The following is a 72,089-nucleotide window of genomic DNA, read 5'->3' on the forward strand; positions in this document are numbered from 1 at the left end:
AGGGAGGGAGTTCCAGGATTTTGACCCAGTGACGATGAAGGAACGGCGATATATTTCCAAGTCAGGATGGTGTGTGGACTTGGAGGAGAATTGGAGGTGATGGTGTTCCCATGCGCCTGCTGCCCTTGTTCTTCTAGGTGGTGGAGGTCGCGGGTTTGGGAGGTGCTGTCGAACGGCAGCACCCGGGAGATTAACCTTCCATTCCGAGAGACTCCTGGACAATCCGGGAGGGTCGGCAACCCTACTCCTCCTCTGGAAGGATTAATTCCCCAAATTTAGCGGGAGCCCTAAAACGCTAACCTTGCCTTCAACAGAATTTTGACATTAAGATAAAACTTAGCGGGTTGTGAGGCCACGGATTTCCTCAGGACCTCCCGCTCTGCTTCCGTATCTTTGGCTTTCACCTTTCCACATGGATAAATGGGTTCCTCCGAACTTAAACAAAGAACTTGCATTTCTATAGCGCCTTTCACCAACCCAGGATGCCAATGGCTTTACAGCCAATGAAGAATTTTTGAAGTGTAGTCACTGTTGCAATGTGGGGCGCGTGGCAGCCCATTTGTGCACAGCAAGCTCCCACAAACAGCGATGAGATAATGACTAAATCATCTGCGTTAGGTGTTGTTTGGGTGATAAATATTGGCCAGGAGGACACAGGGGAGAACTCCCCTGCTCTTCTTCGAAATATTGCCGTGGGATCTTTTACATCCCAAGAGGGCAGAAGGACCTCAGATTAACATCTCATCCACAAGACGGCACCTCCGACAGTGCAGCGCTCCCTCAGCACTGCACTGGGAGTGTCAGCCTGGATTAGGTGCTGAAGTTTCTGGAGTGGGGCTTGAAGCCACAATCTCCTGGCTCGGAAACAAGAGTGCTTCCCAACTGAGCCACGGCTGATGCCTAGTTACGGTGGTGGAACCGCGGGGGGCGTGTGGAGCGTGGGGGAGGGGGGAGGATGCGGGGAGCATTGGGGGGGGTGATGCGGGGAGCGTGGGGGGTGGGGAGCGTGGGGGGACTGGGGAGCGTGGGGGGGGAGAGTGCGGTGAACGTGGGGGAAGAGGGTGCGGGTAGCGTTGGGGGATGTGAGGAGCGTGGGGGGATGCTGGGAGCCAGGAGGGTGGGGGGTGAGGGTTTGGGGAGCATTGGGGGGGGTGAATTATGCGGGAGCGTGGGGGAAGACCTGGGGAAATTCCCGGCATATTTCAACATTTAAGAATAGGATAAATAGGCGGATGAAAAGTTGTGGGTGTCATGCATCTCACATTACTGTATATAACTATATCTTACCATGCTATACATGACTGTAACTGGATATGACCTGTAACAATAAGCATACCTTACCACCAGGGGTGCACTTGCAGGAGACACTCCATACCTATCCCACTGAGGTATATAAAGGGAGGTCTCAGGCAAGTGCAGCACTGGGAGAGCTGGAATTAAAGGTGCAGGTCCTGAGTGACCTTGACTTCAGCATGTGTCTTGTGTAAGTCTGTACATTAGGGTCAGGACTTAACAGTGGGCTAACGGGATATGGGCACATGCTGGTCACATGGAATCAGGACGATTGATCATGTGGAGGATAAACACTAACACGGACTGGTTGGGCCCAGCGTCCTGTTTCTGTGTTGTCGTTTCTCTGTAATTCCTGCCTCTCCACTATTCATCTTGAACGAGTAGAATGACGCACGCCACATCCAGCAGGTTCCCCCTTCCTATGGAAAGAAGACAGACTCCCAGCCACAGCCCTCTGCCCCATTGAGCGCACTGTATGTTTTTTCATTAACTGTGAATTCCTGATTAAATCTGATTTTTATTTCTCAGTGCGAGTTTAATATTCGGCCTGCAGAAGCACCGATTTACTCGCAGCCAATTTCCTTTGGATCTGTAAAGTAGGACGACAGAAAGGCCTGAAAATGAGTAGGCCACCACACCCAGCAGGTTTCAGTGCCTTGGTTGTCGCCCCCCCCGCCCCCCATTCTGCTCCCCTCCGGACCAGACCACCCCCTCAGTAACTTCCCCAATGTGCTTGTGCCAACAAAGTAGCAGTTGTTTTTTTTTAAGTTGAAATCATGACCGAAAGGAATGTTTTTTGGTTTTGTGTTGAAAATAGAAAGTTTTGCCTTTCTGGTGAAGAAGGTCGAGGATGGCAACCCTGGGTACGGAGAGCTTCAGGAGTGGCACGCCAAGCCAGACACCAGAAGGGAACGTGGTGATGAACTTCAGCTTCGATGGCTACCCACTGGAAGAGGAAGAGACTCAGGTCAAAGAGAGGCAGAGGCAGGGCAGTGGGATGTCCATAACCAATGAAGCAGGTGATACCCCATTTTGTGTGTGTGTGTGTGTGTATCATCATCATAGGCAGTCCCTCGAAAGGAGGATGACTTGCTTCCACGCCAAAAAAAAGGATAAGTTTACAGGTGTTTCGAATGAAGAACCCGAACTACATCCTCAAGGGTGGAAGATGCCTGTGCGTGGATTTTTTTAACGTGTGATGGCCGTTGCACACCAGCCACCACGTATATGTATATGTGTGTGTGTATATGTGTGTGTGTATATGTGCATGTGTCTGTATGGATGTGTATGTGTGTGTATATATGTGCATGTGTCTGTATGGATGTGTATGTGTGTGTATGTATGTGAGTGTATATGTGTATGTGTGTGCGTGTGTATATGAATGTGTGTGCATGTGTATATGTGTGTGTGTATTTGTGTATGCATGTATGTGTGTGAGTGTGAGATTGTGTGTATATGTGTGTGATTGTGTGTATATATGCGTGTGTATATATATATATGTGTATGTATGTGTATGTGTATGTGTGTATATGTACGAAGTAGATTCCAACTTTTCTGCCCAGGTCTAACGGAATAACGCAGTGTTATTGACTGATTGCTGAGAGAGGTGTCAGACACCTCACTGCTGGAGAACCAGGGCTGCTGTCCATCAAACAGAGGGGTAACAAAAGGATTCGCCAGTTTCTTGACAGCAGTGACTCATAATCACTTATTTTATTATTAACAGTACATTCATTTTAAACACACACACAGAGTAGCGCAGATCAGTCTTACACAGTAATTACTCACACGCGTAGTTTTAACGAGGACCCATGAAAATGGTTTCTCCAACCTATTCACATCACAGGGTCTTGAAGGTAGCAAAATGGTCTTTCTTTCTAACTAATTAAAAACATTGAATCTCTTATACCATTTACTTTACAGCCTGCTTCCTGCTGGATGCAACACTATCTGATGTTCTATGACCACCCAGTTATTCGACAGATTGCCAAACACAGATGAGGGCCTTGTGCCTTTTCACACCATACTGTGACTTCCTATCATTGCTTTCCCCGAGCCATAGCTTTATTGTAAACAGCCTTTGGTGCATGCTCTACAGCAACATATTGCCTTTTATGTTGCAGCAATCTCCTTTCACTACCCTCCTGCTGTAGTGCAAGAGAAAGAGGGAAAAACACACATATAAAATAGTGCCGATAGCTTGACTTTAGAAGTAGATTCCAACCTTTCTGCCCGGGTCTAACGGAATAACGCAGCGTTATCAACTGACCGCTGAGAGAGGTGTCAGATACTGCCCCGCTGGGGAGCCAGGGCTGATGTCCATCAAACAGAGAGGTAACAAAAGAACTATTTTCCAAAAAGCCTGTGTTTTAAAAGGGGGAGAAATTCAGGGTGTTTGCGCCTCCCGTTAACGGGGCTCAAACGACTTTTCGCCCGGGCGTGGCACCGCTAACGACTCCCGCGAACTTCCCCGGGAGTTTAGCGGCGGCGGTAACCGATAACGACCCGCTCCGCTGACGACGCCATCACCGTGCGCAGTGACCCGTTTTCGCCCTGGAGCGAAAATTCGTCAGCGCCCCGTGAAGGTGCGTCCGGCGATGCCAGCAAAAGCTTCACCGGGCGCGTACCGGGCTGTCGGCAGCTCGGGGGCGGGGCATTTCAAAATAGACTTTAATGGCCTGCTGGAAATTGAATGGCGGGGTCCACGCCGCGATCTTCCAGCCCCGGCACTCCGCTTGTGCGCCGGGCTGATACCACCCCAACCCCGCTCCCTGGTGGTCCAGGTCGGAACCCGCTCCTCCCCCGCAGAGTCGGCAGCTTGGCCCTCCCCTTTAATGAGGGGGCGGGGCTTTTGCCTACTCCTCCCACCGCGCAGCGCTCGCTCTTCCCTGCTCCGCTCCGCCCCCACCCCACAGAGCGTTATTTTGTGCTCCACTTACTCTCGGGGGCGGTTACCGGGTTTAGTTCGCGGAATGGGACCTCCGCCTGGCGAGGGAAATCCTGCCTCGCGGCTGTTACCTGCCCCCAAACGGGGCGCTACGCAAATCCCCACCTTCCAAGTGTTTCAAACTTAATAGCTCTTCAAACTCAATATTTATTTGTGCCTGTTTTTACAGTGCAATATCCTCGGTCCTGAAATGCATCCTTCTCCAATTATATCAGCCACATTGAGAGCGAAAAAGACAGGCTTTACGAGAACGCGATTTAAACCAGTTCTGTCTACTGTTCTGTTTTTGTTAGAAATAAAAGTCATGTGAACATCGTATGGATATTCTTGCAGGTGCTCCAGCAGGACAAACTGTATGACAGCTGAGTCCCTCTTGTATTCCTGTGCACTTAGCAGTGGAGGTCACTGCCTGTCTCTTCCCCCCCACTGAGCCCAGCTTCGGACCCAGGAAGTCCCCTGACTCAACGCAGATCGGGGATCATTCCTGGGACCGTCTGATATGTGTGCGTGTTGTCACACCACATGGTGCGTTCACCTACTGAGCCGCCGGCGCATCAAGGCACCGGATGATATTACAGGGCCACTTTTCCCTTCCTATCAGTTGGTAGGCACGGTGCAGCCTGGCCAAGATATGGATGAAATGCTCCGTCTACAAAACGTTGACACTTTATCTAAAGGCCATCCTGAGAAAGGAGCCCTGCCGCTCCACTGTGATCGTTCCATTCAGCGCATTCTACCCTCCGCTTCTCGCTGAACTTTCTGAATTATTGATGTGAGTCCCCGCTATCAATGAGACTGACGAATCCTTTTGTTACCCCTCTGTTTGATGGACATCAGCCTTGGTTCTCCAGCAGTGAGATGTCTGACACCTCTCTCAGCTGTCAGTCAATAAAGTTGCATTATTCCGTTAGACCTGGGCAGAAAGGTCGGAATCTACTTCTAAAGTCAATCTCTCCGCATTATTTCATATATGTGCGGTTTTTGTAATGGTTTCCCTTGATTTAAAGAAACCAGCACACGCAGGTCACGGTACAACAGTGACAGACCAATTGGTCAGTGTGTTGGGTACATTCTGGAAACAATGTGCTGTTTGGGACAATTTGGTGACGGTCCCTGGGTGTCACTGGGTCAGGGGGTACCACGTCCGCTGGTGGCCCTTGTAGGGTTGGAGCATTCTGCGCTGTTACACGTTAGGAGGCATTGGTTTGTCCACGGCTCCCCTCTTATGTTCACGGACATTTGTCTGGGTCTTGTGCGGGGCCCACAAAGGGATTCCATGCTGCCTGCTACACCCACCTTGGCTGGCTGCCATCGGGCCACAGATGTTTCACCCAGATGTTTGCCGTGTGGAGGTTTATGCTCTATCATGCTGCTGGAGGGGGAGGGGGGGGACACCATCGGGCAGTGACGGTGCATATCACAGAGGGGACTCACTCCCTGGTGAGTGGGTCTTAAAGCACAGGCTCACATCTGGAGGGACTGTGACAGGAAACACCACATTTATGATTTTTGCTGCAAACAGGGAATCTTCCCTCCCGGTTCACTGAGCGGAAGCATTAAGGAAATTTCCCAAGCGCTATTAGGGATGGTCGGGCACTCACCGTGGGGAGTGGTGTTCCGGGGGGAGTGGGGCTGAGGGAGTGGGGCTGAGGGAGTGAGGCTCAGGAAGTGGGGTTCAGGGAGTAGGACTCAGGGAGTGATGCTCACGGAGTGGGGCTCAGGGAGTGGGGCTCGGGGAGTGGGACTCAGGGGGAATTGTGGGGCTAAGGGGGGGAGAGGTGCTTGGGGGCGCACGTCACTGTATTCCGCCTGAGCACCTTTCCTATTGTTGTGCCCGGGTGGACTGAAACTCACAAACTGTGTTCAGCATGTGTTCCGGGACGTGCTCCCTGCTCACCTTCCTGCTTAGAATGTGGAATTAGCGCTAACTAACAAAAATAATTTCACACTCAACCCCAGTCACCGCTGCTGGCTCCATGGGTGACTGTGCCACTGGCTGTGGAGCTGGGCCACACGGATCGGGACAGTGCCTGGTTGATCCTGGGTCTGAGCTGAGTCGCTTGATGTAGCGGTGCGGCGGGGATATAGTAGGCTACCAAACCGCTGCCAATCCAACTCTATCTCTGGCTGTGAGAATGGTTGTGTGTGTGTGTCCTCTGTGTGATAAGCTGGTGCCTGAGCTCAACATGGCCCTTGCCCGTGACCACATGGCCTGGATTGTCCAGTCCCAGTGCGGGGAGTTACGGGCACACGTCTGCGTCCTCCCACCCCAAGCATGGCTTGGAGAACAAGCAGGATGTGGCTGCCACCTTGAGGCAAGGTTTTTAAAGAAAAGAATTTGCTTTGGAAGCCATTCACAATTGGGTCTTAATTGCTTTTTTCTTTAATGTCTTTACGATGCAGACGATGAGTCACAGCCCAAGGACAGTTACCATGGCATCTACTTTGCGATGCTTCTGGCTGGAGTTGGATTCCTACTGCCTTACAACAGCTTCATCACAGACGTGGACTACCTACACCAAAAATACCCAGGTGCGGTGCTTGTGAGCAACTGGGAGAGGGATGGCGCACAAGCACGTGAGACAGTAAAGTGACCAGAGCGTCTTGGCCGATGGGTAAAGCCTCCGCCTCGGGTAACACCACGTTACCCAGAGCAGGAAAGTTGGATCGCCAGTCTGTGCTCTTAGCTCATCTCAACCAGGGCACATCCATCAGCCTCAGCTCCGTGGGGGTGGCGGGGGGGGGGGGGGACGGACATCCGCTCGGATTCCCGCTACTGACCTCTGTCCCAGTGAGCCTTGCTGGCAAAGTGGCTGTGATTGGATGGGGCTGTGCTCTGGTGCCAGCTCAAACTATATTGCTGCTGACGCAAAAACACAATTTCGGGGCAAGATTCGAAAATCTGCTGCAGTCCCACAGAAATACAGATGTATAAAAGAAAAAGTGAGGACTGTTAAACCACTCCAACTCACCTTAAAACAATTTGTTTTAACAAAAGATGCCCATAACCGTGTCATAAATTGACATTTTGTTTTTCATGATGTTGGGGATGAAGGGACAGGCAGGAGGCCTGTCTCAGCGCTGTGTGTGTCAGGCAATCGTGCACCACAGCCCATGGCTCTCCTGCTGTGTGTGGTTCCTCAATCCGAAAATCTTGTGTTTACAGTATTGGTTAATTCATCAGATCAGCATTGTATTTGGTGCTGTGATTCTTTCAAATTCTGTCTTTATACTCAACACCTTTTTCACTTTTCTCTCTCCATCTTTTTCTCCTCTCTCCTTGTATCTTTCTCTTTCACACATTTTTTAGTCTTTCTCTTTCTTTAACTCTCTTTCTCATTCACCTCTCTGCCTTCCTCTTCCTTTCTACCTTTTGCATTTCTCTCTCCTTTGGCATCTCTCTCCTCCCCCCCACCACCCCTCACGCCCTAATCCCCCCAACCCTCGACAAAACCTCACCCCGCTACCCATCCATCCTCACAACCCCCATCCACACACCACCACAACCCCTCACCCCCTAATCCCCACCCCCCCCACCCCTCACCCCCTCAACTCCACCCCCCACCCCTCACGCCCTAATCCCCCCAACCCCCCTACCCCATCACCCCCAACCCCCGACCACACCTCACCCCGCTACCCACCCAACCCCACAACCCCCACCCACACACCCCCACCACCCCTCACCCCCTAATCACCACACACCCCCAATCCTCACCCCCTAATCCCCACACTCCCACCCCTCACCCCCTAAACCTCACCCCCCACCCCTCATGCCCTAATCCCCCCAACTCCCTACCCTACCACCCCTCATCCCCTAATCCCCACACCCCTTACCCCTCACCACCTAATCCCCCCAACTCCCCCTACCCCATCACCCCCAACCCCCGACCACACCTCACCCCGCTACCCACCCAACCCCACAACCCCCACCCACACACCCCCACCACCCCTCACCCCCTAATCACCACACACCCCCAATCCTCACCCCCTAATCCCCACACTCCCACCCCTCACCTCCTAAACCACACCCCCCACCCCTCATGCCCTAATCCCCCCAACTCCCCTACCCTACCACCCCTCATCCCCTAATCCCCACACCCCTTACCCCTCACCACCTAATCCCCCCAACTCCCCCTACCCCATCACCCCCAACTCCCGACCACACCCCACCCAGCTACCCATGCACCCTCACCCCGCTACCCACCCAACCCCACAACCCCCACCCACACACCCCCACCACCCCTCACCCCCTAATCACCACACACCCCCAATCCTCACCCCCTAATCCCCACACTCCCACCCCTCACCCCCTAAACCTCACCCCCCACCCCTCATGCCCTAATCCCCCCAACTCCCCTACCCCACCACCCCTCACCCCCTAATCCCCACACCCCTTGCCCCTCACCCCCTAATCCCCCCAACTCCCCCTACCCCATCACCCCCAACTCCCGACCACACCCCACCCTGCTACCCATGCACCCCCACCCCCCCCACCACCACACTGCACCCCCTTATACACCAACCCCCACCCTCCTCACCCCTCACCCCCTAATCCCCCCCCCCCCCCCCCACTACCACACCCCAGCACCCCACTCCGCCACTATCCCCCACCCCATCACACACACACACAAACTACCTTCCAGAAATATCAACCTCTGGAAGAAGAGTGACCAAGCATAAAAAGGATTGCAATCGTTCTCAGATTCCATGTTGCACCAACGACACGAAAGAAACGGGATTGCTTTCTGATTTGTCGGGCAGCTGCACGATGAGAGGATTTACAGCTGCTGTATGTTTGCTTTCGTGCAGGGACATCCATTGTGTTTGACATCAGTCTCACGTACATCATCGTTGCTCTGATTGCTGTGATCTTAAACAATGCCTTGATGGAGCTCCTCAGCCTGCACACCCGCATCACTGTTGGTAAGTGCAGCAGGCCCAACGGGCGTCGCGGCGACAGACTGGGGCCACTGAGCATGATGCTTGCTAGGTGTTCAGCCGCTTCCAATACCTTACATGGGAGTGCACACAATTATAAGCTGCATTGAGCCGAGACAATGAAGTTGCTGTTAAATGGTCAGTCGGTGTGCTTTGCTGAAGCTGGGCAGTGTGAGTAAAGGTGTTGAGTAGATTGGAGAACTCAGATGCAGATGGAATCTCTGAAAACCTGAGGGAGGGAAGGAAGAGGTCAGTAGGAATATGTGTGTGTGCTAGGCCCATGCAGCAGAGCCTGGTTTCCAATCGTCTTGGATCCCCTTGCCATTGGACCAAGACCTTCCTCTGTCAAGCCCGTGTGGCAGCTGGTGTGCAACGGCCACCCTACATTAAAAGAATTCACGCACAGGCATCTTCCATCCTTTAAAATGTGACCTGGCCCACATTGCTCTCATCGGTCACCTTAGAACTCATTTTGGTGTGGAAGCACGTTATCCTCGACTCTGGGGCACTGCCTAAGAGAGAATAGGAGATGGGTGCAAACTTTCCCTCATGTATGCAACAAAAATATATCCCAATGAGAAGGAAAGACTGTAAGGGAAGGGATAACCATCCGTGGCTAACTAAGGAAATAAGGGATGGTATCAAATTGAAAACAAGGGCATACAATGTAGCCAAGACTAGTGGGAGGCCAGAGGATTGGGGAATGTTTAAAAGCCAACAAAGAACGACTAAAAAAATGATAAAGAGAGGGAAGATAGATTATGAAAGTAAACTAGCACGAAATATAAAAACAGATAGTAAGAGTTTCGACAAGTACATAAAAAGGAAAAGAGTGGCTAAAGTAAATTTTAGTCCCCTAGGGGATTAGACTGGGGAATTAATAATGGGGAACAGGGAAGTGGCAGAGACGTTGAACAAATATTTTGTATCGGTCTTCATGGTAGAAGACATCCCAATAGGGGATAATCAAGGGGCTATAAGGAGGGAGGAACTTAATACAATCACTATCACCAATGACGATTTTACTCGGTAAAATAATAGGACTAAAGGCGGACAAGTCCCCTGGACCTGATGGCTTACATCCTAGGGTCTTAAAAGAAGTGGCTGCAGAGATAGTGGATGCATTGGTTGTAATCTACCAAAATTCCCTGGATTCTGGGGCAGTCCCAGCAGATTGGAAAACCGCAAATGTAACACCCCTAATTAAAAAAGGAGGCAGACAAAAAGCAGAAAACTGTAGACCAGTTAGCCTAACATCTGTCATTGGGAAAATGCGGAAGTCCATTATTAAGGAAGCAGTAGCGGGACATTTGGAAGAGGATATTTCAATCAAGCAGAGTCAGCATGGTTTTATGAAAGGGAAATCATGTTTGACAAATTTGCTGAAGTTCTTTGAACATTTAACGAGCAGGGTGGATAAGGGGGAACCATGGATGTGGTGTATTTGGATTTCCAGAAGGCATTTGATAAGGAGCCACATAAAATGTTACTGCACAAATAAAAGTTCACGGGGTTGGGGGTAATATATTAGCATGGATAGAGGATTGGCTAACTAACAGAAAACAGAGAGTCAGGAAAATGGGTCATTTTCCGGTTGGCAAACATTAACTAGTCGGGTGCCGCAGGGATCGGTGCTGGGTCCTCAACTATTTACAGTCTATATTAATGATTTGGATGAAGGGACCGAGTGTAATGTAGCGAAGTTTGTTGATGATACAAAGATGGGTGGGAGAGCAAATTGTGAGGAGGACACAACAAACCTGCAAAGAGATATAGACAGGCTAAGTGAGTGGATGAAAATTTGGCAGATGGAGTTTAATGTGGAAAAATGTGAGGTTATCCACTTTGGCAGAAAAAATAGAAAAACAAATTATAATTTAAATGGAGAAAAATTGCAAAGTGCTGCAGTACAGAGAGACCTACGGATCCTTGTGCATGAAACACAAAAAGTTGGTATGCAGGTACAGCAAGTAATCAGGAAGACAAATGGAACGTTGGCCTTTATTGCAAGGGGGATGAAGTATAAAAGCAGAGAAGTCCTGCTACAACTGTACAGGGTATTAATGAGGCCACACCTGGAGTACTGCATACAGGTTTGGTCTCCTTATTTAAGGAAGGATATACCTGCATTGGAGGCTGTTAGAGGTTCACCAGGTTGATTCCAGAGATGACTTATGAAGATAGGTTGAGTAAGTTGGGCCTATACTCATTGGAGTTCAGAAAAATAAACATATAAGATAATGAGGGGGCTCGACAAGGTGGATGCAGAGAGAATATTTCCACTCGTGGGAAACTAAAACTAGGGGACGTAGTCTCAGAATAAGAGCCGCCCATTTAAAACTGAGATGAGGAGGAATTTCTTCTCTGAGGGTTGTAAATCTGTGGAATTCGCTGCCTCAGAGAGTTGTGGAGGCTGAGTCATTGAATATATTTAAGGTGGAGATGGACAGATTTTTGAGCACAAAGGGAATAAAGGGTTATGGGGAGCGGGCAGGAAAATGGAGCTGAGTCCATGGTCAGATCAATCATGATGGTATTAAATGGTGGAGCAGGCTCGAGAGGTCAGATGGCCTACTCCTGCTCCTATTTCTTATGTTCTAATGTTCTTATGAACCGTACACAGCATATGTTTCTTTCTCTCTCAAGCGAATTCCCTGATGCCCTCTCATTCAGAATCCTAGACAACAGGGCCCCGAATTTCCATGGGGCCATGTGTGAGGGGTGTGGTAATACAACACAACAGTGCAAACTCTTCCAGAGAACTTAAATTAGGACATTCATCTATTTATACGTAACTGGGAATCCCTGGCCAAAGATTGCCCTAAATGAAGAGCATCCGTGAGGGCTCCGAGCACCTCGAATCTCGTCGCCGAGAGCATGCAGAAAGCAAGCGCAGGCAGCGGAAGGAGCGTGCGACAAACCAGACTCCCCACCCACCCTTTCCTTCAACCACTGCCTGTCCCACCTGTGACAGAGACTGTAATTCCCGCATTGGGCTGTTCACTCACCTGAGAACTCACTTTTAGAGTGGAAGCAAGTCTTCCTCGATTTCGTATGACTGCCTATGATGATGCTGATGTGAGAATATATGTAATTGGATCATAAAAGTCTTGGTCAAGCACATCACACTTTAAGTGTGTCTGTTGCTCAAAACAATGTTGTCACGCTCTTTCTGATTGGCTGAAATGTCCCAGGAGACAATCGAGAAGCAAATCAGCACTCGCATCACATTCTGGGCACAGCCCCCACTAAATCCTTTCCAATTCCCAGCTTAGCTTTACTACTGCTGACCACTCTTGGTTTCTATGTGTAACATAGGCTAAACTAACATGGTATCCAGTGACTCATTATGAGCAGCAGTATGGGAGATCCATTAGTGCATGATGAGGTACTGTGGCGGTGGGGTGGGGGGGAGCTGTGTACCTTCTCAGTCAGGATAGAAAAGGACTCCATGATGTCGCCACTTCCCTTCAACCCAGCTGCTAATATCAGCTGAACAACTCTCCTCGTGGTTTCTTCCACTGTGTCAGCTGTGGCTCGGTGGGTAGCACTCTTGCCTCTTAGTCAGCAAGTTGTGGGTTCAAGTCCCATGGACTTGAGCACATAAATCTAGACTGACATTCTAGTGCAGTGCTGCACTGTCGGAGGTGCCGTCTTTCGGATGAGACATTAAACCGAGGCTCCGTCTGCTCTCTCAGGTGGATGTAAAAGATCCCATGGCACTATTTTGAAGAAGAGCAGGGGAGTTATCCCCGGAGTCCTGGCCAATGTTTATCCCTCAATCAACATAACAAAAAAACGATGAGCTGGTCATTATCACATTGCTGTTTGTGGGAGCTTGCTGTGCGCAAATTGGCTGCCGCGTTTCCCACATATCAACAGTGACTACACTCCAAAAGTATTTCATTGGCTGTAAAGCGCTTTGAGATGTCCGGAGGTCGTGAAAGGTGCTATATAAATGCAAGTCTTCCTTTCTTGGATTCAGGCCTGACATTACGGGTCAATGATTACCCCCTCTCCCTGCTGTGGCAAAAACCCGATGGCTCCCAGCTCCTGATTGCCCTCTCAGTGCAGCAATCTATCGTTGTTTCTTTCATTCCCCACCCCCGCCCCCCGCCCCCCCCCCCCCCCCCCCCCCACCGCCAGCCCTCCATCTCTAGCAAGCAGTCAAGCTACACACACACTAGTGTGGCACCTCCCACAATATCAGAACGAGCTGACCCTACCCTGACCCCTGATAACCCACTGGTGTCAGGAGAGGGGTGGCCAATCCGTCACACTTACGCAGGGCCCCAAGATATCTAAAATGACACTCGCCCATTTGTCCACCCGACGTGAGTCTTTGCCCCTTTCCAAGCTCTGACCGCTGTCCCCATCCTTTTACTCTACTCCTGGGTGTATTAAAGAGGAGCTGAATGGTGCTTGGTATTTCCGATTGGAGGGATCAGGAATGAAATGTCTGTGAGAATGTACTAGTCCGGTAAAGCTTCCTTTTTAATCTACAATGAACAGGGGAAACAACAACAACTTACATTTATATAGCGCCTTTAACGTAGTAAAATGTCTCAAGGTGCTTCACAGGAGCAATTATCAAACAAAATTTGACTCCGAGCAACACAAGGAGATATTCGGGCAGGTGACCAAAAGCTTGGTCAAAAAGGTAGATTTTAAGGTGTGTCTTAAAAGGAGTAGCGAGAGGGAGAGAGGCCATGGTGGGATTTGAAAACAAGGATGAGAACTTTAAAATTGAGGTGTTGCCGGACCGGGAGCCAATGTAATTTGCATAAATATTCCCGTGGCAACCAGATAGTATGTGTTTAGAGAGCCTGAACGATTTTCTGAAAATTCAGGGGTTTTTTTGGAGTTGTGAAGAGGTGAATTCTCTGGATTGATTGCCATTTAGTAATTAGAGATACAGCAGGTAGGGTTTAATGACTACATCAAACGCTTACTCATCTAATTAGAGGAGATGCAAGCCAAAGAGGCGCATTGAAAAAGCACAAGAAAAATCCAATCGATCGCAGTAATGCTGACACGCTGCATGCAGCAATAGCAGGCTGCCCCCATGGCACCCTGCCTGTGTCATAGCATTTGATGGATGCAGAAATCTTGCCCATTGCCTTGTAGCCCTCTGCTAGCTGCCTTCTCCAAGCTAAGAAAAATATTTGACAGAAAAAGCCTCCCAGTCAGAGCCTGAAATTTTCCAGCGGCCATTTTGTGACCTTGTTTTGCAATGATCAATCAGAACGTGCTTTTACTGTAATCACTCTGGTCCTTCTGAGCGTCATCGTCCATTGCTGCTCGATTGCTTGGTTTCTCGACCAATCCGACTCGCTGTTCCCTGTGCTTCTTGCCTTGGGGAATCCGGCACGTTTATTGTGGGATCCCCGCTGGCTCCATGAGACCTGCACGTTGGGAATGAGTGGCTCCATTAGACCAATATGTCCAACGTGAACACAGCCATTGTTTGGCCTGGCACCTGTGATATATTCTTTACGACATCGCAAACACACACGTACAAGCTGGCTCCACAGGAAATTGTCAGGTGACCTTGTCACATGATCCTTTTATTGCATTTGCAGCAATGTACCACAGTAGTCCACTAGGTGGAGCTCTGTATTACAGCACCTATTGTTTTCCATCAGTTAAGTTTTTAGCAGAGTGATACTGAGGCTAGAACTGTTCATTTCTGAGGACATGTTGCATAGACTAAGCTTGAATATAGAAGCTTAAAGGGTGATTGATGTGCTTAAGATGATTAAAGGATTTGACAGGATAGATAGATAAAGAAAAGAAAGACTTATATTTATATGGCACCTCAGGATGTCGCAAAGCGCTTTAAAGCCAGTGAAGTACTTTCTGAAGCTGTGCAGCTATAGCAGGTTTTAGAATGTCCTGTTGCATCCTGCAGAACATGGTGCCACTAATACTATTGACCCGTCAGGGGGGGAAGTTGGTGCTGAAGGTGCTGATCCAGCAGTGTGAGCATCTGGAATGAACTTTGTTCGGTGAGATTGGGGATGTCACGTGCTCACACATGTGCTGCAATATATACGGGTGATGGGTCATCATCATTATAGGCAGACCCTCAAAATCGAGGAAGACTTGCTTCCACTCCTAAAGTGAGTTCACAGGTGACTGAACAGCCCAATACGGGAATTGCAGTCTCTGTCACAGGTGGGACACACAGTGGTTGAAGGGAAAGGGTGGGTGGGGAGTCTGGTTTGCCGCACGCTCCTTCCGCTGCCTGCGCTTGATTTCGGCATGCTCTCGGCGACGAGACTCGAGGTGCTCAGCGCCCACACTGTTCTTGAAAGGACAGATGTCAGTCAGCAGGCATGTACTGTCCTAGAAAACAGAGTGGATATTGAACTTGACGATGAAGATGGTTGAAAGGACAGAATATAGGGAACCTGAAAGAGAGGGGTGTAATTATATAGAATCCGAAATTAAAAATTTTACATGAAATATAAAACAAAAAGATTGGACTGGTTTTATGGCAAACTTTAAAAACTTTTACGTAGAAATGATTCAATTCAGATTCACAATAACCAAACCTCTGGAACATCTGTATGCCTCTTGCTTTCTCAAATGTTTATACAATTCAACGTTGGGATTTCTCCGTGTGCTGTTCCACAGTTGGTCCGGTTCGTGCAGTTTAACGTCAGTAACCCATTTATTTTAAAGTAGCACAGAGAGGATTAGCGTTTAGAAGGGAGGCCACTTCTCCTCCTGTGACCTGGGACAGTTGATCTGGAAACCTGATGTGACTGGATCAGCTCTTCAGGCAAGGACTTTGGAGCACGCAGAGGATGTGGGAGATACCGTTAAGGTCGGCTGTTGTTTCGTTGCATCTGCTGACCTCTCTCCCTTGCCTCACTTTTCTCATTTCCCTCATTGCTTTTGAAATCTCCTTATGGGAGATTTGATCGAGGTGTTTAAAACCATGAGGAGCCTGGGCAGAGTAGATGGAGAGAAACTGTTCCCATTGGCGGAAGGGTCGAGAGCCAGAGGTCACAGATTTAAGGTGATTGGCAAAAGAACCAAAGGCGACATGAGGAAAAAGCTTTTTTACGCAGCGAGTGATTAGGATCTGGGATGCACGGCCTGAAAGGGTGGTGGAGGCAGACTCAATCACTGCTTTCAAAAGGGAGTTGGATAAGTACCTGAAAGAAATAAATTTTCAGGCTACGGAGGGGGAAAGGGCGGGGGAGTGGGACTAGCTGAAGTGCTCTTGCAGAGAGCCAGGACGGGCGTTCATCTGTGCTGTAACCATTCTACAATTTTATAGTTCCGCTGAAGCACACGCCAACGTCAGCCTTGCCCTGTCTCTGGCAGGTTCAAGTCCTCCCTCTGTCGATCACAGTGGCTGTTGCTTTGGAGTGGAGCGCTCACCATCTGGGGATCACAGCTCCGTAAGGTGGAGAACACAGTGACCCAGCACCCGAGGCTCCCATAGACTGCAGGCAATCTTTGTGGAATATAAAATAAAAGATTAAGCTACCTGAATTGCACTGACAATGGCTCCTACACAAAAGAATTTTCAACGTGTGATATGGCCACTTTTGCAATTGGAGGAGAGGCATTTTAAACATTGTTTCAATGACTTTGGTGCCTCTTTAGCTGATAGTGTAGTATCTGACGTATTTAGTTGGGAAGAATATAGAGCCTTTTGTGACATGCCGAAGCATTTGACAATCGATTGTTTACCTCTGAAGTCGAGTCATTGTTCTGTTTCCCTACATTGCAACAGTGAATACACTTCAAATGTCCTTCATTGGCTGCGAAAGACTTTGGGATGTCCTGACGTCATGAAAGGCACTATATAAATGCAAGTTCCTGCTGTTGTCGAAAGTGCATTTTGTAACAACCTTGAGAATGCAAAACCAAAGATGCAAAAAGTGTTCATGAATAAACGTGTGCTGTGCATTTACATATTGCATTGTTACAGTTAAAAAACAATGGAGAAAAGCATAACTAATTAGGCATAAATTATCTTCAGAGCAAAGATTTTGCACATGACCGCTGTTAGTGGCTAGATTTATGAGTAGCAAGCACGGAGGCTGTGGCATCCTCTTGTCCATGAAGGTTGCCAAGTATGGAGCATGGACCAGAGCCGCTGGCCTTCACCTTTGTTGAACTGGTGAGCATCAAATTCACCAAAACGTAGATACTTGAGTGCAATAAATAAATTGCTTATCCATCCTTCCGACCCCTGTTGTTTTGAACTAAACCCTCTAAGTGTTGCTATAATATAGGTTTTGAAGTTAGGGGCAGAGCAAGGACAGGACATCTGAATAGTTACCAAGGGTTAAGTGTCTTGGCAGTGTATATTCAATTTAACCAACCAAGTTTCAATATCAGCAGCCAGATGCATTGCTTTACTTGGTTGTTGCAGCAGAAAACATTGCGAGAAAAGTAGACCAACATTAAGGATAATAATGGGGGCAATGGCAGTGCCTGCACTGTGGGTTAACCTGAGTCTCATTTGTCTGATTGGTGACAGGTTACCTGTTGGCTTTGGGACCCCTTATGCTTGTGAGTATCTGCGATGTGTGGCTGGAGCTTTTTACAGTACAGCAGGCGTATGGCATCAACCTGGCAGCAGTGGGGATTATGGCTTTCGGCTGCACAGGTAAGGCTGAACTCGGGCATTTGTTTGAGTGTCATGTGCAACATTCATTAACCTTGCCTCGCCACTTTATTTTCACCGCCTCCCTTCGATCGTGACACGCCAGGCATCAAACTTTGGTCAAGTGAGTGGGGCAGCAATTTACAGGCAGCCAGTGCTACTCCTAAGTAGCCACTAGGTGCAAAAGAGCAGCTAAAAGAGCATGATCCCTGGTCCAACCCCCTCACTCAAAGCAACTGTAATGTATTTGCTTCATGGGTTCTTTGCTTAAGAATTCAAAACAACACATTGCTATTAAGAACTAGTTGGTTTATTAACGAAGGTTTAACAACCACACTACACATTACCAGATCATCCACTAGGCTCACAACTGCGTACCTCATTGTGGAGGACCCAGACCCAACTGACTGGGGTTTTATTAAGTCTTGTGAACATCACGTGACTGGCTAAGCCACTCACAATGCAACAGCTCTACAAACCGGTGAGCATACTCACAGGTGCATACATTACACTCACCTCTCCCCCCCCCCCCCCACTCCCATCTACCTCTCCTCTTCCCCACTCCCCGCCACTCCACCTCCTCCCCCATTCTTCTTTCCCTCTTGCCCCATTACCTCCTCCCACTCCTCCCCCGCACCCACCCCCCTTTCCCCGACAGGCGCCTCTCCCAATCTGGTGGCCATGGTAGAAAACCAGTGAAGATTCATGGACACAGTACCGGAATCCTACCGTCCCATGCAATGACGAATTTAATGCACTGTCCTGCATGTCAGTTTACAATATTCCCCGTATTTTATTCCTCTTCATTTCCTTTGTTTGCCATCCCTTTCATTCCGGTTTTGGCTGCGAGCTCACGTCAGTATGTGCAGGCTGCATTGTGCTTGTCATTCATTTGAACCTTTACAATATTGTGAAAGGAGCTGTGACAATGTTCTGTGCCATTCTAAAGTCACGAAACAAACCCTTAACATTATTGTGCAGAAATGATTTTTTTTCCAGATGTGTCATGGTAGAAAAATGGAAATGTTTGTTGTAAAATAAAGGAGCGGTTTCAATGTGCTTTTATAGCTCTCCTCGCGCACAGGGACACTTTCCGGGGCCCAGGACACAGCTGAAGGGCTAGGGGAACAAAAGGCTGGGTGGTGGGGTCTTCTTCTTTTGTATGGCAGTAGCAAAGCAAATTAAACGTCAATATCCAAGTTGGATATCCAGGCCAAAGCTTCCGGTGTAACAGCGTGGATATCTTGTAGGCTGCCTGCAAGTTTCCTCTGAGGGCAGTGCTCAGTGATGTGCTCCAAGGTCTGATTAGGAGCTCCATGGTCACATGATGGGGCTGCTTTAATCTTCCATCTATGGAGAAGGTGGCAGCATCGACTATGACCAGTTCTGAGGCAGTTGATGGTTGTCCACTGTTTGTGAGGAAGGTTTGATCCTTCAGGTTGTACTGTGGGGTCCTCTATAAGGAATCCATTCCGTATGTCGCAGTTCTTCCAAGCATTTCGACATCGGTCATCAAGGCTGAGGGGAGATCGCTGAAGGGCTTCGGCGACGGTTCAAAATGGCCACCTAGATTTGAGACGTGTTGGTGGTAGGTTGTTCAAGTCGGCCTGGATCGGCATGTCTTTGCTGGTGTAGCAGTTGTATTCTCTGGAGACTGCATATTCGCGGCGTAGGTGTGGCAGTGCGATGTTTCCCAGCACGGGGAGCCAAGGTGTTGGTGCCGATAAAAGCGTCCCGGTGATAATTCTCATAGTAGAATTCAGCTGGACATCAACGGATTTGAGATGCGGACTTGATAGCCATGCCGGAGAGCAGTACTCCGCTGTAGAGTACACCAGGGCGAGTGCTGCCGTATGGAGGGTTTGAGCGTCTGCTCCCCATGTGGATCCGGCGAGGTTCTGGATCAAGTTGATCGAGGTGGGGTGAAGGCACAGTTTGTAGAGAAGGGTTTTTTAAGGAGGCTTTTTGAAAGTAGAGAGGGAGATGATAAAGTGGATGTCTAGGGAGGAAACTGCAAAGAATGAGGGTGTAGTGACTGAATGTAATGACAGACCACGGGGTGTAGGAAGAAAGGAATACAATGGTGCCTGAGAGGACAGTGCCTGTGGGGATGTATGGTTGGTGGAGGTTGTTGGGTTGGGATGGGGCAGGCTATCGAGAGATTTGAAAGTGAGAGCAAGGATGTTTAAATGATCAAAAGGGAAGTGGAAATCTGGAACTCTCTTCCCCTCAAAAAACTGTTGAGGTTGGGGGACAATGAAAATTTTAAAACTGAGTTTGATAGGTGTTTGTTGGGCATGGGTATTAAGAGTTACAGACCAAGACGGATAGATGGAGTTCAGATATAGATCAGCCATGATCTAATGGAATGGCGGAACGGGCTCGAGGGGCCGAATGGCCTACTCCTATTCCCAGGAATCACTGACTCATGAGCCGTGATGATGGGAGTGTAGCACCTAGTGTGGGTTGTGGCATTCTGAATGATCTTGACTGTACGCTGTGGAATCTGCCAGCAAGGAGAAACTAAGTCTCAAGATGATAGAGGCATGGATCAAGGACTCGGTAGCAGTGAGGCATCAACGTGTAGGGAGGGAGACAATAACTTGGAGGTGGAAGGAACTGGGTGTAACACGTTGGACAATGTGCTGATTTCTGCCTCAGGAACTGGTAAACTAACAATGATGCAAGTATAGTAACCTCTCACTATAGCACTGTGGTGGAACACAAGCTGTGCAACACTTTGCAACTCTTTATTAATACAGCACACCATCCCAACAACATAGTATAAAAACAGATAGCAAGAGTTTCTACAGGTATATAAAAAGGAAAAGAGTGGCCAAAGTAAATGTTGGTCCCTTAGAGGACAAGACCGGGGAATTAGTAATGGTGAACATGGAGATGGCAGAAACTCTGAACAAATATTTTGTATCAGACTTTACGGTAGAGGACACTAAAAATATCCCAACAGTGAATAGTCAAGGGGCTATAGATGGGGAGGAACTTAACACAATCACAATCACTAAGGAGGTGGTACTCAGTAAGATAATGGGACTAAAGGCAGATAAATCCCCTGGACCTGATGGCTTGCATCCTGGGTTTTTAAGAGAAGTAGCAGCAGGGATTGTGGATGCATTGGTTGTAATTTACCAAAATTCCCTGGATTCTGGTGAGGTCCCAGCAGATTGGAAAGTTGCAAATGTAATGCCCCTATTTACAAAAGAAGCCAGACAAAAAGTAAGAAACTATAGACCAGTTAGCCTAACATTTGTGGTTGGGAAAATGTTGGAGTCCATTATTAAAGAAACATTAGCAGGACTTTTGGAAAAGCATAATTCAGTCAGGCAGAGTCAGCATGGATTTATGAAGGGGAAGTCATATTTGACAAATTTGCTGGAATTCTTTGACGATGTAACAGAGTGGATAAAGGGGAACTAGTGGATGTGGTGTATTTGGACTTCTAAAAGACATTTGACAAAGTGCCACATAAAAGGTTACTGCACAAGATAAAAGTTCACAGAGTTGGGGGTAATATATTAGCATGGATAGAGGATTGCCTAACTAACAGAAAACAGAGAGTCAGGATAAATGGTTCATTCTCGGGTTGGCAAACAGTAACTAGTGGGGTGCCGCAGGGATCAGTGCTGGGACCCCAACTATTTACAATCTATATTAACGACTTGGACGAGTGTAATGTAGCCAAGTTTGCTGATGATACAAAGATGGGAGGAAAAGCAATATGTGAGGAGGACACAAAAAACCTGCAAAAGGACATAGACAGGCTAGGTGAGTGAGCAAAAATGTGGCAGATGGAATATAATGTTGGAAAGTGTGAGGTTATGCATTTTGGCAGAAAAAAAATCAAAGAGCAAGTTATTATTTAAATGGAGAAAAATTACAAAGTGCTGCAGTACAGCAGGACCTGGGGGTCCTGGTGCATGAAACACAAATGGTTAGTATGCAGGTACAGCAATGGAATCTTGGCCTTTATTGCAAAGGGGATGGAGTATAAAAGTAAGGAAGTCTTGCTACAGTTGTACTGGGTATTGGTGAGGCCACACCTGAAATACTGCATACAGTTTTGGTTTCCATATTTAAGAAAGGACATACTTGCTTTGGAGGCAGTTCAGTGAAGGTTCACGAGGTTGATTCCGGAGATGAGGGAGTTGACTTATGAGGAAAGGTTGAGTAGGTTGGGCCTCTACTCATTGAAATTCAGAAGAATGAGAAGTGATTTTATCGAAACATATAAGATTGAGGGGGCTTGACAAGGTGGATGCAGAGAGGATATTTCCACTGATAGGGGAGACTAGAACTAGGGGGCATAATCTTAGAATAAGGGGCTGCCCTTTTAAAACTGATATGAGGAGGAATTTCTTCTCTCAGAGAATTGTAAATCTGTGGAATTCGCTGCCTCAGAGAGCTGTGGAGGCTGGGTCATTGAATATATTTATGACAGACATATTTATAACTGTTCGGGAAATTGATGGGATTGAAGGCCGATAAATCCCCGGGGCCTGATAGTCTGCATCCCAGAGTACTTAAGGAAGTGGCCATAGAAATAGTGGATGCATTGGTGATCATTTTCCAACAGTCTATCGACTCTGGATCAGTTCCTATGGACTGGAGGGTAGCTAATTTAACACCACTTTTTAACAAAGGAGGGAGAGAGAGAAAACGGGTAATTATAGACCAGTTAGCCTGACATCAGTAGTGGGGAAAATGTTGGAATCAATTATTAAAGATGAAATAGCAGCGCATTTGGAAAGCAGTGACAGGATCGGTCCAAGTCAGCATGGATTTATGAAAGGGTAATCATGCTTGACAAATCTTCTGGAATTTTTTGAGGATGTAACTAGTAGAGTGGACAAGGGAGAACCAGTGGATGTGGTGTATTCGGACTTTCAAAAGGCTTTTGACAAGGTCCCACACAAGAGATTGGTGTGAAAAATCAAAACACATAGTATTGGAGGTAATGTACTGATGTGGATAGGGAACTGGTTGGCAGACAGGAAGCAGAGAGTAGGGATAAACGGGTCCTTTTCAGAATGGCAGGCAGTGACTAGTGGGGTGCCGCAGGGCTCAGTGCTGGGACCCCAGCTATTTACAATATACATTAACAATTTAGATGAAGGAATTGAGTGTAATATCTCCAAGTTTGCAGATGACACTAAACTGGATGGCGGTGTGAACTGTGAGGAGGACGCTAAGAGGCTGCAGGGTGATTTGGACAGGTTAGGTGAGTGGGTTAGTGCATGGCAGATGCAGTATAATGTGGATGAATGTGAGGTTATCCACTTTGGGGGCAAAAACACAATGCAGAATATTATATGAATGGCGGCAGATTAGGAAAAGGGGAGGTGCAACGAGACCTGGGTGTCATGATTCATCAGTCATTGAAAGTGGGCACGCAGGTACAGCAGGGGGTAAAGAAGGCAAATGGTATGTTGGCCTTCATAGCTAGGGGATTCGAGTATAGGAGCAGGGAGGTCTTACTGCAGTTGTACAGGGCCTTAGTGAGGCCTCACCTGGAATATTGTGTTAGTTTTGGTCTCCTAATCTGAGGAAGGACGTTCTTGTTATTGAGGGAGTGCAGCGAAGGTTCACCAGACTGATTCCTGGGATGGCTGGACTGACATATGAGGAGAGACTGGATCAACTGGGCCTTTATACACTGGAGTTTAGAAGGATGAGAGGGGATCTCATAGAAACATATAAAATTCTGACGGGACTGGACAGGTTAGATGCAGGAAGAATGTTCCTGATGTTGGGGAAGTTCAGAACCAGGGGACACAGTCTTAGGATAAGGGGTAAGCCATTTAGGACTGAGATAAGAAGAAACTTCTTCACTCAGAGAGTTGTTAACTTGTGGAATTCCCTACCGCAGAGAGTTGTTGATGCCAGTTCGTTGGATATATTCAAGAGGGAGTTAGATATGGCCCTTACGGCTGAAGGGGTATGGAGAGAAAGCAGGAAAGGGGTACTGAGGGAATGATCAGCCATGATCTTATTGAATGGTGGTGCAGGCTTGAAGGGCCAAATGGCCTATTCCTGCACCTATTTTCTATGTTGCTATGTTAACTGATAAGGGAATAAGGGGTTATGGGAAGCGGGCAGGGAAGTGGACCTGAGTCCATGATTGGATCAGCCATGATTGTATTGAATGGCAGAGCTGGCTCGAGGGGTCATATGGCCTACTCCTGCTCCTATTTCTTCTGTTCTTATGTTCATCCTTGCTATGCCATGAACCTTCATAAGACAGATGGCTCCTTTGTTTAAAGAAAAGTGTCTCTGCACTCTTTCTGTCATAGACGTGCACTATAATGCAGTTTTATAAGTTTCCCTTAAACAGTACTGTGGGGTCTGATATAAATGGAAGCTGTGCTTGGATTAAATAGACATGTTGCACTGTCACAGTCACTATCTGAAAATGGCAGTGAGTAAGCAGAGTTTATCAGGCTGATTAAGCAGTGACCTTGTCTAAATATGGCAGCTTAATGGTGAATTTAGTGTATTTGGTGATTTACTTACTTTTTTGGTGCATTTATTTTTACCCCCTCCCCTTTTGAATGTTATTTTTGTCCCCGCCTGTTTTAGGATCTGCTCCCCCACCCCATCCCTCCTCCGATTCCTCAGCTTAGAAGACAGACTTAGTCAGGTTTCTGTGTATGTTGCCTTGGAGCCCAGCCTGTAGGAAGTATGCGAGATTGGCCTGAGTAGCTGTGCCTCCACTTGCTCCTTGTCCCTTTGTAAGTGTAAAGTATGCACCTGTGAGCATGCTCACGGGCCTGTGGAGCTGTTGCACTGTGAGTGGCTGAGCCAGTCACGTGATGTTCGCAAGACTCCATAAAACCATGGTTAACTGAGTTTCGGTTCTCCACGATGAGGCACGCAGTTGTGAGCCTGGTGGATGAACTGGTAGTGTTCAGTTTGATTGTTAAACCTTCGCTAATAAACCAGCTAGTCCTTTACAGCAAATGGGTAGCTGTGAGTTCTTAAGGAAAGAACCCATGAATGAAATACACCACAGTAAGAAAGCACCTCACCCCCGCTGAGTGCTTCCCTGTGATGTTTGATTGGGAACTCACCGTGCTATCTAAACGGACAACTAATCCTGTACATTTTCTTTATTTTGTATGAAGTGCAGCAGTCGAGTTTCTATGGTTACACAGGGATGTTCCCCAAACGCTACACACAAGGGGTGATGACGGGTGAAAGTGAGTAGCTGCTCCACTTGTTTTAAATAATTCCCGTGAACAGGTTTTGATAGAAATCCCAAAACGTACAGATATTGAAAATATTTATCGGAAGAACTGAATTACAAAAACAGTTTGTTTTCCAATGCCAGTGATACTATAGTTCTTGTTTTAACTTTATAGATTAGTGTAATGGGCTCGAAAGTAATTTGCTTCTGTCACCATCTGTCAGGATTGCCAACCCTGGGTGGAGCTATTCCTGGAGGTTTCATCGTGTGACCTCCGTCCTCCAACCACCCTTCCCGGTCAAACAGTCCTCCCCACCATCTCCAATATTTTCATAACTAATAAATGAAAAACACACCAAAAAATGAAGAATTTTCTTCTGGGTTGTTCATAGCAGAATCCATGAGGTTAATCCTCAATTCCTGGAGACTCCAGGACTATCCTGGACGGTTGCCAACCCGACCATCTGTTCCCACTGGCCGATGGTAACCTCAGGTCAGGTTCAAGTTTGGATGTCAAATTGCATCAAATCACCTTCAGCAGGAATAGAAATCCAGATATAAGGTTGGGGCTGGCTGTGTGATGTACGAGGTCAAAGTAAAACTCCCCCCTTTTCTGTTAACACTTTCAAACACAGTGGACGCCATGAATGGGTAAGAATCCTCCTTAAAGCGGAAATCTTATTGGGTAAATGGATTCCCCAGAACGGTATTGAGCCATGTAGACCAGGAAGGTCCCAATTTCCATCCACAATCTTCGCAGAGTGAGTGCATCCCATTCATGGCACCATTTGGAAAGCGACACTTGGCCTCCGTGTTCTGGGCTGGCAAGAGGATTCATCTGCCAGGATTTCTGGTTCAAGATAATATCCTGTTACCCTTGCTGAAAAGGTTGCCTATGCCAACAGGATTGGGCTCAGCTGTGGATCCCCTCATGGTTAAATAGGCATAAAGAATGGGTACTTGGGCGAGGTACAGGAAGACCACTGGTGCCCATGGAACCATTCTGAGCAGGGGTTAACGTTTTCATAAGATCGAGTTTCTTCACTGTTTCCTTGAATCAGTCATCTAAGGGTAGAGATTAGTCCTGTGGTTCTTCTCTGAACTGCTTCCAAGGGCTTGAAAGACTCAGCCCAATACTCAGAGGTACGAACTGCCCAGAGCATAATTTCAGCATGATTTTCCACAAGTTGCACTCTTATATACTCTCATACAGAGACATGGGGGAGACAATTGTGTAAGAAATTAGAGCCAGTGTAATGCCTTACTGTCAACTGGGTTGAGCCGAACCAATCTGGTGCTGCAGGGCGATGGGGAAAGTGTGCAGGGGAGTGGGACTAATTGGAGAGCTCTTTCGAAGAGCTGGCACAAGCACGATGGGCCGAATGGCCTTCTGTCACGATCTGGAATGCTCTACCTGAAAAGGTGGTGGGAGCTAATTCCATAAATAACCTTAAAGGTGAGTTGGACAGGTTGTTGAGGATGAGGAACTTACAGGGTTACGGACAAGCGGCGATGGGGGACTAAGCACGACTGTTCTTTCAAAGAGCCATCACAGGCTCGACGGGCCAAATGGCCTCCTGCTGTGCTGTAAGTGTCTATGATTCTATACTCTACTGTTTTTCCTTCATGCGTAAGCATTCTCTGCCACGATTGAACGTTTTGAGCGCTGAATGACTAACCCCTGTAGATATTTGGAAGAGAGGAGAAAATTGGAGGGGAAAGCGACAAGTCCCCCATCCTATGGGAGGGCTCTGTTTCTTCACTGTTATTAGCAATGGACACTAATAGAGACTGCTTTTCCTCCATTACAGGCACTGCTGGGGTCATCATTTCCCTCAGCAGAATTTTTACCAAACTCCTGCTCTCGGACGAAAGGAAGAACACCATCATCTTCTTCTTCATTTCGATCGCAATAGAGATGTTGTGCTTCATCTTGCATTTGCTGGTGAAAAGAACGCAGTTTGTGCAGTATTACACGGCTCATAGTAGCAGGGGCTGTGAGCAGCTAAAGGGCAAAGGTCATGTGGATCAGGGCCCAGGCTACCGGGTCCATCATAATGTCAATACAGAGGAAGTAAGATTTGTAAGTTTTTATTTCACAATGTAAAAGTGAATCTGCTGCTAGACAGGATATCTCAGCGGGTAACCTGCATTTTGAAGACCGCTTCTTAGGATTGCATCCCATTTCTCCCAAGTTTTCCCTGTTTCAGTCATGGTCCAAATATTATCGTTTTGGCTGGGAGGAGCTGTGGCTTCCGGTATTGAAGTTTGTCTGACAAACCTATGTTTGTTTGTAGAGAGGAAAGAGGCCCCGTGCTGTTTTTGATGCAGTGATACCTCCCGTGGTTCGAAGGGAATTTTGGTGGCATTTTAGACTGGTCAACAAATTAATGAAAGTTTGATGATTTTTTTTCTTTGTAAAATGATTAGCACTTTTAAATGATTTAGATGTGGCCCTTATGGCTAAAGGGAACAAGGGGTATGGAGAGAAAGCAGGAATGGGGTACTAAAGTGAATGATCAGCCATGATCATATTGAATGGTTGTGCAGGCTCGAAGGGCGGAATGGCCTACTCCTGCACCTATTTTCTATGTTTCTATGTTAACTTCTCAGTGCTTGGCTGGGGCCAGGCCAAAGACACTTGCAAATGAATCAATCAGGAAAAGCACATTTGGGACCACCTTGGAGAACTGACGTAACAGATATTGGCTGGATTTTGCATGTTTGGTTAGCACGCTGCAGATTAAGACAAGAGTGTAAGTACTGCTCATCACTGGAGAGGAGTTCAACTAAGTTGAGATCAAATATTGGTCTTAGCCAGGATTTCGCCTTTGGCCATCCCATGTAGAAATAATTTGACACTATTTTGCACTGCTGTGTTAATGTGAGTGATTCACACTGATACAAGGGAATGGGCCAATTAAACTTGAGTTCCTCCCTGTAAATAAGAAAAAATAATAAGTGTACACCACACCGACCCCTTTAACGGGCTGTAAAAATTACTCACTTTACTCAGGTTTTTCACAGTTTTAAAATCAGGAAGGGTTTAGACAAGTTAATAAAGAGAAAGTGTTTCCATTGGGCTGAAAGATTGATAACCAGAGGGCACAGATTTAAGGCAAAAGAACCAGAGGCGACATGAGGAAAAACTTTTTTGCGCAACAAGTGGTTAGGATTTGGAATGCATGGCCTGGCAGGGTGGTGAAGGCAGATTCAATAGCAGCCTTCAAAAGGGAATTGGATAAATACTTGAAGGAGACAAAATTGCAGCAATATGGGGAAAGGGAGGGAGAGTGGGACTAACTGGATTCCTCTTCGAAAGAGCCGGCACAGACTCGATGGGCCGAATGGCCTCCTGTGCCACACTGCTCTATGATTTTATGACTCTTGGATGGTGAACCGACTACCTCTCACCCCAAGTGGAGGCCTGGCCAGATCACCTCACGCATGACTTCAGTTCCTCTCGAACTATGGTGTGAACAACTACTGGGAATGTCTGAAATTAGTTAATAAATCCCCTATTGCCAGCTGTGGCTCAGTGGGTAGCACTCTCACCTCTGAGTCAGAAGGTTATGGGTTCAGAATCCCACTCCTGAGACTTGAGCACAAAAATAATCTATGCTGACGCTCCAGTGCAGTGCTGAGGGAGTGCTGCACTGTCGGAGGTGCCGTCTTTCGGATGAGACGTTAAACCGAGGCCCCGTCTGCTCTCTCAGGTGGATGTAAAAGATCCCATGGCACTATTTTGAAGAAGAGCAGGGGAGTTATCCCCGGTGTCTTGGCCAATATTTATCCCTCAATCAACAGAACCAAAACTGATTATCTGGTCATTGTCACCTTGCTATTTGTGGGAGCTTGCTGTGTGCAAATTGGCTGCCGCGTTTTCCACATTACAACAGTGACTGCACTCCCAAAAAGTTGTTGTAAAGCGCTTTGAGACGTCTGGTGGTCATGAAAGGTGCTATATAAATCCAAGTCTTTCTTTCAAAACCAAAATACTGTGGATGCTGGAAATCTGAAATAAAAGCAGTAAATGCTGGGATTATTCAGCAGGCAGTGTTTGTGGAGAGAGAAGCAGAGTTAACGGGGCTGAAATTCAGGGTCCCGATAAGGCCACTTACCGCCAGAAAGCGGCGGTGTCGAGCGCTCACAGACTTCCGGTCTAATGGTCACCGCCAGCGAGATTCAGCTCGGGGATTTTCTGGTGGTCCCCACTTATGCCCTGCTGCTGCCGACTGTCCTAAATACATCATCAAATGGTGCACTGCCGATCTCCCGCACCTCCATCGCACCTCCCGCGAAATGTAGGTATAAAAATCATCAAACCCGCCGCGCGGTGCCCCCGACAGCTTTTTCTGTTGGTGCACTTTGCTTTCAGTCTGTAAGCCAGGTCAGCGTGGCGGCCCTTCAAGGGGAGGGTGCACTGCCGCGGTCGCCATGGTTTTTTTTTGCCGGCCGACTTCCAGATCAGCCGGCCAAATATGCCCCCCCGGGTTCAGCCGGGCCGCCAACGGGCAGGCTGGCTCCCCCTCTTGGGTTCCAGGCCTGCTGCCCCGGGGACCGATGTCTCAAAGTGCCGAAGGCTCTCCCCTTTAAGTGGTGACGCTCACGCGTCGTGACATCGCTTCCGCTCCTCTGCTGACTGACAGCGGCGGAGTCTTGGTTCCGCCCCCACCTCTGCCCTTCACCAGCACTTACCGCCCCATCGCCGCCCCCACTATGATCGACTTCCGGTTCGCTCCAAAAAATTGCCAAAGAGCTGAAAATGGGTCAAGAGTCCGCCATGTCTGACACGACCGTAAAAACACTCAGAAAACGGTCGGTGTGCCAGGTTTGCGGCGGGGGTGAATTTCTATCCCAAAGTTTCAGGTTGATGGCCATCAGATACTGCCTCACTTGCTGAGTATTTCCCGCATTTTCTGTTTTGATGCCCTATTGTCTCGGATTGTAACAGTTTCAATATCCTCCCGTTATCTCCTAAGTGCCCCCATTAACATACCAATGCTCTCTCTCTGTCCCAGCAGCTTCAGTGTGTGTCTATACAGTAGATTTTAAACCTTTGTGAACTCACTTTAACATAAAAGCAGCCCTTCATCCTAAATCATATCCTAATTCTCCCTGTGGAAAAAAATGGTTGAAAACCTCGCAACGCAACAGTGGGCCAGAAACTCGGGACCAAAGTGTTGTTGCCATGTCCCTGCTCTCACGCTCATTTTGCACCGGGAATGGGGCCTCAACATTGCCTGTTAGAAGTAAAAGGAGATTCAAAGAAGGGGGGGGGACTGCTTGGAGATGAAAGGAGCTGCCTTGTGCTTGAGGGGAAGGGAATGGTAGAGATGATTAATAAGCGTTTTGAATCTGTTTTTACAAAGGAAGTTGAAAGTAAGACTGTAGGAGTACCAGGGGAGGATGTGAAAGAATCACTAATGGAGAGAAATATTCAAATGGACACTGTATTAAAAAAATAAAGTCCAATGGGACTAAAAATAGAAACTCACCGGGCCAGAACACTGAAGGAGGTTGGTGTAAGCACTAACCAGAAATTTCCAAAACTCCTTGGGGTAGATTTTGACTTTGTGCGAGGGTGTAAAATGGGCGCTAGCAAGTTGGCAGCTGAAGTCGCGGGAAATCAAAATCAGGGGGGACGTGAAATGGTCCGGCAACTTGTCTTACACAATCACACAAAGCTAAGATCCATTCTTTCGAAATCGGGACTTGTGTCTAGGGGCTGGAGAGTAGCAAATGTCACACCCCTGTCCGTGAAAGGGTAAAAGCACAAGGCAAGAAACGATAGGCCAATTAGTCTTACCTCTGTTGTGATCAACTGCCAAAGGGCCAGTTCTCTGAATGGAGGCTCCTGGTGGTGTGATGTGCCTGTGAGGAAATCACGGACTGGGTGCCTGCGATTTTCCATCCAGGAATGAAATTTGTTTTTTTGCGAAATGATTGGGATGGGGTTTGGCTAATGCGATTGTACCGGTGAGGCTTCTGCCCCTCGCTACCAGGGTTAATGATCCTAAACAGAAAACACATCTTAGTTTTTGGAATGACAGCTGCGTTTCCCGCCATTATTCCCCAAGGAAAACGGTACGGTGGAAAGCCCCCAATCGGATGGTGCCGAGCAGGATGTTCCAGGGACTGCAGCCTATATGAGGTTTGATACGCCCAAGTCGAAGCTGAGGGGAAGCTGGCCGGGATTCAGAGGTAATCTTACATTTAGATACCTTCCTTTTGTGTTGTGTACGGCTGTGTCAGCATAATTACCCGTCAGTAATCCAGTCATTATTAATGGTGCTAATATTCGGGCTGGCATATATTGTGTCGTTTGCGTTAGTGCTGAGAGAGAAAGAGTATGAGAGGCCATGAAGATACATAGGATTACATAAAATATACTGGGCCATTGGGCCCAACCTGTCCATGCCGGCGTTTATGCTCCACACAAGCCTCCTGCCGACTTTCCTCATCTAAATCTATCAGCATAACCCTCTATTCCCTTCTCCCTCATATGCTTGTCTAGCTTATCTCGAATATCTAGAATACTAAAATAAAAACAGAGAATGCTGGAAATCTCAGCGGGTCAGGCAGCATCTGTGGAGAGAAAAACAGAGTTAACGTTTCAGGTCGATGACCCTGCGTCAGATCAGCCGAATGTTTGAAAAGAACACATTCTTAAGCACTGAAAGGGGGAGGGGAAGAAAGAACAAAAGGGAAGGTCTGTGATTGGGTGGAAGGCAGGAGAGATTAGAGAGACAAAAGGGATGATGGGCCGAATTGAAATGGTAATGATAGAGGTTAGAAAAAGGTTCTTCTGGATAGGGTGTGAATGGCCAGCTGCCATTATAGACAAAGAGAAAAAAAAAAGAGAAGAAAGAAAAAAAACATAAGATGGGGGGAAGAAAAGGAAGCCAAAGATGGCCAGAGGTTATTTTCTGAAATTGTTGAACTCGATGTTGAGTCCAGAAGGCTGTAAAGTGCCTAAACGAAAGATGGGGTGCTATTTCTCGAGCTTGCATTGAGCTTCATTGGAACAGTGGAGGAGTCCAAGGACGGAGATATCAGAGTGGGAGTGGAGCGGAGAATTAAAGTGACAGGCGACAAGAAGCTCGGAGTCATGCTTACGGACTGAACGGAGGTATTCAGCAAAGCGGTCACCCAATCTGCACTTGGTCTCCCCAATGTAGAGAAGACCACATCGTGAGCAGCGAATACAGTATACTAAATTGAAAGAAGTACAAGTAAATCACTGTTTCACCTGGAAGGAGTATTTGGGGCCCTGGATAGTGGGAAGGGAGGAGGTAAAAGGACAGGTGTTGCATCTCCTGCGCTTGCACGGGAAGGTGCTGTGGGAAGGGGAGGGGGTGCCGGGGGTGACTGCGGAATGGACCAGGGGGTCGCGGAGGGAGCGGTCCCTTTGTAATGCTGAGAGGGGAGGGGAGGGGAAGAGGTGATTGGTGGTGGGATCACGCTGGAGGTGGCAGAAATGGCAAAGGATGATCCGTTGAACGTGGAGGCTGGTGGGATGAAAAGTGAGGACAAGGGGGACCCTGTTATGGTTCTGAGAGTGAGGGGAAGGGGTGAGAGTAGAGGTGCGGGAAATAGAACAGACACGGTCGAGGGCCATGTTAACCATGACAGAGGAGAATCCTCGGTTGAGGAAAAAGGAAGACATGTCAGAGGCATTAGTGTGAAAAGTGGTGTCGTCAGAGCAGATGTGACGGAGAGGGAGAAAGTGGGAGAATGGAATGGAGTCCTTACAGGATGCGGGGTGGGAGGAAGTGCAGTCCAGGTAGCTGTGGGAGTCAGTGGGCTTATAGTGTATACTGGTCAAAAGCCTATCCCCAGAGATGGAGATGGAGAGGTCGAGGAAGTGAAACTGGCAATGGGACATTGGCCATCTCAATTTCTCTGCTTCCCTCACTCACTCCAACCTGCCTCCCTCTGAATTTGCAGCACTCCGCTCGCTCAGCTCCTACCCCGACCTTGTCATTAAACCTGCTGACAAGGGTGTTGTTGTTTTTTGGCGAACTGACCTCTATCTTGCAGAGGCTGATCGCCAATTCTCTGATACCTCCTCCTACCTCCCCTGGACCATGACCCCACTACTGAACATCAGGAAAAATAAATGTAATCCTCTAGCATCTATACTATTCGCTTCAACTACTCCCTATGGTAGCGAGTTCCACATTCTCACCAGAAGTTTCTTCTGAATTCCCTATTTGATTTCTTGGTGACTATCTTCTATTGATGGCCTCCAGTTTTGCTCTTCCCCATAAGTGGAAACACTCGCTCTGTATCCACTCTATCAAAACTGTGGTGTATGTTGCACACAAATCACTGACTCCACACGGTCTGGTGTTGTAATAACTGCAGTGACCTTGGTCCTTTATTGTTCAGCTCCAGAGTGCCTCTCAGGTGTGGTGGGCAGCCTTTTATACTGCCTCTTGCAGGTACTTTCAGGTCTCCCACCACAGCGCCCTCTGTGGTGCACCATTGTACTTATATTATACATTTAATGTACCTGGACAATACACAACAAAAACCTTTCATAATTTTAGAGATCTCTATCAGGTTACTTCTCGGCCTTCTCTTTTCAAGAGAAAACAGACCTGGCCTATTTATCCTTTCTTGATAGGTATAACCTCGCAGTTCTGGCATCATCCTTGTAAATCTTTTTTGCTCCCTCTCCAGTGTCTCTATATCCTTTTTATAATGAGACCATGGGGTCGAAATTCACCTCCGCCCGAAACGGCGCGTATCTACCGTTTTCGAAGGCGTCGGGCCGCCACAATGGATGCGGCGGCCTATCCGGAGAAATTCAGCTCCTTGAACTTTTTGTTCAAGTGGTCTCAACATGGGGACGGAGTGGAGTGTCAGTCATCAGTGCCGCACCGATGACATCATCGCGTTAGCGCGTCAACACATCTCTCCCCATCAGTTAAAGGGGAGAGCCGCTGCGAACTCTGCAGAGTTTTCAGTCAGGTCCACTGGGCCACTAGGGAGGGTTTTGGCCGGGCCAGCGGCCTGGCACCCAAGAAGGGGTGCCAGGCAGCCTGTTAGCGGCCCATCTGAACCCGGGGCCATAATTGTCGGCCCAACCTGGCAGTTGACCGGAAAAAAAATAAAATGGCATCACCGGCAGCGCCACCTCCCCTTTAAGGGCGCCGTGCCCCCAACCAACAAGGCCCAACAAGGAGCGCACCGACAGAAAAAGCTGTCGGGGGCACCGAACGGCAGCCGGGAAACTTTTGCAGGTGAATTTCCCTCCTGGGACGGCTCCGTTGCGGTGTGCGCTCTGATATGACATATCTGCAGGAGTCGGGCAGACTGCAGCAAAAAACCCTGAGGTGAATTTAGCAAGTCGACGACCATTCGACACCGCCCTGTGGCTGCCGCTTTCAGGAGGCCAGAGGCCTTATCGGGAGGCTCCTATACGGCTCAGATATGTGGACCATATACAGCAGACATCTCAAAGCGCTGGAGAAGGACTACCAACGCTGCCTCCGCTGGGAGGATAGTCGCACCAACATCAGTGCTCTCGATCAGGCCAACATCCCCAGCATCGACGCACTGACCACACTCAACCAGCTCCGTTGGGTGGGTCACATTGTTCGAATGCCCAACACGAGACTCCCAAAGCAAGCGCTTTACTCGGAACTCCTACACGGCAAGCGAGTCCCAGGTGGGCAGAGGAAACGTTTCAAGGACACCCTCAAAGCCTCCTTGATAAAATGCAACATCCCCACCAGCACCTGGGAATACCTGGCCCAAAACCACCCAAAATGATGGAAGAGTATCCGGGAGGACGCTGAGCACCTCAAGTCTCATCGCCGAGAGCATGCAGAAACCAAGCGCAGGCAGCGGAAGGAGCGTGCGACAAACCAGACTCCCCACCCACCCTTTCCTCTAACGCCTATCTGTCCCACCTGTGACAGAGACTGTAATTCCCGTATTGGACTGTTCAGTCACCTGAGAACTCACTTTTAGAGTGGAAGCAAGTCTTCCTCGATTTCGAGGGACTGCCTATGGTGATGGTGATGACGGGAGGCTGAATTTTGGCCCCCTGAACTATATGCAGTGCTCCAAGTGTGGTCTAAATAAGGTTCAAGACATTTAGCATAATTTCTCTACTTTTCAATTCTATCCTTCTAGAAATAAACCCTAGTGCTTGATTTGCTTTTTTTATGTCCCTATTAACCTGCGTCTCTACTTTTAGTGATTTGTGTATTTATACTCCCAGGTCCCTTCTTTTATCTACCTCATTTAATTTCTTATTTTTCAAAATGTGACCTCCTTATTTTTATTACCAAAATGTAATACCTCACATTTATCAATGTTGAAATTCATTTGCCAATTACATGCCCATTCTGCACATTTATTAATGCCTTGTAATTTGTTGCAGTCCTTCTCAGTATTGACTATTCCTTCAATTTGATGATTTTTGCATATTTAGAAATTGTGTTTTTGATTCCAAAGTCTAAAACGTTCATATAAATTGTGAAAAACAGTGGTCCCAGCACTGATCTTTGTGGGAGCCCATTTTCCACCTTCTGCCACTGTGAAAAGCTACCTTTCAACCCTACTCTCTGCTTTCTGTCTTGCATCCAGCTCGCTATCCATTCTGCTACTGGCTCCGTTTGCTCTGACCGTTCATTAGTCTATTATGTGGTACCTTATCAAAGGCTTTTTACAAATCTAGATATATTACATCTACTGCATTACCCTTGTCTACTCGCTCTGAAATGAGTGAAGGCTTTACTAATAGTAGAGGGTATGTGTTGCCAGGAGTGCCTTACTTACCTTGGCCACCCTTATGAGGACGTTGAACCTTTTTCGGCATTGTGGGTTGACCGCCTCTACACCTCCCTGTAGATGGCCTGAACCACCCTCTGATGGGGCTTCCTGCTCTCAGTGCCCATCAGTTGGCCCCTCATGGCGCCTACCACCCGCACCTTCACAGTGGCATCTGAAATCCTTAGTGCCCTTGTTGCTGCTGCTATACTCTCTCAGCCATCTTTCATTGTCTGCAGCTCTCAATGTAACCCCCATCGCCCACCTTCGTCCTTGCCTCAGCTCATCCGCTGCTGAAACCCTCATCCGTGCCTTTGTTACCTCTAGATTTGACTATTCCAACGCACTCCTGGCTGGCCTCCCACATTCTACATTATGTAAACACGAGGTGATCCAACAATCGGCAGCCCATGTCCTAACTCGCACCAAGTCCCGCTCACCCATTACACCTACATTGGCTCCCTGTTAAGCAACGCCTCGATTTCAAAATTCTCATCCTTATTTTCAAATCCCTCCATGGCCTCGCCCCCTCCCTATCTCTGTAATCTCCTCCAGCCCCACAACCCCCCGAGATGTCTGCGTTCCTCTAATTCTGCCCTCTTGAGCATCCCTGATTAGAATCGCTCAACCATCGGTGGCCGTGCCCGAAGCCTAGGCCCCAGGCGCTGGAACTCCCTGCCTAAACCTCTCCGCCTCTCTCCCTCTCTTTCCTCCTTCAAGGCGCTTCTTAAAACTTACCTCTTTGACCAAGCTTTTGGTCACCTGCGCTAATTTCTCCTTATGCGGCTCGCTGTCAATTTTTTATCGTATAATACTCCTGTGAAGCGCTTTGGGGCGTTTCACTACGTTAAAGGCCCTATATAAATACAAGTTGTTGTTGTATTATAAAGACTGTACCACATCTGCATTGCTCAACCTGCCAGAGGCGGTGAGCCATGAAGGGCAGATGTTCTGCCTTCCGATTCGCCTCGCATTCGATAAGGTGCCACACAAAAGGTTACTGCAGAAGATAAAGGTACGCGGAGTCAGAGGAAATGTATTAGCATGGATAGAGAATTGGCTGCCGAACAGAAAGCAGAGAGTCGGGATAAATGGGTCCTTTTCGGGTTGGAAATCGGTGGTTAGTGGTGTGCCACAGGGATTGGTGCTGGGACCACAACTGTTTACAATATACATAGATGACCTGGAAGAGGGGACAGAGTGTAGTGTAACAAAATTTGCAGATGACACAAAGATTAGTGGGAAAGCGGGTTGTGTAGAGGACACAGAGAGGCTGCAAAGAGATTTAGATAGGTTAAGCGAATGGGCTAAGGTTTGGCAGATGGAATACAATGTCGGAAAGTGTGAGGTCATCCACCTTGGGGAAAAAAAACAGTAAAAGGGAATATTATTTGAATGGGGAGAAATTACAACATGCTGCGGTGCAGAGGGACCTGGGGGTCCTTGTGCATGAATCCCAAAAAGTTAGTTTGCAGGTGCAGCAGGTAATCAGGAAGGCGAATGGAATGTTGGCCTTCATTGCGAGAGGGATGGAGTACAAAAGCAGGGAGGTCCTTCTGCAACTGTATAGGGTATTGGTGAGGCCGCACCTGGAGTACTGCGTGCAGTTTTGGTTACCTTACTTAAGGAAGGATATACTAGCTTTGGAGGTGGTACGGAGACGATTCACTCGGCTGATTCCGGAGATGAGGGTGTTACCTTATGATGATAGATTGAGTAGACTGGGTCTTTACTCGTTGGAGTTCAGAAGGATGAGGGGTGATCTAATAGAAACATTTAAAATAATGAAAGGGATAGACAAGATAGAGGCAGAGAGATTGTTTCCACTGGTCGGGGAGACTAGAACTAGGGGGCACAGCCTCAAAATACGGGGGAGCCAATTTAAAACCGAGTTGAGAAGGAATTTCTTCTCCCAGAGGGTTGTGAATCTGTGGAATTCTCTGCCCAAGGAAGCAGTTGAGGCTAGCTCATTGAATGTATTCAAGTCACAGAGAGATAGATTTTTAACCAATAAGGGAATTAAGGGTTACGGGGAGCGGGCGGGTAAGTGGAGCTGAGTCCACGGCCAGATCAGCCATGATCTTGTTGAATGGCGGAGCAGGCTCGAGGGGCTAGATGGCCTACCCCTGTTCCTAATTCTTATGTTCTTATGCATGATCAACGTGGGTTCTGGCAGGAAAATGCGTAGAAAAGAACTACACGGAATTTACTGCACAGGAACAGGCCATTCGGCCCAACCGGTCTGAGTCAGAGTTTACACCCCGCACATGCCAATAGCAGCGGTTTCACACTAGCGGGCGCACTCGGCCACAAACCCGTCAACAGGAGGAGAATTCCTGTGGCCGCCATTGATGTCGGCTAACGGTCCTCGGTTTTGGAGGTGGCCTTGGCAGGAGGTGGTGCCATTCAGCTGTTAGAAGCTGCTGAGTATTTAGGTCATTCTTGTTCGTAAAATTGTCTTTGGTGCCATTCAGTGCTTTGATGTAAATATCACGGAGGCGGTTCAAACGCTTGATTTAGCATGAATGGGACCCTGCGGACTGAAATCAGTTTGTTTACGCCTGGGAAGAAATCCGACTTGAGGCCATCACTTCGATGTTTGCCTTGTTAGATCTTTTAAAGCCAGACCCACTTCAACAACAATTTGAGAAACAGCAAATTATTTGGGGGAGGCGCGGGGGAGGGTGAACACTCCTGATCAAAAGGAATTTTTTGGGAATGAAGCTTTAATAAAGATCACTGGACTGAAAAAAGCAATTTAACCTGGTTGCTGGCACTCCAAATTCTCCAGGGGACTAGGTAGCAAAGCAATTCATAAATGATAGAGCGCCGTGGGAGTTGGGATTTCCACCTGGCTTTCCTAAGCTTGAGTTTGAGCTTTGAAAAATGGAACAGGAGCAACTAATAAATAAATGATACAAACAAATAGCAAAAGTGTAAGTCACCTACAAGGATCAACCACTGTCCTTGCCCCGGGAGTTATGAATGATTAAAGTGACTGACATCACTTCAGGTCTCAATTGTGCAATGCAATGGGAATCACGAGGCTATAAAATGTACTGCAGATTCAGAACTGAGGAGAGTGTGGAATAATACACGTGCAGCGTGCAGAACTGTATTAGACAGGAGTTATTTAACACTTTTGTTTATGTTCGGGGGAGGGAATCACACTCAAAATGAGCTCTAATTTAGCAGATGGAAACAAAACGTGCGCCTCACCTTTAATCATTGCCAAAGTAACAGTCCGGGACAAATGGGAATCTGGGTCATAAAGCTACCCTCTTGGAAAAGCAAAATACTGCGGATGCTGGAATCTGAAATAAAAACAGAAAATGCTGGAAATCTCAGTGGGTCAGGCAGCATCTGTTGAGAGAAACAGAGTTAACGTTTCAGGTCGATGATCCTTCGTCAGGGTGTTCATCAGGATCCCTTCCCCCCCCCCCGCACCCCTCCCGCCCCTTCCCCACGCCATCCCCAATTTTATGTTTTTATTCTCTTAGTCTCCAATGGCAGCTGGTCATTATCCCGCCATTCACACCCTATCCAAACTAACCTTTTTCTAACCTCTGCCATTACCATTTCAATTCTGCCCACCATCCCTTTTGTCTCTCTAATCAATCTCTCCTACCTTCCACCTATCACAGACATTCCCTTTTGTTCTTTCTTCCCCTCCCCCTTTCAGTGCTTCTTAAGAATCTTCTTTTCGAAAATTCGCCAGTTCCGATGAAGGACCATCGACCTGAAATGTTAACTCTGATTCAATTCAGCCCAGCAATCTTTGTTGGGTTTCTCTTATTATTATATGTCCATCTCTTTCCTCTGCAAGCATCTTGAAATCAAAACAATATGACCTACTGCCTTTGAGCTCAATACTCAAATGTAGCAGCTTAGAGGTCAAAAGGATCGTCAAGGTAAGTGCAGACGAGAGAACCATTTAGCTCATCCTCCCATAGAAACATACGGGCCAGTGGATTCCTTCCAGGGCAGGATTTCCACTTGACCCTCTGACAATGCTGGAACCCCAGCCCACTTTCCTAGCTCGGGGTTCACCCATATCCACAATGGACTCCTGGAGGGATTCCCACTACCTTGAGCGAGCCCGCCAGTGAAATCCCAGCACCACAAGAGGCAGCAAAGGATAGAAGGGCAGAGGGAGTTAAACTTGGCTCCAGTGTGTTCTAACTGTGGGCCAAACTATGACAGATGAAATTTACGTTTAACTTGATCTTCGTTCGTGCTGCCCAATTGCTAACATTGTCTATGTTCTACTGTAATTCTTTGGATCCTAGATCACTGCACCTCCCCCACCCCCAACCCACAATGTTGTATCATCCACAAATTTGCCAAGTTTACAATCTGAATCTCGGTCATTTATGTAGATCTGAAATAATGGGGCTTCAGTACTGGAGATCCCTACAGCATTCTACTCAGTACATCACCCCAGCTTGGCATCACCCCTCTAACTCTCACCCACTGCTGCCTCTCTTTTAGCCAATTCCTGATCCAATTCCAGGTTTTACTCGAGGACAACCTTTCATGTGGAACGTTATTGAATTCTTTCTGAATGTCTAGGTAAACTATATTTTAGGGCTTTCCAGTGTCCATTTGGGATGTCACTTCCTCACAAAACATCAACGCCCACCACCCCTCCCCCCCCCCCCCCCCGCTTTGGGACCACATTGGCTCCCACGTATTCTCAGTGCATAACGATTAATTCCGTTATTTTGCTAGTTGCTAATGTAAGATGAATAGTTCTGTAGTTGCCCAGGTTTGTTTTATCACCTTTCTTGAAAAAAGATAGCATATGTCCTTGCTTCCAACCCAGTGAGACCTCCCCTGTATTCATGGCTCTTCATGGATTTTGCCCCTTGTACCACTTGACAGCCTTGGGTTTCTGTGGGTAAATGTTATGAGGCCCTGCACCATCGTTGGAGCCTCATACACAGCCAGCGGATATTAGCAAATAGCAGTCCATTGACAGTAAAATTGTGGCCAGGCAAGTATTGAGCTGGAAAATCCTGGCCATTAGGTTTCATTGTAGACACTCCTATGGTGGCTGGGACATTACTTGTGTTAATCTAGTAAATGCTTCCAAGACACGATCATTTAATATACATGAACTATTTTTCATTCATCCTCAGTTTTGACTTCATTTTGACTCCATCAATTCTTCCTTGATAGCCCTGTTCGCTGTTATAACGAGTGAGTTTTCCATTGTTGCATTGTAGCCTTCAGAGTAACACTGAATTCGAGTTCCCTCATTGCCCTTCTGACTGCCTTTTTACATTCTTCCCAGTGGTTTCCTCATCTTTCTCCCTACAGGCTCTGTAGACTGTATCTTTCTTATTTGTTTCTCTTCGAATTATCTTAATCCATTTAGGATCATGTTGCCTGCACTTACTGGTCCTTGGTATGCACTTATCCTGCACACTCAGCAGTATGTTCTTTAAAGGTTTCCGTTTGTCCTCAACTGAGGTTTCTTTGTACTACTACCGTAGCCAAATTTAGTTCAGCTCTTCCCACATTTCATTGAATGTGTACATCTGAATATTGATTTGTGGTATTGGTTTCATGTCAAATTTGATTATGTTATGGTCACCACTAGTTCCATTTCTTGTCCCCTATCTAGATCACTAGCTATTACCAGATTGAAACGTGAGTTACCTTGTGTGGCATTCCTAATGCACTCGGCCAGAAAGTAGTCATCAATTAGATTCACTAACTCCGATCCTAAACCACTTGGCCATTCCAGTGTAAATCAGGTTGGCTAAGATCCCTCATGTATATAACCTTTCTGTTTGCACAAACCTTCCTTAGTTCTTCATAGAGTAACAAATCCTCCTATTAACTTTGACCCAATCAATTGTCTGTAGAAAACCCCCAAAATATACAATAGAAACATAGCAAATAGGAGCAGTAGTAGGTCATTCGGCCCTTCGAGTCTGCACCGCCATTCAATATGATCATGGCTGATCCTCTATCTCAACACCATATTCCCACTTTTTCCTCATACCCCTTGATGCCTTTTGTTTCTAGAAATCTATCTATCTCCCTCTTAAATATATTCAGTGACTTGGCCTCCACAGCCTTCTGTGGTGGAGAATTCCACAGGTTCAACACCCGCTGAGTGAAAAAATTTCTCCTCATCTCGGTCCTAAATTTCCTATCCCGTATCCTGAGACTGTGACCCCTTGTTCTAGACTTCCCAGCCAGGGGAAACATCCTCCCCGCATTCAGTCTGTCCCTTTGCACTACATAGTTCAAGACAGACCGTCTCATTGGAAAGCTTATCCTTAGTCCACTTCTTTTACCTATCTGGTGTCTCTGACATATACAGCTACTCCCTCTCCTTTACTGTCCTGCCTGTTCTTCCCAAACACACTAAACTCATGTAATTGTTTCCATCTTTCCTTTGTGTCTTCCAGTACCCCTACATACCCCCTGTGCAAGGATGTTGGTACCAATCTAGTTTAGATAAAGCATGTCCCATTTGAATAGTTTCCCCTCCCCAGAACTTTGTTTTCGGAATCTAAAAGGCCCCCTGCTCTTCACCACCCCTCTAGCCACATGTTAATGTATCTAATTTCTTTCTGCCTGACTGCCCGAGTGCACTACACTGAGAGTAATCCTGAGATTTCTACCCTTGCAGTCTTGAAGTTCAGTCTAGAACCAAACTCCTCAAACTCCCTCTGCATGACCCCCATTCTACTCTTTCTGATGTCATTGGGCCATTCAAAAACAACAGCTTCTGGTTCATTTATCTTCCCTTCATGACATTTTTCCATCTGCTCTATTCTTTCCATGACCCTTGTATCAGAAAGGCAACACAGCTTTGGGGGTTCTTATGGCTCCAAATCAAACTATCTGTCCTCTTTAATGATGAAATCCCGCACTGCTAAAGCACCTATTCTCACAGATAGTGTCGCTCTTTTTCTCATGGGTTCTCCCTTGCTCCGTGGTGTTGTGGTGAATGAAATGACTCAATGTGGTCCTGTGGATTGAGGGTGATTGTGACTGATTAAGGCAACGTGAAGAGAAACGAGACACGAGATAAACAATGTCAGTCAGCATCAGCACTCGAATTAACTCGTACGTCAGATTTGAAGGGTCGGAAAATTAGACTGAAGCTGAAAACAGCGTGACTGCTTTCTACAACTGCTGAGGAATTCTAATGGCTATGCACTCCCATGGGGCAACATGTGAACTCGAATATATCTCTTAGGCCATCAGTCCTCCGCCAGAAAATGGATCCTTTATAACCAAGCTTCCAGGAGATCTTGTCATTGCCTACTCTGCATAACGATTGCCACGGGTCAGGCACAAAACCAACACTATATTGGTTTTGTGTTGGTTAGCCACAGTGGCACAGTGGGTAGCACACTCTGAGTCAGAAGATTGTGGGTTCAAGTCCCACTTCAGGGACTTGAGCACAATAAACTAGGCTGATACTCCAGTGCAGTGCTGAGGGAGCGCTGCACTGTTAGAGATGCTATCTTTCGGATGAGACGTTAAACCGAGGCCCCGTCTGCTCTCTCAGGTGGATGTAAAATATTCCACGGCGCTATTTCGAAGAAGAGCAGGGGAGTTATCCCCGGTGACTTGGCCAATATTTACCCTCAATTAACATAACACAAAAAACAGATTATCTGGTCAATTATCACATTGCTGTTTGTGGGAGCTTGCTTGTGTGCAAATTGGCTGCCACGTTTCTTACATTACAACAGTGACTACACTCCAAAAGTACTTCATTGGCTGTAAAGTGCTTTGAGACGTCTGGTGGTCGTGAAAGGCGCTATATAAATCCAAGTCTTTTATATTGTCAGTATCTCGATGCCCACTTTCACCATGAATACCGAATGCACTTTATTCTTCTACTCCAATTTTTCTACTGATTTTCTCTCCTTACCTTCTTCCGAAGATCATGACACCTGTTGGGATTCAGTTGCGTTAATGTCAGAAGAATTTCATTATCTTGCCCAACCTTGGAAAGTGAACGTCATTAGGTTGTCTAGCTGTAGGAGACACTTTCCTAATTCTGTTCTACAAGTACCAGTCCAACAGAGATCAGGAATCCGAACTGACCTTACTCCCCGACTCGACTGAGGATGCTGAGGTCAACGGTCACGCCTCCACTGCTACCCTGGCTGCCCTTGGCTCTATCAGTACTGACCGGGGATTGATCCATATGGCTCAGTACCTTAAAAACAGTGAGACGCTTATTGAGACAATGCGCGAGCAGCCACTCCCAGCCGATGCAATGATGGAGGTACAAACCTTTGGTACAACAAGAAATGTCATAGCTTATAACTAGGATGAGTTAACTGCAGTCGCTTGCACCAATGTGTATGCATGGTGGCATTTATCAAAATGGATGGGCATTTGTGGCTTTCTTAATGGCCATTGTAGATGTTTCTGAATGAATCGGTATTAGCCTAAATCAAACCATTTTGAAATTGAACTTTTGTTCCATGTCTGTTCTTGAATGCTAAAATGATCATGTTAAGTGCATTTGAAATATTTCTGTTGAAGTGATACATTTCTGAAAGGGTGTTTTTTTGAATAACAAGCCATCTGTTCCCTTGCAGACATCATTCTACACCGGTACATTGTGGCCCGTGTTATTTGGCCCTACATGCTTTCCATAGCTCTAACCTACTCCATCACACTCTGCCTGTTCCCTGGACTACAATCTGAAATTCGCAATTGCACTTTGGGAGAGTGGCTGCCTATCCTCATCATGGCCAGTTTTAACCTGTCTGACTTTGTGGGAAAGGTAAGAGCATTGAAGTTTTAATAATATCCGTCCCCGAGAAACAGCTATCCTCTCTCAATTGTTTAACAGTTTTGCCGATGGTAACTGTAATGCATATCAACTAAAACCGATTATCTGGTCATTATCACATTGTTGTTTTGGGAGCTTGCTGTGCACAAATTGGCTGCCACATTTCCTACATTACATCAGTGAATACACTTCAAAAGCACTTCTATGTAAAGCGCTTTGGGACGTCCTGAAGTCATGAAAGGTGCTATAGAAATGCAAGTCTTCAAAACCTTGGTGTCATATTTGACCCTGAAATGAGCTGTCAACCACATATCCGCAGCATAACTAAGACCTATTTCCACCTCCGTAACATCTCCGTAACATCATATTTCCATCTCCGACCTTGCCTCAGCTCATCTGCTGCTGAAGCCCTCATCCATGCCTTTGTTACCTCTAGACTTGACTATTCCAATGCTCTCCTGGCTGGTCTCCCACGTTCTACCCTGCGTAAACTAGAGGTGATCCAAAACTCGGCTGCCCGTGTCCTAACTCGCAGCAAATCCTGCTCACCCATCACCCCCTGTGCTCGCTGACCTACATTGGCTCCCGGTTAAGCAACGCCTCGATCTCAAAATTCTCATCCTTGTTTTCAAATCCCTCCACGGCCTCACCCCTCCCTATCTCTGTAATCTCCTCCAGACCCACAACCCCTCGAGATGTCTGCGCTCCTCGAATTCTGCCCTCCTGAGCATCTCTGATTATAATCACTCAACGATTGGCGGCCGTGCCTTCTGTTGCCTCGGACCCAAGCTCTGGAATTCCCTGCCTAAACCTCTCCGCCTCTCTACATATCTTTCCTCCTTCAAGATGCTCCTTAAAACCTTCCTCTTTTACCAAGCTTTTAGTCATCTGCCCTAATTTCTCCTTATGTGGCTCGGCATCAAATTTTTTGTCTCATAATACTCCTGTGAAACGCCTTAGGATGTTTCACTACATTAAAGGCGCTATATAAATACAAGTTGTTGTCTTTCTTCTTTCTGTTTCAACAGCCCAAGAATGCTCCTTGCTATCTACAACTAATAGCATTAATCACACATTAGCACAGTAAGCTCCCCAAGTTTATTGTCAATGTCATTTCGAAAACTTTCAGATGCCGCCCATTAGCTTTTCTCACATCATTTGTGAACTCATCTCTTTTAAACTACACCTTATTATTCTTTATTGATCATCTGTAGCTCTGTATAGAGTATATCTAAAGCACTGAAATTCGCAATGTCCAACAGTGCAATTCCCATTGATTGCCCAGTGTCTATGAACTTCCAGTCAATTAGAATGCTGTAACTTTTGCACATGGATATAAAAATACATTAAATCAGAAATGTATTCCAAGGATATTCAGGGCTTAAAGACTGGTGATGAACCGCTGGAGGTTTACTCTCAGCACTTCAACACATTTTAATTATTAATCGATTTATTTTGCCTACAAAGCAACAGAGATTGCACTTCAAAAAAAGTCATCCCATTACTTGTGAAGTGTTTTGGGTTGTTCTGAGGATATGATAATGCAAGTTCTTCCTCCCTCCGTCCTTCAGGCATCTCCTGACACCCTTTTGTTTTTGGTGCCTTCAGTTAACCCGTGCGCATGGAAGAGAACAGCTATTGGTGATGTTAATCTAAGCTAGGATTTAAGAGGGTGAAATTCTTCCTGTTGAGTCAGAGCAGACAGGCAATGAACGACAGCTTCAACAATGCGGCACTCCTTCAGTGCAGCACTGGGATGTTGGCCTGGACTCTGAGCTCAACTCCTGGAGTGGGGCTCAGACCTGCAACCTACTGAGTTAGAGGCGAGAGTGCTACCGGCTGAGCCAAGCTGTCACTGGGTAATGCAGGAGGCTAGAATAAGTAATTATTATAAACTACGGCCCTGGAGTCTGTACCAATGGACAAGTGGAACTTCATCAAAGTGCCAGAGATGCCAGTTGAAGAATTTCGATATTCGTCCTGTTTCCACATTGGTCATTTTCCTTCCCTTGATCAAATGTGGGAGGAAAGCTGGCCGTTCAAAAAAGGTGAGATCTTGGTTTTGCTAATATGCCTGTTTCATTGAGGTGTACGAGCACTGGGGACAACAGAAAGGGGTGCGGGGGTTGGTAGGAGTTGCAGCAGGTTCCGTCAGTCCCTCCTGTCTCACGTCCACACATCGTGTGACAGAATGACCAACAGACACCAAATGGGGCAAAGACCTGGCAGAACTGGGGCCCACCTCGGCTCCTGCCCCTTCCCATCCCTGTCCATGCCAAATATGGTATCATTACACTGATTTGGACACAAATCTCTCGGCCTAATGGGCCGCTAATGACTCCTGCCATCATCACTGTTGCCCAGCGACCCATTTTCGCACCGGAGCAAAAATTCGGGAGTGCCTCCAGGAGCTGCGCAAGGCGATGATAGCGACAGCTTCAGGGGGCACATTCATGGCAGCCGGTTGCTGGCCGCTAGTTAAAGGGGAGGTTCCGTGCACATTAAAAAAATTGGCCGCCTTGAGCGCGGGGGCCGTGCCGTGATCGGGCTGATGGCGCGACACCCCGCTCCCCGGGGGTCCAGATAGGGCCCCGCACAGTCTGCAGCTTGGCCCTCCCCTTTAATGAAGGGCCCATTTTACGCAGCAGCGCTACGCGTCCCAACACAAAGCACTGCGCCCCTGTCCCTGTGCTTCCACCCCCTTAGTGCCCCAAACAGGAAGTGGAGCGCTCCTCTTCCTTCCGGGGTGGTGACTCCAATGTCGCAAGCGGGGCGGGACTTCTGCGCCTGCCGCAGGAACTCCCGCGTTGCGGATATTACCGCTGCCATATGGGATGCTGCGTGATTTCTCCCCCGAAATGTTTAAAACTCTTCCTGCTCTCTTCATTAGCCCCTCTCACCGGCTCCTCCCGAATTTGTTTGCACTCATGCTCGGGGTTCATACTTGCGTCATCTTCTTCTCAGGGTACTCAATGTTGCCATGTAGCATAAAGTCGAAACATTTCTGATTCCTTAGAGCTACTTTTGATTAGCAGAAATCCACCCTTTTCATACCATGAGTAGGCTCACAGGTTTGCAGAGCTGATGCTTAGCCAGACACTTGCTGTTCAGAAGATTCAATAAAACCACATTCAGTTCGGTGTAGGTCATCCACGGCGAGGTATGCAGTTGTGAGCCTAGTAGGTGAACTAGTAATGTGTAGTGTGATTGTTAAACCTTTGTTAATAAACCAACTAGTTCTTAATAGCAATGTGTTGCTATGAATTCGTAAGCAAAAAACCCATGAAGCAAATACATTTCACCTAGTTCAGGTTATCAACCCTCCAGAATTGTCCTGGAGTCTCCAGGAACTCAAGCAACAAGCTTTCCAATTGGCGTGGGAAGGCGGTGAGGCGTGAAGATGGACAGGTCAGGTGACCGTGGTAGGAGCATGGGGGCGGGGTAGTTGGAGGCAGAAGGTCATGTGATGAAACCTCCAGGAATACTTTCAAACAGAGGGGTCCAGAGGAGTCTAGACAGAGTAGATAGAGGGAAACTGTTCCCATTGGCGGAAGGGTTGAGAACCAGAGGACACAGATTTAAGGTGATTGGCAGAGGAACCAAAGGCGACATGAGGAAAAACTTTTTTACACGGCGAGTGGTTAGGATCTGGAATGTGCTGCCTGAGAGGGTGGTGGAGTCAGACTCAATCATGGCTTTCAAAAGGGAGTTGGATAAGTACCTGAAGGAAAAATAAATTGCAAGGCTGTGGGGAAAGGGTGGGGGAGTGGGATTAGTTGAATTGCTCTTGCATAGAGCCGGCACGGGCTTGACAGGCCAAATGGCCTCCTTCGGTGCTGTCTGTAACCATTCTATGATTCTATTGATAACCTTAGAGTACAGTATGTGAACAGGGAACCCCACCCGCATACAATGTACATACTATTTCATTTTACTTTAGATTGTGAATGTGATTGTGATGGATTCAATAAATCGAACATAAGGCCTTGGATAGTTAGTACCAAAGCTGTTCCCCTTTTATTACTTGACCCTTAAGGCATCAGCTCATTTCTCAATAGCTCTTTGTTTCTTGTTGCAGATACTTGCGGCTCTGCCTTACGACTGGAAGGGACTGCGCCTCCTCCTCTGTTCCTGCGTCCGTTTGGTATTCATCCCACTCTTCATCCTGTGCGTGCTCCCCAGCGAGCGGCCTGTGTTCAGTCATCCTGCCTGGCCTTGCATTTTCTCTCTGCTGATGGGGATTACAAACGGCTATTTCGGAAGTGTGCCAATGATCTTAGCAGCGGGCACAGTCAGCCCTGAACAGAGGGAGCTGGCAGGTAAGCCTCAACCGCTTCACTTACATTGGGCTTCTCTGGCGGACTCACTGAAGCTGTCGTTGCCACGTGCAACCACTGCTGTTGCCATGGTGATCTCCATGGATGTTGGTGGCAATGGCTATTTCAGTGGAAGAGTTAAACTCGTCAATTTGTGCTGTTCTCAGGTAGTTGGATTGATCAATGTATTGATTCTTGTTCTCGGCAGGTCTGGTATGGTTCACTCAATCCCACTCATCCAGAATGGACCAGTTCATAATACTCTGATTTATAAGCAGGACACTACACTCCTAACGGGAAAGGAGAGTCAAGAGGTGTCATTTCTGTTTAAAGTAGCACCCTCACAACACTCCCCAACATCCACGTGAGGAAAATATAGTCAGAAATATAGTTGACGCCATTTTTACAAAACAACTTTTCAAATCTGTTGTTCTTCTGAGGTGGCCTGTTCCAGCTCTCCCCTCCAGAGCTTCTTCGGTGATATTACTAATGGTAAGGAACTGCCTGCTTCCTGGAGCATTTTTAAAAATTCATTCACAGGATGTGAATTTATTGCCCATCCTTGATTGCCCTCGAAGGTGGGGGTGAGCTGCCTTCTTGAATACAACTTGCTGGGCCATTCCAGAGGGCGGTTAAGAGCCAACCACATTGCTGTGGGCCTGGAGTCACGTATAGGCCAGACCGGGTAAGGACGGCAGATTTCCTTCCCTAAAGGACATTAGTGAACCAGATGGGTTTTGCTGACAATCCGGCAGTTTCATGGTTCACTATTATTGATACTAGCTCTTTTATTCCAGATTTGTTTAATTGAATTTAAATTCCACAGCTGCCGTGGTGGGATTTGAACTCATGGGTCTGAGATTGGCCCTTCCCTTAAGGCCTGTTACCGCCAGAAATCGGCGGCCAGGCTGCGGAGTGCAATGGCCATCGACTTTTCATATAATGGCCAATAATTTGAAAATTCCGCTCCTGCGATATCCCGGCGGTGGCCCACTCACCCCATCCCCACCCCCACCCCCACCGTTCCACTGCTGCCGATCCGTCCTAAATGTGTCATCAGAGTGTGCACCTCCAATGTTCCCCCCGATGGTGAAATTGTGCCGAAAAGATCTTACTCCTGCCACGCGGTGCCAAGGGCAGTTTTTTCTGCCGGTGCAGTGAGCTTTGAGTCTGTTCAAAATGGCGGTGCAGCTCCCATTAAAAGGTAAGGACCCACTGCCGCCATGTTTTTTTTGTCGGCCGACTGCCGTGTCGGGCTGACAATTGTGCCCCCGGGTTTGGCCAGGCCGAAATCCTCCCTGGTGGCCCAGTGGATCGAACTTAACGCATCGCGCAGGCTCTCCCCTTTAAGTGAAGGGGAGAGCCATGGTTACATGGCACCGTAATGATGTCATCAGCGTCACTCCGTCCGCCCCCAACTTCCACCCCTCTTGACTGCAAACGTCTGCTCACCGCCCCACATCCGCCTCCGTTATGACCGATTTCCGGTCCGCTGGGAAAAAAAAGCCAAAGAGCAGAATTTCTCTCAAGAAGCCACCGCATCCACCGCACCGGCAAAAACAGGGGAGGTGTGCTGCGTTTCCAGTGGTGGGCAATTTCAGCTCCCTTGTCTTCGGATCATTAGTCCAGACCTTGGAAGTGGTTTTGCCCCTGGTGGTTTCGAATCACCCCTCTTGCAATAGTTCTAGACTCTGGAATTATAGTCGTGAACAGTAATATACAGTCATAGACAGATCTTTTCGGTTTCAACCGTCACAATGCTTTTATTCAACTTAAAACACACCTGCACCCAGTAAAAACACACCCTGGTAGTGTAATACAAACAAACACAGTACAACACACAGTCTGGCCTGTCTAAACAGGCCCCTAACGCGAAGTACCCATGTCTAAACCACCCCTGCTCGGATACAAAATTGCACCACTGAAATCTGTCCAACAGAAATGTGCGTACGCTTATGATCCTTGCAAAAACCTCCCCACTAAAACCCCTAAGGCTTGGTTGGGGCACACGACACCCTTTCACACTATGCAGTGGTCTTAAAGATGTGTGGACTGGGATAAATGCTCACCAATTACCCCTCCGGCTTACTTGCTGCTTCTCCCAATGAGGCGTATCTTCTGGGTCCGTACCAGTCTGTGGTATTCAAGTCCAGTCACAAGATCCGCTTCCCAGTCGAAGTAGTGAGGCTCTCTGGTGTTTCTTCTCTCTGTCCCAGATGGAGTGCTCGGTCCTTGTGCGTTGCAAGCAGGCGTAGAAGAGGGGAGTGAGCGAAATGGCTTCCAGCTGCCTTCTCTTATACCTGCGAGACTGCTAAAAGTCCAACTGTCCTTCCTGCCTGAGGCTGTCCAACTGAAAAACAAACTCAAGTCTGTGCCTGTTCCTTTGTCAACTGGGCTGTCCCTTGATGTATGGCTCCGATGAGTCTGTGGCCAAAATAGCCTTCCTTTGTCTTTCGATGGCCTGAAACCCCGGCCACTTTACTTAATGTCTTACTGATGGGTTCCCATTCCATGACAAAAGACGCTCATCAACCATGATGTTCCTGCTCTCAGCCATTCTCATTCCCGTCCAGCTGATGTGTATTCAAGTGAAACATGTTTGGACCTTCTCCCACGTCAGCTCTTCTGCTGCAAAGTGAACATGTCCAAGCAAAGTCCAAAAGGTCCAAAAAGTGTTTTCGCCGAATTCTTACAGCCTCGGCATTCCTCGTCCAGTAACATAAGCACTACGCTACCAGACCCGCTTAACAGGGTCTGCAGGTTTGAAGCAGCCGGAGATTTGATCAGGAGCTGTCCAATTTCGGGTGAAGCATTCCCGAGGAAGGGTAGGGCTGCAGGGTCTCCATCAGGCAGAGAAGTCGGAATGTTGTTTTTTGGGATGGAATGATTTTCAATGGCCAGAAAAGCGCAGGCCACATGGTGACACTTAACCTGATACTCGCTGGCAGAATGCCAGGCTTCAGTGATGTGAGGCCTTGCACATTTACCTTTCTACACATTTTCGCAATATTACGGCGAGAGCAGTTTGTAACGCCCACCCCACCCCTCCACTCTGGCTTTGGCCAATATTTATCCCTCGACCAACATCACTACAACAGATTGTCTGGTCACTATCTCATTGCTGTTTGTGGGACCTTGCTGTGTGCAAGTTTAAAAGAAATTTGTTCATGGGATGTGGGGGTCGCTGGCAAGGCCAGCATTTATTGCCCATCCATGATTGCCCTCGAGAAGGTGGAGATGAGCCGCCGCCTTGAACCGCTGCAGTCTGCGAGATGCAGTTGCTTTCACCGTGCTGCCGCAGTTTTGTACAACTGAGGCTTGCTGACCACTTGAATGTATTTTTTTTAAAGAAGCTGGTATCTGCTTTCAGCGACCCTGATCCGCGGTGGAAGTGCTCCTGGCACAATACCGCTTTCCTTAAGCTCTGCTTAGGAGAGGTTTTCCTGCAATGTCCTTTGGAGCTACCTTTCTACTGAGAGCCAGCAGTGCGAGCAGAGCCGGTGCAGTTTCACAGAATGAGCCCCGGAGCACAGCCTCGGGACCGGGAAAGACAAACCGTGAATGATCATTTCTACAAGAAACAGCAAAAGGCCCAAATCAATGCTGTTTAAAAGACCCCGGCGAACATGAGCCCCCGACTCTCAAATGACATCATCCATCCCTTTGACATGTGGCCCAAACAGTGACCTCCAGAGCGTCCAGTGCCTGAAGGTGAGGCTGAGACCAGGTGGGTCGCTGAAAATATCCGCCTCAAATTGCAGGGCCGGGCAGATTGGCGTGGTGTCAGGATTGACATTTACCACCGGTCGGAGTGACGCAGGTTGCCAAGCTGTAAATAAACATTTGGAGCTGTGTTGATTTCGAGAATGATTTGCACCAAAATAGAATGAAATAATGATGCCAGGATGAGTGATGGATGAGTGACACTTGTCAGGTCTGATTGACAGGTAGTGCGGGAATTTGGCCTTAGTCACAGTTTCAGTGAAAGTGTGCGCTTTTCTGAAGGTCTTGACGCAACAGTTTGATATATTTCAACCAAACAGAAACCAAGGCAAGACTTGCGTTTTTAAGTTTGCAGTTGCTGGTTATCATCATTGTTGTCCCTGCCTTTTATGGTGAATGGAGGACAATGGGATTTCAAATGCCTTTGCTGTGAGCAACTGTATCTTCAAAGACCCAGGAACCCAGGGCCCTCGACTGCTTCCCTGCTGCCATTATTCAGTATTTTAATTGCCATTCTATAAAACATTATGGGATCGCACCCGACTGGCCACCTTGGGGACACGATTTCAGAATAAGGGGCCGCCCATTTAAAACGGAAATGAGGAGGAATTTCTGCTCTCAGAGGGTCGTGAATCTTTGGAATTCTCTGCCCCAGAGAGCTGTGGAGGCTGGGTCATTGAATATATTTAAGGTGGAGATAGACAGATTTTAGAGCGATAAGGGAGTCAAGGGTTATGGAGAGCGGGCAGGGAAGTGGAGCTGAGCCCATGATCAGATCAGCCACGATCTTATTGAATGGCGGAGCTGGCTCGAGGGGCAAAATGACCAACTCCTGCTCCTATTTCTTATGTTCCTATGTTGATGTTGTTGGTCAGTGTAATGCTGGATTAGTATTAGAATGCTTGTGGCCCGGCAGCATGGAGTATCATGTCAAGAGGTGTTTTCCCCATCACCATGACGCCAGTGACGAGCGTGAACATTGGTGCATCAGACAGAAAACAGCAGTATTTCTTCAGTACAAGTACAGGCCAGCAATGCTGTTTCCCAGAGCCAGCCGGTGTGGATCCTATCCAATCAGTAGGGAAGGCCCATGACCAGTAAATCAATGGCATGTGCTCTTGTCTTGTTTTGAGGTGGTGCCTTGAAATACGCTTCTGAGGCAGTCAAGATAAGAGATTGTCTTCTATGTAAACAACAATAGTTTGCTGTTTATTTTCAGACAGATTTTTGAACGATAAGGGAGTCAAGGGTTATGGGGAGCGGGCGAGGAAGTGGAGCTGAGTGCATGATCAGATCAGCCAAATGGCCAACTCCTGCTCCTATTTCTTATGTTCTTATCGCATTTATATAGCACCTTGAATGTAGTAAAATATCCCAAGGTGCTTTGCAGGAGGGTTACCAAACCAAATTTACACCGAGCCACACACAGAGTTATCAGGACAGGTGAGAAAAGTTGGTCAAAGAGGTAGGTTTTAAGGAGTGTCTTAAAAGAGGAGGGAGAGGGAGCAAGGTTTACGGAGGGCATTCTGGACCTTAGAGCTTAAGCAGTTGAAGGTACGGCCTTCAATAGTGGAGCGATGAAAATTGGGGATGTGCAAGAGGGCAGAATTGGAGGGGCGCAGCGATCTCGGAGGAGGAGTTTACAGAGATAGGGAGGGGTGAGATCACGGACGGATTTGAAAACAAGACTGAGAATTTAAAAAATCAAAGGCTGGACCGGGAGCCATTGTAGGCCAACGAGCGCAGGGGTGATGGGCGAATGTGACTTGGTGCGAGTTAGGACACGGACAGCAGAGTTTTGTATGAGCGCAGGTTTACGTGCTATAGTATCCTGCTCGAGAACTTTGACTGCCTCTTTCTTTCTTCGCAGGTAACACCATGACTGTGTCCTACATGTCGGGGCTGACATTAGGATCTGCAGTGGCCTACATCACGTACAGCCTGAGCAGTATGTCTCACACTCCATGTATTCACACTGAAACAATCAATGCTTCTTTCATCACAGGACTCTAAACAGAGGCTCTCTCCACATTCTCACTCGGGGTGAGCAAACCTCCAGAATTTCATTTCACGTGGCCATGTGGCTTGGATAAAGAAGCTTTTAGCCAACCCGACACCAAACTGATTCCCCTCTACCCCGTGGACAGGGCTGTGATACAACTTCCTCCGTACACAGTGTGAAGACTGACTTGCATTCAATGCGAGCTTTTACAGCCAGAACTGTTTGAATCTATCCCTTTACTGGTGGGTTATTTCTTGGGTTTCACTAATCAGCTTGACACCCAGGTCTTCCAGCCACATGTAGGATGGTTTGAATATCTCCAGCTCAGGCCCAAGTTGAATGTTAAAGGGCTCCCTAGGCTAAACCCTGACATATAAGTGCAGGTTTTATTCTTAAATCCTTATCGGTTACATTCACTCTGTGTTATATTGGTGATGAAAGTCATACAGTTCTTATGAAAGAAAGGAAAAAAGAAAGACTTGCATTTGTATAGCACCTTTCACAACCACCGGACGTCGCAAAGCGTTTTACGGCCAATGAAGTACTTTTGAAGTCTAGTCACTGTTGCAATGTGGGAAATGCAGCAACCAACTTGCGCACAGTAAACTCCCACAAACAGCAATGTGATAATGACCAGATAATCTGTTTTTTTGTTATCTTGATTGAGGGATAAATATTGGCCAGGAATCCGGGGATAACTCCCCTGCTCTTCTTCGAAATAGTGCCGTGGGATCTTTTACATCCACCTGAGAGGGCAGACAGGGCCTTGATTTAACGTCTCATCCAAAAGACAGCACCTCCGACAGTGCAGCACTCCCTCAGCACTGCACTGGAGAGACAGGCTAGATTTTTGTGCTCAAGTCCCTGGACTTCAGGCCACAGCCTTCTGGCTCAGAGACGAGTGTGGCGCAGAAGGAGGCCATTCGGCCCATCGAGTCCTTGCCGGCTCTCTGTAGAATAATCCAGTCAGTCCCATTCGCCTGCTCGATCCCCATAGCCCTGCAAGTTTATTTCCCTCAAGTGCCTGTCGAGTTTCCTTTTGAAATCATTGATCGTCTCTGCTACCACCACCCTCGTCGGCAGCGAGTTCCGGGTCATTAACACTCGCTACGTAAAACAGTTCTTCCTCACATCTGCCCCCGCCCCCACTCCCCCGTGTCTCTTGCCCAAAACCTTAAATCTGTGTCCCCGAGTCCTTGTACCATCAGCTAATGGGAACAGATTTTCTTTGTCCAGCTTAAATGTGTTGATTTATATGACATTCTTTTATCCATTATTTAATCCATTTAAAATAAATCCATAGCACACCGAGGAGGTTTATTTAACACGTCCTAGTGTTTGTCGCTAACATCCCTCAGGGCAAGTTCAGCCCTCTAACCCGGTGCTCAACATTACTCACAATATTTGTACATATTTGTGTTGAAAATCACAAAGGGATTTGAAAGAGTAAATAAAGAGAAATTGTTTCTAGTGGCAAAAAGGTCATAAAGGTCAGAAATTGGCAAAAGCATCAGAGGTGGCATGAGGGAAAAGAATGACACGGTGAGTTGGCGTGATGTGGAACGCGTTGCCTGAAAGGACGGTGGAAGCAGATTCTATAGTAACTTTCAAAAGGGAATCAGATAAATACTTGAAGAGGAAAAATTGCAGGGGCTAAGGGGAAAGAATGGGGGGAGTGAAACTAGATCTTTCGGACCGAGGTCCCGTCTGCTCTCTCAAGTGGACGAAGAAGAGCAGGGGAGTTATCCCCGGTATCCTGGCCAATATTTATCCCTCAATCAACATAACACAAAAAGCAGATTATCTGGTCATCATCACAGTGCTGTTTGTGGGAGCTTGCTGTGCGCAAATTGGCTGACGCATTTCCCACATTACAACAGTGACTGCATTCCAAAAGTACTTCATTGGCTGTAAAGCGTCTGATGGTCGTGAAAGGCGCTATATAAATGCAAGTCTTTCTACTAAAGAACCAGCACAGGCACGATGAGCCAAATTGCCTCCTTCTGTGCTATATCATTCTATGTTTCTATGATTTTAGATTTATGAGACTAACACAGCAACAACATTCTAAATTATTAATGATTTGTTTGGAACTAGCTGAAAATTATCCCTTCCTTTTTTTCCCAACTAACAATGTACTTTCTTCAGTTGTTTAATGTGGTGAGTATAGACCTGTCACAGAATCCGACTGGGTATATACACAGTCTGATTCTGTTCAGAGGAGAACAGTTGCTTGAGGAATGTTGCTGAAATCTATTCTGTTCTTCGCCTCCATTAACATCATCTGTCCTGAAGGTGCTGACCTATGCTGGGGTACGAGTCCAGCTCTCTGCTTTCATCACATGACTTCCTGCCTCCGATCGCCCCGCCCCCACACTCCCGCCATTGGTCATCCTCATGGTGCACCACCTTCCTACACCAATCGGAAAGTGGAGAGACTCTTCATTACCCGATTGGATGGTTCTTGACTGGTCAGAACCACAGCATATGATGCATATACCCACTAGGCCTACTGTGCTATCTGTTGAATTGAAGATCAAAAGAAAATCTTGCCTCCTCTATTAAAATAACAGTGAATATTGACACCACTGTCAGCCAATGAGATGGAGGTGAGGTGGGGCGGGACTTACGGCAGGGCTGGCAGCAAACAGTCTATTTTACAGAAAATAGAGTCTATTTAAACAGATTCTCTACGAACTACAGCAAACAGAACTCGTGACCAAAACTCCAGCAAATTCTCCCAATAAAAGCAGGGTGATTTATTCATGGAGGGAGGTGTCAGTAGGAACATGTGTGTGTGTGTGTGTGTGTGTGTGTTAGGCCCATGCAGCAGAGCCTGGTCGGCAATCGTCTTCGATCCCCTTGCCACTGGACCAAGACCTAGCTCTGTCAAACCCGTGTGGTGGCTGGTGTGCAACGGCCACCCGACGTTAAAAGAATTCACGCACAGCCATCTTCCACCTGTTAAAATGAAGTTCTGGACCTGGAACATCAGGACCCTCATTTGGTCTCATCTGTCACCTTAGAACTCATTTTAGTGTGGAAGCCAGTCATCCTCGATTCCGGGCGATTGCCTGAGAGAGAAAGTGAGAGAGAGATTTATCCAGCAAATTACAGTGAGTGGAGGATAGTTAAATACAAATGATGTGCGTAAAATCAATCCCGGTCACTTACACCAGTGCGGTCTCCAGGTGTGATTGACGGGGGAATTACCCAATCGCCTCCACTCTGGCCGGGACTTGTGGTGTCTCTATATTATTTTACGCAGCGAGTTGTTGTGATCTGGAATGCGCTGCCTGAAAGGGCGGTGGTAGCAGATTCAAAAGCAACTTTCAAAAGAGAATTGGATAAATACTTGAAGGAAAGATTTACAGGGCTCTGGCGAAAGTGGGACTAATTGGATCGCTCTGACAAAGAGCCGTCACAGGCCCGGTGGGCCAAATGGCCTCCTTCTGTGCTGTATCACGCTACGATTCTATATAGCCTTAAAATAAATAGGGCCATTAAAATGCCTCATGTGAGTGGCATGATACTCTTACTTTATGTCAACTAAACAATCGGATAATTCCTCAAGGAAATGCTTCTTAGCTCAAGCCTGAAAGAGCAAGTTACAATTCAGTATGTGCAAGGATTCTCTCGTGATTGACGATGCATTGAGGTGTCCTTTTCTTTCCTTGCAGGGTAAATGGAGAAATGCTAAGGGGTATTTATTTCATCCTATGGAAACATTGCTTGGTACGTGCCATCTCAGATACATTAACTAGCATCCCCAACCTGTCTGGGACTTCGTTCTTGCTCTGCCGGTCTTGCAGGATTGGATGGGATCACCTACGTGGACATGAGCAGCTTCTGAAGAAGCTCCAAGAGTTACCCGCCAGAATCACAGACAGGCTTTTCTCTTGACTTTACTTAAGACTTTAAAAAGAGTCCTGACATTTCATCGAAGAGTGCCTGCTCATTGCCATTTTGTCCACCAATGCCAACCATTTTGCAGTTGTGTTTTTCCACTTACAGAAGGGAATTATTGTCCTCTTGGTAACCAAGTGCAGCGTTGCTAAGCAGCGTGGAAGAAGTGGGCAAGGGATGGGGTTCTGTAATTCGACGAGTTAATATTCTCTCATATTTCTCACATCAAATTCTGAATGTGAATTGGTTTCAACAGCTAGTTTTCCCGACCCATCGTGTTTTATTCTCTGAGGACATCATTAGCATGTTTGCACCAGGTTTTAAAAACAAAATCACGAATAATTAAGCTTTTGAAGATTCCTCAGAGTGTACTTGAATGTGGCTTTAATCTTCTTGCCATGCGTTTTGTTCTAGAATAATGCAGTGGAAACCATCCCGCGTGAACTCAGACATAGTGAGACTGAAAATTGTCCCGGTATCTGTGTTCATGCGCAGTGCAGCCACATACAGCAGCACCCGACCTTACTTACAGTCAGAATCCGAGTGCCAATGTTTCATTGTTTACAGAACAATAGGACATACTTCCCAATTAAACAAAAGTGATGCCTCCGCCCAGAAGAGTAACCTATCTCTGTCTGAACCCGGTAATTGTCTCAACCCAGTAATTACACTTTTTAAAGACCTTCATCTCTGTTGATCTTCAGGAAAGGGTTGGTCAGTTTCAGATTAGAAAGCTTTGATGAAGTTCACGATTTCACATCAGGATCCTGCTTAAAGTTGGCCACATTCTTTAATCAGAAGGTTTTTAAGGGGAAGCTACAACACGAGGGAGAAAGGAATCAAGAAAGACCTGCTTTTATATAGCGCTTTTCACGACCATCGGACGTCCCAAAGCGCTTTACAGCCAATGAAATACTTTTGAATCGTACTCTCTGTCGTAATGTAGAAAATTACATTTTGCTCCCACAAACAGCAATGTGATAATGACCAGATCATCTGTTGTGTTGATTGAGGGATAAATATTGGTCAGGACACCAGGGATAAATCCTCAGCTCTTCTTCGAAGTAGTGCCATGGAATCTATTACATCCACCTGAGAGAGCAGACAGGGCCTCGGTTTAACGTCGCATCCAAAAGACAACACTTCCCTCAGCACAGCACTGGGAGTGTCAGGCTAGATTTTTGTGCTCAAGTCCCTGGAGTGGGACATGAACCCACAACCTTCTGACTCAGAGGCGAGAATGCTGCCCACTGAGCCACAGCTGACACAAGAAGGCTATGCTGAGAGGGTGAGATGAAGAGGGGTGGGAGGAGGCTCGTGTGGAGCATAAATACCGGCACAGACCAGTTGGGCGGAATGTGCTGTGAATTCTATGTACGCTTCAATCCCGAAACTTCATTTTGAGACATGCTGTGATCTCAATGGCCTGTTAGTCCATGAGCTTCATTAACTGACCCCTGACATGAGAACCAGGATTTCGTGACACCGGATTCCACTGCGCATATAATTAAGAACTTTTTTTAAGTGTCAGTATCGAAAGCTTAATCAATCCGCTCAAATGTAGATCTGAACAGCTCGCATATAATAATCGGTAGCAGTGTGTGCAATTGAAAGACTTGTCAATCTCTGCAGGTTTCCATGCAGAACTAAATTAAAACAGCCTGCCAGCACTTCTTAAATTTTACAGTATCTTTCACTTATTCATTTATCATTACCGACACTCAGAAAAAAAACAAAATCCTGAAGGCGCACTGGAAACTGAACTCTTTGACAGAATCCAATCTAATAGTCACCCCTTTACCTGAAACACTCATTTACTTCTTTGAGCTCAAAGCCAGATGATGTGCTTTTAGGTACGATAACTGCTGCAGACAACGAAACATTCAGTGAGTGCGACGGTCTAAACCGACAGCAGACCAATTGAACAAATACTTTGGTTCTGTCTTCACGAAGGAAGATACAAATAACCTTCCGGAAGTACGAGGGGACCGAGGGTCTAGTGAGAAGGAGGAACTGAAGGATATCCTTATTAGGCAGGAAATTGTGTTCGGGAAATTGATGGGATTGAAGGCCGATAAATCCCCAGGGCCTGCTAGTCTGCATCCCAGAGTACTTAAGGAAGTGGCCCTAGAAATAGTGGATGCATTGGTGACCATTTTCCAACAGTCTATCAACTCGGGATCAGTTCCTATGGACTGGAGGGCAGCTAATGTAACACCAGTTTTTAAAAAGGGAGGGAGAGAGAAAGCAGGTAATTATAGACCGGTTAGCCTGACATCAGTGGTGGGGAAAATGTTGGAATCAATTATTAAGGATGAAATAGCAGCGCATTTGGAAAGCAGTGACAGGATCGGTCCAAGTCAGCATGGATTTATGAAGGGGAAATCATGCTTGACAAATCTTCTGGAATTTTTTGGGGATGTAACTAATAGAGTGGACAAGGGAGAACCAGTGGATGTGGTGTATTTGGACTTTCAAAAGGCTTTTGACAAGGTCCCACACAAGAGATTGGTGTGCAAAATCAAAGCACATAGTATTGGGGGTAATATATTGACGTGGATAGAGAACTGGTTGGCAGACAGGAAGCAGAGTCTGGATAAACGGGTCCTTTTCAGAATGGCAGGCAGTGACTAGTGGTGTGCCGCAGGGCTCAGTGCTGGGACCCCAGCTATTTACAATATACATCAATGATTTGGATGAAGAAATTGAGTGTAATATCTCCAAGTTTGCAGATGACACTAAACTGGATGGCGGTTTGAGCTGTGAGGGGGATGTTAAGAGGCTGCAGGGTGACTTAGGTTAGGTGAGTGGGCAAATACATGGCAGATGCAGTATAATGTGGATAAATGTGAGGTTATCCACTTTGGAGGCAAAAACGCAAAGACAGAATATTATCTGAATGGTGGCAGATTAGGAAAAGGGGAGGTGCAACGAGACCTGGGTGTCATGGTTCATCAATCATTGAAAGTTGGCATACAGGTACAGCAGGCGGTAAAGAAGGCAAATGGTATGTTGGCCTTCATAGCTAGGGGATTTGAGTATAGGAGCAGGGAGGTCTTACTGCAGTTGTACAGGGCCTTGGTGAGGCTCACTTGGAATATTGTGTTCAGTTTTGGTCTCCTAATCTAAGAAAGGACATTCTTGCTATTGAGGGAGTGCAGCGAAGGTTCACCAGACTGATTTCTGGGATGGCTGGACTGACATATGAGGAGAGACTGGATCAAGTGGGCCTTTATACATTGGAGTTTAGAAGAATGAGAGGAGATCTCATAGAAACATACAAGATTCTGATGGGACAGGACAGGTTAGATGCGGGTAGATTGTTCCCGATGTTGGGGAAGTCCAGAACCAGGGGACACAGTCTTAGGATAAGAGGTAGGCCATTTATGACTGAGATGAGGAGAAACTTCTTCATTCAGAGAGTTGTTAACCTGTGGAATTCCCTACCGCAGAGAGTTGTTGATGCCCATTCATTGGATATATTCAAGAGGGCGTTAGATATGGCTCTTACGGCTAAAGGGATCAAGGGGTACGGAGAGAAAGCAGGAAAGGGGAACTGACGGAATGATCAGCCATGATCTTATTGAATGGCCTACTCCTGCACCTATTTTCTATGTTTCTATGGGCTGCTGTATTGCCCTGAATAGTATTCTTTATAGTCGAGTCTTACTCCACCTGGGCAGGCATCTGCCACCTGTGATTGTACTTTGCACCTCTCTATCTGGTCTACTGGGGTTGCATTTAATAATGAAAGAGTGCACCACTGCAAGATGAGGTATCCTGTTTGGCTTTTGAGCACCAACTAATAGAGCAACACTCTGAACCAATGTATCGAGAGTTGGGTGAGATGAACCACCAAGACCGTTTTTTTTGTCCCATATTTTGTGCAACACCGCCTTAGAGTGTCCGGCCCCATCCACTAGCGTCCGAGAGGAGAAACCTTTCATTTTAAGTGCGTCTGTCGGTCCATTACTGTGCTGTGTCAAGTGCTGTCTTCTTGTGTAATCTTTCCTTGTGCCTTGAAAAATATTCCAGTTTTAAAAAGCAACAGGCATCACTACAGAGCCAGAACTGCAATACTGTCCCAGCACTGGAACAATGCTTAACGTGATAGCGTCGATGTACTTTGCAAATTTTCATATGTGGAACTCGTTACCTCAAGGAATAGTTGAGGTGAATACCACAGTTGTATTTAAGGGGATGTTAGATAGGTACATGAAGGAGCACAGAGTAGAAGGTTATGCTGATGGGGTGAGATGAAGCAAAGTGGGAGGAGGCTCGTGTGGAGCATAAACACCGGTTGGGCCGAATGGCCCGTTTCTGTGCTGTAAATACGATGTAAATTTATAGCATTTGTGTCCAAATGTAGCAAAACAGTGTTATTGCTGTCAGTTTTGGATTAATCTTAACCTGCCAGATCTGATCATGGAGTTACAGTGTGAGCAATGGTGGCCAATGACTCCCGATTGGAGTTCGGAACCTAACTCCTTGCTCGCCACTAAAGACGCAGTGGTCACAAGAGCAGTGACCATGGAAATGTTGTTAGAAAGAATGAAGGAAGCTACTTATACAAATATATACAGAGTCGTACATGTCTAGTTATAGTAAAGATGATGCCAAACTGATTATTGTGAAATGCTTATTTTCCTCAGTATTAAATCATTCATAGACACATTTAAAACTAAGAGACAGGGGAACACAATGGGTGTATCTGCTCTGATTTTATGATAAATATATATATATACATTTATGGCAAAGATGATCCTGCTACTTAGTTCATTCAAATTATGTTTTTTAGATATGAGCAACTGACACCACCTGATTATTTCTGCCTTTGGTAGTGTTGCGTTCCTTGTACGAGAGGATGCAGTGCTAACAAGGAAGGGAGCTTAAGTTCACGGTAGATGGGTGCGTTGATGACAATGCAGGCTGATATATGGCAGACATTGGTGTCGAAATTCGTTTTGGCTGGTGTCATAAAACGGGTGGTACGGCACCGACCTCTTGTTACACGCCCGCTCAATATTTAGTTCCACCAAACTTCTACCCCAATATGGGTTCGATTTTCTTCAGTGATTTGCGCTGTTTTTTTGGAGCAGGCCGCTTTTTTTGGCCTAAGTTAAAAAAACCAAGTTTCCCCGATCAATTTGGACTAGAGTAACTCAGTTACGATTTTTTTTTAGGTACATTTTTTTTCAGCCAAAGGCCACCCGCGCCAATTCTGGCCATTTAGGGAAGTTTGGCCAACTAAGAGTTACTCCAGTTCTTCTTAGGCCAGCGTATGTGGCCTCCGCAGAAAAATCTTCTGGAGAATTAAGGAAATCGTCGCAGGTAAGGAAATCAGTGCAGGTAAGTGCAGCAGATGCCCGGACAGCAGCAGTAGGAGAGAGTTGGGCGGAAGCCTTTCGGGTATAGCTAGGTGCGGGAACCGGGAGGGAGGAGGCCATTTGGCCTGGGATAGGGGCGGGGGAGCGGACTGGCATGCTACTCGGCCAGGGCTAGGAGCGGTGGAGTGGTGGACCGGGAAGCCACTCGGCCTGGGCTAGGGGCGGGGGAGTGGACCAGGAGGCCACATGGCCTGGGCTAGGTGCGGGGGAGCGGACTGAGAGGCCCTTCGGTCTGGGATAGGAGCGGGGATCGGCACTGGCTTCGGGAGGGGGACTTTAATCATTTAATGGAGGTAAGTTGCTGCTTGTGAAGTTGCTGCAATGTTTAAGGTGCTTGTGCAGGTTGTGAGCTGGCTGTATGTTTCACTTTCCAGCCTCGGCCAGCATTGTGTCCCTGGTTATCGTGGCAACCCGATCCTTTTGCCGCAGATCAAGGCTCCACCTGTAAAATTAAAGGACAGGTTAGGCTGCACCAAAATGAAGAAATCAAACGGGGAAACTTGGAACTTTTTTGGGGGCGTAACTGTGCCCAATGGGCATAACTCTTTAAGTTCACCAGAAAAAAGCTTTGGGGAAAATTGAGCCCTTAGAGTGTCAATGTTGCACTTACATACAGGAGAATGGTAAAGACATATTATAAAGCCTTATAAACCCTCAGTTTAGTGGTGAATGCGAACATGCTTGGACAGTGTACCAAAGGCCATGCTTGTTCTCTCTACAAGGCGTCACCTCCTCACTGATCCCTGCATCAGCAGAGAGTACTCTTCCCCGACATAGACGAACCCTGTCACCGCATTCCATTCAATTCGGTCAATAATGATTGATGGTCTAACATGTAGCTTCCCAGGAGTCTGTTTATACGTTACTTCAGTCTTCTTCAGACTAATTGTAGGCCTGTAGCTGTGAATCTATCCATCATCAGCTGATGGTCCTACTCGGAAAATGCCACAAGCACGCGGACATCAGCATACAAAAGTTATTGGATAATTTGCGTGGAGAGCTTAGTTGGTGCTCGTCGTCTTGATAGATCAAACAGTTATGATCAAACATTAATGATTTAGATGAGGGGATTAAATGTAGTATTTCCAAATTTGCGGATGACACTAAGTTGGGTGGCAGTGTGAGCTGCAAGGAGGATGCTATGAGGCTGCAGAGTGACTTGGATAGGTTAGGTAAGTGGGCAAATGCATGGCAGATGAAGTATAATGTGAATAAATGTAAGGTTATCCACTTTGGTGGTAAAAACAGAGAGACAGACTATTATCTGAATGGTGACAGATTAAGAAAAGGGGAGGTGCAACGAGACCTGGGTGTCATGGTACATCAGTCATTGAAGGTTGGCATGCAGGTACAGCAGGCGGTTAAGAAGGCAAATAGCATGTTGGCCTTCATAGCGAGGGGATTTGAGTACAGGGGCAGGGAGGTGTTACTACAGTTGTACAGGGCCTTGGTGAGGCCACACCTGGAGTATTGTGTACAGTTTTGGTCTCCTAACTTGAGGAAGGACATTCTTGCTATTGAGGGAGTGCAGCGAAGGTTCACCACACTGATTCCCGGGATGGCGGGACTGACATATCAAGAAAGACTGAATCAACTGGGCTTGTATTCACTGGAGTTCAGAAGAATGAGAGGGGATCTCATAGAAATGTTTAAAATTCTGACGGGTTTAGACAGGTTAGATGCAGGAAGAATGTTCCCAATGTTGGGTAAGTCCAGAACCAGGGGTCACAGTCTAAGGATAAGGGGTAAGCCATTTAGGACCGAGATGAGGAGGAACTTCTTCACCCAGAGAGTGGTGAACCTGTGGAATTCTCTGCCGCAGAAAGTAGTTGAGGCCAATTCACTAAATATATTCAAAAAGGAGGTAGATGTACTCCTTACTACTAGGGGGATCAAGAGGTATGGCAAGAAAGCAGGAATGGGGTACTGAAGTTCCATGTTCAGCCATGAACTCATTGAATGGCGGTGCAGGCTAGAAGGGCCGAATGGCCTACTCCTGCACCTATTTTCTATGTTTCTATGGTTTATCCCGTTGTGCGGATTCACATCCCAGCTCCTACACGAAGGTCCCCAGTTGCATCATCCAGCATAGCCGTGTGAAAGAGCGCGAATGGAACAGGGTCCTGTACACGCCCCTTGTTTCACACCATTTGAAACAGGGAATGGTTTGCACAGAGTACCTTTCATACACCTCTGCCACACATCCCATCACGCAGCTGTTTCAGAACTTCCTCGCCCAACCACATTTCCCTGCAAGTCTCCAAAGACTGACCATGCCAAAAGATTTGGTCCAATCAACAAAAGCCATATATAGGTCTTGATTTTGCTGCTGGCACTTCTGAATTTGGCTAGCAAATCAGGACCTCGGTCCATGGACCTCGGATAGCCCTGGAACTGCAATGTGGTTCTGGAAGCCTCCTTGTCCACTGTATTCAGGAGCAGAGGATCGCGAGGAATCCGATTAAAAATCTTGCCAGCTAGAAGTGAGATGGCCCGATAGTTAGCCCAGTCCAACTTGTCTCCTTTCTAGTTTATCTTTATGGTGTTTGCATCTTTTAGGCCTTGTGAGACCTCTCTCCAGAATAGACGGAGCATCTTGTGCAGGCACTCTGTAAGAGCTCTGCATCCAATCTTGTAAATCTCTTATTGCTGCCTTTGCTGTAAGTTAAATACACTGAACGAAACTTGGCTGGACCTGACTGCTCGCTGTGTTCATGAGCCAGGCCTGAAGGAATATCTTACCGGGTGAGCAGCCTTGACATTGAGCTCTGCTCCTGTGATGGACCATTGAGGTTTCAGCCCCAAAATCTCTCGTGTTGAAAACGTTGCTGTTTTGTTGCTGGAGTAAAAGTAGACATCAAATAAAATACATTGGAGGCATTCTGTAGCCGTTCCATTTCTCCTCAGCTCGTACCTGTTGACAATCTGCTGGCTTATCATTCTTCATAGCTTTGCCGCTGTGCATTCCTGTCCCTTTTGTTCTCGTGACCAATCTGTCTTTACCCTTGGCTCCCTTTCTGTGGCCTGCACGCTGACAAAGTGAATGTCTCCTTTCTGGTTTGCTATCATCTGTCCTCCTCTCCCTCAAGTCCCTTTGCTCTCCATTCTCGACTCTTTAACCATCCTTTTTCTAAACCGCTTTCGGCTCACTGCTCCATTTCCTTTTCCATTGCCCGCACAATATTTTCCGCGGGCTTCTCAGAATTGGTTCTTCCCATCCACTTTCTTTTTCTGGTTGTCCATCATTGAATCATCTTTTCTGGCTTTTACTATTTTTCTTTCCCCACCTCCTCCCCCCCTCCCCCACCATATTTCCCCCAATCCAGCTTGCATGGAGATGACATACACCAGCCACTCTCTCTTTCTCTTGTCCTGTGAGCTTGTCAGCTTACTGACTCCGCCTCTTGTCCTGCCAACCAATAGCAGTTTGCAGAGGGTATTACCGCTGCCACTCAGGATCTCACAGCCATATAAGGAGAGAGTGGCGAGGCCCTCGGGCAACTTTTAATGCACAAATAATTTTAACATGTCACACCGTTACCCACCTCTCAGACTGAGGGGGTCACCAGAGTGATGACATCACCAGAGTCACAAGCCAAAAACACAGAGGGTCCAAGTTTGACACCCGGTCTGTGCTGAGTGAGTTGCCCTCAGCCAGGGCAGCAGTGGGACACCTCCCGTTGACTCCTGTTGGAAAGTGCATGCTTGTGGACTTCAGGGAGGACTTGCTGAGGCTCCAATGCCCCTCGCTGTAGAATAGTCCACTGATACTCACTTTCTAAGCTCACCCATCAAGAATGGTGACTCGGACAAGGTATCGGAGGGCTGTCAGCATCTGTGGGACCCCACCCCAGCAAGCACCACCACCTTCAGGGAAGGGGAGAGAATTGAGGGGGTGCGGATTATTACAAAAGCTTTTTAAACATAGATAGGGTCCCAAACTAGGTAACATGAGGCTTTTGAAGTGAGTGCCATTTTGGTGAAAATTCTCTTCAGTGAGGGCAAACAGTTGCTATTATTCTGAGCCAATCATATGCAAATTGTCCCCACTACTCATGCATTCATGTGCTTGGCACACTGAATACTCCCAATCATATGCCTAACTTCAGCTAAACAAATAGAAGCATGTTAGAAATTTCACCTTTGTACAAAAGTTAATTTGGTCAATATGTTTTAGGAGAGTAATGTTTTTAATTTATACAGCTTGATTTCAGATTCAGCTGTGGAATGAATGATTAAGAGGTCGGAGGTTGAAGTCATTGTTGCTCAGTCGTTTTTGTACGTGGTCCATGGAAATTCTAAACCAACCTTTATTCTGATTCGTGTCCAATATTTCTTGTTAAGCGCTTGTCACAGTTCAGCTGTGTTTCATGGGCACATCTTCCTTGCCACGGGATGCAGGGTTAACAGGGAATAAAGTGCCTAAAAATGTTCTCATTGAGCAATACGTTGGTACAACACGGTAAAGGTAGCGTGCTTGGGAGGAACCGGTGACTTTGGAGCTATGGCTTTCAAAGCTCGCCACCATTTGAATAGTAAGGGAATCAAGGAATATGGGGATAGTGCAGGAAAGTGGAGCTGAAGTAGAAGGTCAACCATGATCTTCTTGAATGGCGGAGCAGGCTCGAGGGGCCGAATGGCCTACTCCTGCTTCTGTGTCTTATGTTCTTATGTTCCTATTTTCCTCACCTCCTGTCTGGGTCTGTTGTAGACTAATTGATGAAGATTGATTGCTGAGATTAGTCAACTACTCCATTATCGTTGTATCATGTGACTACCGGGATGGTAGAAGGTGAACTAGATAGACCTTGGTCTTTCTTTGTCTAACAATTCCTATTTACCTGACACAAACTCATGGCCTAGCAGCCAAAACCATAGTTACTGGGAAACAGAAGCTGCTGTTTCAGTGATTCCTTCAGCCTTATATTCCGTGTACCAATACGCGCTATTGTGGCCCTGCATTCTGATGGGTAAAGTCTGGGTATTAGTTTGGATTTTTTTTTAAGCGTTTTAAAAGGTTCTCGGTTTCAAGTGTTTCTTTACTAATCCCGCATGGCTGTGAAAATGTTGAATGGGGGAGCTTTGAAGAGGATCCTCAAACCTTTGTTGCTGAGGTAAAGTTTCAGGCCTGTTCATTCTGTTCACAACTGCACCATTGTATCTCTCAATCCTTGCCACTGGTGTCACACTGAGAAAGTACACTAGCAACATCTAGTGGCACAAATCGAGAACTGAAACACCGTAATGTTAACTACTTCTGCAGGCCAATTGGATTTGAAAGGAGCACTTAACGGTAGTTTTAGTCCAATAATGTAGGGCCTGGTGAGTGGCCTCTCTCCAACCCTGGGTTTATTCAAGTTAGGCGATGTTTGGTTCAAACCGACAGTGGTGAGGGGATTAATAGAAACAAGGGTACAATTGCAAGTGCGGGATTTGTCTGTGAATTTCCACGCATCGTTTTTGCAGATAATGAATTCAGTGCTATGTTAGGAAACTTGGATTTAATTGCAACTCAGAGCTGGCACATCGCGCACCACAATTTGCGTTCTTCAGGAAGTGACCTGATCACTGTACTGACCTATCATTCAAAAACTGTTAATTGGTGACAAATGGTCGATACTAATTGTTTTAATGACTGTTGCGATCCTTTGACGTTATGTGGCTGTTCTGTCTGTCGTCATAGCAACCAGTGCATGTACATTATTGTGCCAACAGAGTGATTCGATTACTCTTCATCTAAGAAATAAAAAGCCCCATTACCATGGGACACAACTGTACCGACCTCATTTGACATTGAGTCTTACTTTCCTTACGCAAGGGAATTACCCAGTGCCACGGTGAAGCCCCCTTGTTACCCTACCCAATCGGGCACATCTTTAGACGCCACTAGTAAACTGACCAAAGCTTTGCACACTGGTCTGTCTTCGAGCACCAATTAGGTCACTGATTATTTGTGAAAGCATAAACTTGCTTGAAAGATTTTCTTCAAATATCAACAAACCCCCCCCAAAAAATGAAACTGTAACGATGCATAGAAAGGTGGGGAGGAACGGCAGGCCTGTGCAGGCTGACAGTTCCATTTATAGCGCTCCACACCCTATGCACATAGAAGCAGCAGGCCGCAGGAGGAATTGAAGAAAATGAGAGCACAGGCAAGATAATGAAATGAGAAGGAAGCTTGCATGGAATGTTGTGAAGTGTGTGAGAAGCAATTAGAAGTGACATGTAGATGAGATAATATCATTTCATCTCATCAAACTGAATGTCATTCCTACCTCATTCCTGTCAATTTATAGGTTGGTGCATTCACGCATAGGCTGGATGAGGTTCCATTTCATGTCGATGGGATTATGTAACCTAATACAACATAAAGCAGGATTTGTTATCTAGTAAAAACAGGCTGAAATAAAGTATGGGGATTAACTAAAACTGGTCTGCTATCTTGTAAAGTTCGGAAAAGTCAGAGGATTGTGCATTAAATTGTTTGATAAGGGAGCTTCACATTAAAAAGCTATCGACGGCAGTGTTTCAGAATTAAGGGTGCACGCTCTCAATCACAAATTGTTGATTGCAACCCACTCCTTTTCAGGTGGGGAAGGGAAGAGCTAGAAGAGTCCTCAGTGACTGCCCCTTGACCCCACGAGCTCATTCTGCCTGTCACATCGAAGTATTTAACTTCTTCTCAACTGTGCAGGGCCGCCTGTGAAGTGTTTGTCGAGTTGCCCCTTGTAAGTTGTTTCTCTTAGGTGTTTTCGAAGCATCCCCACTTTACAATAGTTCTAACGCTGGAATTACTGTACTGAACAGATGAATGAGTCAGGGACGGGTGCCTTGGTCCGAGTACCCGGCAATACTTTTATTAAAGTTAAAACACACACCTGCACCCAGTAAAATCACACCCTGTGTGTAAAACAACCACAATACACAGTTTGGCCTGTCTAGACAGGCCCCTAACGCGAAGTACCCACGTCTAAAACACCTCCCCGGAAAACCCCTAAAGCTCTAAGGCTTGGTTGGGACACACAACATCCTTTCACACTATGCGGTGGTCTTAAAGATCCGTGGGCTGGGATAAATGCTCACCAATTACCCCTCTGGCGTACTCGCTGCTTCTCCCGATGAGGCGCATCCTCTGGGTCCGTACCAAACTGTGGTATTCAAGTCCAGTCCTCAAGATCAGCCTCCCAGTCACAGTAGCGAGGCTCTCTTGGCTCGTAGATGGTGGTTTCTTCTCTCCGTCCCATGACAGAGTGCTCGGTCCTTGTGCGTTGCAAGCAGGAGTAGAAGAGGGGAGAGTGCGAGATGGCTTCTCTTATACCTGTCTAACTGTCCTTCCCGCCTGAGGCTGTCCAACTGAAAAGCAAAATCCAAGTCTTTGCCTGCCCCTTTGTCAAACTGGGCTGTCCCTCGATGGGTGGCTCCGGTGAGTTTGTGGTCAAAATAGCTTTCCTTTGTCTTTCGATGGCCTGAAACACCGGCCACCTTACTGAATGTTCCACCGATGGGTTCCCATTCCATGACAAAAGGCGCCCAATTAACTTAATTTCAGCCATTCTCATTCCCGCCCAGCAGTTGTGTATTCAAGTTAAAACGTGTTTGGACTTGCCCAGGTTAGCTCTTCTGTTGTACAATGAATGTATCCCGGCAAAGTTCAACATTTATAAGTCCAAAAGTTTACGCCGATGTTTTTGCCAAATCTTACACCCTCCACAGTCAGCCAGCAGGAAGGCTCCTTGGGGACAGATGAAGGCCCTTTTCCTGCCCGAGCTGTGGGATCCCTTCCGAGTGCAGCTCGCAGTCTGCCTGAGAACCGACAGCAGTCTCCACATGTCAGACATTTGCAAATGGTCACAGTTGAACACAAGGCATTGATAAAGTGAGCATCTTAACTGTACTACCAAAGTACCAAGTTACACCACTTTTTTAAAAAAGCATTCTATTGTGTTCCGAACACAGATGAGACTGCACACAGGGAGGCTAAAGTAACAGTGACCTCAGTCTTTATTAAGACACTCCAGAGTGAGGAACAGGCCTTAGGGGCCGGCTTATATACTGTGCTCCCAAGGGATGCTGGGATCCCTTGGGACTTCAGGGGTGCACTCCCTGGTGGCGGAATATGGGAGTGCATGCTTTACAGATACACAACACATTCCTCCTCTCTTTAACTCTCTGGA

General features: G+C 47.0%; 1 protein-coding gene across 1 annotated transcript; it reads left to right on the plus strand.

Moving 5' to 3' along the window:
• The first annotated feature begins 2,143 nt into the window (after window positions 1–2,143).
• LOC139280515 (equilibrative nucleoside transporter 4-like) lies at window positions 2,144–58,323 on the plus strand. Its single transcript, XM_070899996.1, has 11 exons — window positions 2,144–2,312; window positions 6,644–6,772; window positions 9,050–9,163; window positions 17,685–17,813; window positions 24,950–25,024; window positions 26,823–27,085; window positions 31,092–31,215; window positions 44,385–44,572; window positions 48,660–48,900; window positions 54,491–54,663; window positions 58,303–58,323. Exons 1-10 carry the CDS (start codon window positions 2,144–2,146, stop codon window positions 54,631–54,633), a joined length of 1,575 nt encoding a protein of 524 aa, XP_070756097.1. The 3' UTR covers window positions 54,634–54,663; window positions 58,303–58,323.
• Window positions 58,324–72,089: the final 13,766 nt, after the last annotated feature.

Source organism: Pristiophorus japonicus, chromosome 15, assembly GCF_044704955.1.
Source record: "Pristiophorus japonicus isolate sPriJap1 chromosome 15, sPriJap1.hap1, whole genome shotgun sequence".
Lineage (NCBI taxonomy): Eukaryota > Metazoa > Chordata > Chondrichthyes > Pristiophoridae > Pristiophorus > Pristiophorus japonicus.

What these genes read in the sequence shown, in the direction of transcription:
- LOC139280515 (XM_070899996.1), top strand. Translation starts at nt 2,144, where the DNA reads ATGGCAACCCTGGGTACGGAGAGCTTCAGGAGTGGCACGCCAAGCCAG. An exon ending in CCTACACCAAAAATACCCAG is followed by an intron (nt 6,773 to 9,049) that starts GTGCGGTGCTTG and finishes GCTTTCGTGCAG; the next exon opens with GGACATCCATTGTGTTTGAC. An exon ending in TGAACAGAGGGAGCTGGCAG is followed by an intron (nt 48,901 to 54,490) that starts GTAAGCCTCAAC and finishes CTTTCTTCGCAG; the next exon opens with GTAACACCATGACTGTGTCC.